This window comes from Haliotis cracherodii, unplaced genomic scaffold (assembly GCF_022045235.1).
Source record: "Haliotis cracherodii isolate W230 unplaced genomic scaffold, xgHalCrac1.p SCAF_6, whole genome shotgun sequence".
NCBI lineage: Eukaryota > Metazoa > Mollusca > Gastropoda > Lepetellida > Haliotidae > Haliotis > Haliotis cracherodii.
In genome coordinates, this window is record NW_027266319.1 from 12308150 (window position 1) to 12369097 (window position 60948).

Sequence of the window (60948 nt, forward strand, 5' to 3'; positions counted from 1 at the left end):
CGTGACGTGATGAAATAGGGTGTTACTGCAAGGGTGTATTTGCTGGTTAAAACACCATATATCATACAACGTTGAGTATCTGTTTTCATGCAATATAAATTTGTGTCCTAATTGATTTATACATTACATATCGGCATGTTAGTGAACATTTAGGCTTCTGAATAAAACCTTTGAAATTAGACTGACTAGTACTGATTAGGTGCATTGTCTACACTGTTGAACTGTGACTGACAAACAATTGAAGTACGACTGAAACACTGTAAACGTACAACTGTCTTTCTGCTGAAATATTGCTGAATTCGTAACACTGTTGAACTATGACTGACAAACAATTAAAGTGCGACTGACACACTGTCAACATAATGGAGTCTTTCTGTTGAAATATTGCTGAAATCGTACTACTGTTGAAGTATGACTGACAAACACTCAAAGCACGACAGACACACTGTTAACATACAAGAGTCCTTCTATTGAAATATTGCTGAATCGTACCAATGTTGAACTATGACTGATTAGGGGCAATTGTTTACACTGTTGAACGATGACTGACAAACAATTGAAGTACGACTGAAACACTGTAACTACAACTGTCTTTCTGCTGAAATATTGCTGAAATCGTAACACTGTTGAACGATGACTGATAAACAATTAAAGTACTACTGACAAACTGTTAACATACAAGGGTCTTTCTGCTGACATATTGCTGAAATCGTACTACTGTTAAACTCTGACTGACAAACAATTAAACTACTACTGACAAACTGTTAACATACAAGGGTCTTTCTGCTGACATATTGCTGAAATCGTACTACTGTTGAACTATGACTGACAAACAATTAAACTACTACTGACAAACTGTTAACATACAAAGGTCTTTCTGCTGACATATTGCTGAAATCGTACTACTGTTGAACTATGACTGATAAACAATTAAACTACTACTGACAAACTGTTAACATACAAGGGTCTTTCTGCTGACATATTGCTGAAATCGTACTACTGTTGAACTATGACTGACAAACAATTAAACTACTACTGACAAACTGTTAACATACAAGGGTCTTTCTGCTGACATATTGCTGAAATCGTACTACTGTTGAACTATGACTGACAAACAATTAAACTACTACTGACAAACTGTTAACATACAAGGGTCTTTCTGCTGACATATTGCTGAAATCGTACTACTGTTAAACTCTGACTGACAAACAATTAAACTACTACTCACACACTGTTAACGTACGAACAACTGTCTTTCTGTTGAATTATTGCCGAAACCGTACCACTGTTAAACTAATACTGACAAACAATTAAGTAAGACGGACACATTGTTAAGTGCAACTGTCTTACCGTTGAGAAAATGCATAATTAGTATAAACAGTGTTACCTGGTTGACACACATCTACTCATCACTGCCATATAGTTGAAAAACAGATGACGTGCTGTTGAAATACTGTTGAAATATCAACACTTTTGAACTATGACTGACACACATGACTGAGATACAACTGACACAATGCTGAAATACAAAACGTACAGTTAAGATACTGCTGAAATACAAAACGGAAGGTCGAAATTCTGCTGAAATGTATCAACACTGTTGATGTACTGACATATTGCTGAAACAGTATTGGCACATTGCTGAAATTCGACCAACACACTCCTCAAATACGACTTGTTAAATAAACGTTCCATTTAGCCGTACGACAAATTAATTAATACATATTCTAACACCCCAATTCATGCACTCGCTCGAACAGTAACCGACATAACCGCCTCGCTCTTGACTTACCTGAACACACCGGTAACTATCAACTCCGGGATAACGCTATCAGTAAAACACAAGGCCCAACAGTTCTCTGTCCTATCAGATTCTCCAGCTGTGTACAATATTGCGACTCTGATCCGGGTACAGATGGACATAGCTCGGTGTCCACGTTGCTGGACAATCGGACGCTCAATACCCGACTAGCTGACTGTTACAATCAACAATCTGAGGCGATATCGAGAAGTTCGGTGTACTCTCTGATAAGCTAGGATTACAGGGGGTGATCCTACGCACGAACGGTTATAAAAAGGTTGCGTTTTGGAGATCGATAGCTTGGCTGTTGGTTGGGAAAAGTTTTAGAGCTTTGGCTGGTAGCTGGGAGTTGGATAGGAGCAAGACTGGGAACTCATAGAGTGTGTCTCATGGAACAGAACACATTTGTTATCTGTGCTGGGTACTTATGGTTGTGTATATTGAATTTTGCCTGCATGTGGCTAATTTCGTTTCAATTGTTAAAAAAGAAAGATTTATTTATCCGTATATACATTTTGTCAGCCCATCTTGCGAGCTCGTATATAAATTTGCAGCCAACCTTGGGATATATGTATTACGAGAGAGAGATAGAGAGAGAGAGAGAGAGAAAGAAAGGGAGAGGCAGGGAGCGAAAGAGGGAGAGAGAGACACACAGAGAGATAAACAGTGCGATACACAGAAAGAGAGAGCCAGAGAGAGAGAAACAAAGAGAGAGAGAGAGGGGGGGGGGGGGGGGCAGAGCGAGAGAGAGAGAGAGAGAGAGAGAGAGAGAGAGAGAGAGATACAGATTACAGTGAGATACACAGAAAGAGAGAGCCAGGGAGAGAGACAAAGAGAGAGAGGGGGGCAGAGCGAGAAAGAGAGAGAGACAGAGAGACAGACAGACAGATTACAGTGAGATACACAGAAAGAGAGAGCCAGGGAGAGAGAGACAAAGAGAAAGAGAGAGGGGGCAGAGCGAGAGAGAGAGAGAGAGAGATACAGATTACAGTGAGATACACAGAAAGAGAGAGCCAGGGAGAGAGAGACAAAGAGAAAGAGAGAGGGGGGCAGAGCGAGAGAGAGAGAGAGATACAGATTACAGTGAGATACACAGAAAGAGAGAGCCAGGGAGAGAGAGAGACAAAGAGAGAGAGAGGGGGCAGAGCGTGAGAGAGAGAGAGAGACACACACAGAGAGAGACAGAGAGACAGACAGATTACAGTGAGATACACAGAAAGAGAGAGCCAGGGAGAGAGAGACAAAGAGAAAGAGAGGGGGCAGAGCGAAAGAGGGAGAGACACACACAGATTACAGTGAGATACACAAAAGAGAGCCAGAGAGAGAGAGACAAAGAGAGAGAGGGGGCAGAGCGAAAGAGAGAGAGAGAGAGAGAGGGAGACACTCACACACACACACACACATGTACTGTGAGATACACAGAAAGACAGAGCCATGGAGAGAGAGACAAAGAGAAAGATAGGGGGCAGAGCGAAAGAGAGAGAGACACTCACACACACATGTACAGTGAGATACACAGAAAGAGAGAGAGATATTGTGTGAAATGTTTGGGAATATGACCTACAAGTGAACCATTCCCTTGAAAATCCGAAATATTAGTCCCGTCAATGAATGTATCCAGGTGGTTAAAGTGTGCAGCTGTCATTGTGATATTCCAGTGATATTATGTGACGGCGGTGTGTAAATAATCGAGTCTGGACCAGACAATCCAGTGATCGATCTCATGAGCATCGATCCACGCAATTGGGATACGATGACACGTATCAACCAAGTCAGCGAGTTGACCACCCGATCCCGTTAGTCGTCTCCTACGACAAGCATAGTCGCCTGTTACGGCAAGCATGGGTTGGTAAAGACCTATTCTACCCGGGTCTCCACGGGTCTCAGAGGTCAAAGAACTCACAAACAGCGAGTGAAGGCGAATAACCATTTACCCCATTCCGCCAAAAATCTCAGTGTGTTGAAACATATCCATTGTAAGTTGATTAACAAATCGTATTGAAAATTTAAATGAACGAAAATCAAAGAAGGAATTATGCTATGCCAATCTACCACCAACAGAGCTGGGAGAGAATCTATCACAGAACAGAAGAATGTCAAGCAGCGAATGGTGTTACAGCTTTAGGTTTAAACAGCCAGGTAATTTATCATTTCGGCAGCTGAATAGGGTCAGTATTTGTCTCTGGCATATAGCGACATTAATAAAACCCAGAACATGTTTTATTTGCCATGCTTCCCGTGGTTAGTAAATAGAAGGGATAGATATATGACCACGATAAAATATTTTGGGTCAGAATATACATTATCAAACAAAATAAGAATATATACTAAAAAAAGTCATGTGAATACATGCAACAGAGATCCGTGGCAGAATAGGTCTTCAAGCAACCCATACTTGCCATAAAAGGTGACTATGCATGTCGTAAGAGGCGACTAACGGGATCGGGTGGTCAGGCGCGCTGACTTGGTTGAAGCATGTCATCGATCCCAATTGCATGGATCGCCAGACCGCCATCATATATCTGAAATATTGCTGAGTGTGCCGTAAAACAACCAACCAACCAAACCAACCAACATGCAACAAAACGATTTTAGCTTTTGTCTTCAGTTAAGCGCTGGGCTGGCGGGATTTGTCATAATGATAATTACTTATATCCTTAATTGCAATATATGAACACTGGTGATCACCATTGGGGCATAAGGCCTAAATCCTCATATTTTGTAAGCTGATTTAAGGCGTAACTATTTCAAATCTTGAAAACCATGGCCGATTAATGTTTATTATATTACAAGGTAAGGTGGCACAAGTTGTAAAGATGTAATTAGAAAACGACAACTATTGAGTTAAATTCATATAAATTAGGTTATACCCAGGGCGAAGATGGCTTCAGCGAATTAATGAAGTTCCTGTAACGCATAGCTAACACTGTAAACAACACTTTTTGTGTCTTTTCCTGGCTATATTTCTAAAGCATGGACATAAAACATACTACATCGCCACATATCTACATATTTACCTGATATTGTTACGATTATTAGAGAGGTGAGGTGAAATGGGGTTTACCGTCGCGTCCAAAATTATTGCACGTGTGTGTGTGTGTGTGTGTGGCTGCTTGTACTAGTCCGGACTGATGCCGATTTATAGTGCTAGCTCACCGAGATACCATGCCACAGTTTAACATGAATACCTCACTCAGACACAGGACTCCGAGCCGATTAGTCCTTGTTTTAGCCCCTTAATGCCGAGCGCCAGACAGGATAACAACAAGTACCATCTTTTAACGTCTTTTGGTATGACGCGGCTCTCCGGGCGGACGCTCTACCATTAGACCACGGAGGCGGTCCGATTATTAGAGAAAGGAAAAAAAATCGATAGCCTACAAGAAACATACATCGTTAGACCCACATAAGCAAATATTTACCTGACATCGTGAAATGGTTGTCATTGCTAGGACACCTGACGACATAGTTTGATGGTAAACAGCAGCTTAAAGGGTTTCATCGATTTAGCGTCAACAGTCCATTTTATACTAACAAATGTCCCATAAATGATTTTACCCTAATTCCGTCAAAACACGAGTACATATAGTGTACTCATGTCTTTATTACAACGAAAATAACGTGTCAAATATGTTCGCATGGTCGGTATAAACCATTCCTTGTTTTGATGTATATTTACTGCGACGGAAAAGCCAATTGGATTTTAGCCAAGCGTTGGTCTGCAATGTTTCCACTGCGTTACTTTCACCCGGGTTCGGGTGTCGATAATCCGGTTATTGCGTCCAGCGAACTGTCAATCAATCAAGTGTTGCCAATAGCCATGTGACGCACGAAATATGACAGTTGGTAGATCTGAGCGAAATAAATTGTCTCTGTGAACAACGACGTTTGTATCACTGCTACAAACCACGGGGTTATGTTTTAATTCCAATATCATACAGATATTTATTTAATTCTAATTTACAGTTTATGTCGCGAGTTTAAGAGGAATGCTAGCGAGTTTAAGAGGAATGCTAGTTTAAGAAAACATTCAACATTTATTAACACTTGTGATAGTACCAAAGCTGTTTTTGATTTTATATTTTCCTTTTCTTCCACCCACTGAAGCCAAGCATGGAAATCAGGAATGAGTAGCCATTTTTCTGTAGTGTATTCTTCAAAACAGCATATAGTCAAATATTTACTGCACGGGCTAATGCAACGTTGTCACAGGGCGTTTGCGCTTTATATCGTATCGTGTGTGTGTGTGTGTGTGTGTGTGTGTGTGTGTGTGTGAGAGAGAGAGAGAGAGAGAGAGAGAGAGTTATGAGATAGTTTACTGAACAATGCGTTTTCGAAACGTTCTCTATCTTTTATAGTCGGCGCCAGAATGTGAAAACACTTAATTTACAACATGCGCTACAGGGTGGGTTGTTGGGTACAATTCGCTGTGCAGAATTGCGTCCCATGGGCACGCCAGAAACCTGAGATAGAGAGTTAGAATCCCGGGTCGCCCCGAAGATGTATCCTGATTTGTCATCACAATACCCGGTTTGACAAAAGTGGTAAACGTCTAAGACCTGCATCACTTAGGCCATTACTCACCCATCAAGCGGACATGCCGTGATGTTAGGGAAATACTGTTACACCCAACTCACACACTCTATGTATGAACACGAACGCATGGGAAAAGTACTGGACCTGCCCATGCCTATTTACCTGAGATTCCTCATTAGGGAAAGTAAACCGACCCGTCGGTTACGCCATGTTACTACTAGTATGCGTTCACAAATCTCTTCTGGAGTTGATCGTACACATAGTGTCGGAAACATGTCAAAAGACATTATGTGTGTCTAACTTAAACAAACAAAAGGACACATTAGTTTCTTGCGTAAACAAAGCTGTTGTTTACTTTCCACATCGTGTTCATGGTATTGGAGGTGAAACCTATTACCAATAAGGTGAGATGAGGTGAGGTGAAATGGGGTTTAACATCGCGACCAAGTTGGTTGGTTGGTTGTTTAACACCGCTTTAAGCAATATTCCAGATATATGACAGCGGGCTGTAAATAATCGAGTCAGGACCAGAAAATCAAGTTATTAATATCATGAGCATCGATCCAGGCAATTGGGATCGATGACATGCTTCAACCAAGTCAGCTGGACTGACCACCCGATCCCGTTAGTCACCTCTTCCAACAAGCAAAGTCACCTTTAACTCGCGACCAAGTGTGTTTGTGTGTGTGTGTGTGTGTGTGTGTGTGTGTGTGTGTGTGTGTGACTACGTAGGTAGTCTATTACCAACATAAAATATGAAAGCTCATTAATTTCTTTTGAAATGAAATTGATTTTCATTCGCCAATACGTATTAATCAACTTCTTCAGGTGAAGATTATATTGTCATACAGACAATGACTCATATCAGATTCAACAACCCCAGACTAAATCATCAAATAGGTTCCTCCTCCGGGGATTCCGGGGTTAGAGTTGGTCCACAGTAACCTGCAAGGCAACTTACGTGACTTGGTTGATTGTGTGTCATCGTACTCCGGAAGCATTGATCGTTGCTCATAATATCAGTCACTGGGTTGTCTGGTCCAGACCTAATTACCAGTATTTACAAATCGCATTCATATAGCTGGAATATTGCCGAGTGCGACGTAAGCAAAAACAAAAAAAGGCCGCGGTCCAACAACAGTTGAGTGCGGCGTTAAACAACATATATGTACCAGGCTACCCTTACGCTCTCAGATTATTACAAGTGACTTCAATCCTTGATAAAGTCGACGAGACAAACTAACCCCGTCTCTTCAACCTGACAGTCTGAACACGTGTTGCCCCACTGGGAGGTATGGAATCACTGTGGGGTCAAACTGTTTTTAACTACGCTCCGCGAATCAGCAAATATGAGATATCACGGTGTGCAATACAAAGATACTGAGGTAATATTCTGTAGCGCCTTGTACAGATCAAAGCGTGCCACATGTTCCACTTGATTCTGGGTGAATGAAATATAACATGGCATTACATGTTCCACTACATCGTACATGGAGCCAGTTGCATGGCAGATGTGATGAAGGACAACTGTATGAAAGTATATGAATCTACAATTGACCAAGGCCAATACAACCCACGGAGATAAATGTAGTGCTTAGATGTCTTTGTACCTGCACTAAATCACAGTAGGAAGTGAACATTTACTACTACAAAGCCAAACAATATACAGATAAAATATCAAAAGAACCAGAACAAAACAGAAAGCTCTCCAATCTCATTCAAATCAGATCTGAGTTCTTGCTGCTGCTAAACAAAGATCTGAGGACAACCCATTACGGGTAACGTCAGAACGACCTTTCGCGAACTTTGACCGACCACTGAAATGACCAACAAGAAGTCGACATCAGCCAATTAGAAAGCAGCTTTCTCCAGCTTTACGGCACTCTTTTCAATCTGGCGACTCCCATTTCAGATTACGCTTGAAAAATATGTTTACACAGTTCTCGAATAAAATTTTGAAAACTGGTTGAGATTGTATAGCAATGCTTCCCACATACTGTTCAACGCCTCCTCCGTTCAAATGTTTATCCCACTGAAGCGAGAAATAGATGATAATTTTGACGAATCAGTCGTACGGGTCGTAACTGTCGTTCGGAATATCCCGTGTTGACGTTATCGAGGTTGCATGATTCCGACTGTCACTGTCATGATTTGGTAAGCGACGCCCTGATTGGTCGGATGAAAGGTGGTTCTGACGGTGTATCTCTGTGTGTGTCTCTCTCCCTCTTTCGCACTCTGTCCCAATCTCTCTCTCTCTCTCTCTCTGTCCCAATCTCTCTCTCTCTCTGTGTATCTCACTGTACACTGTACTGGGTGTCTCTCTCTCCCTCTTTTGCTCTCTCTCTCTCTCTCTCTCTCTGTATCTCACTATGTATCTCTGTGTCTCTCTCTCTCTTTCTCTCTCTCGAAATTTGCCACATGCACGCACAATTCAATTTGTTTCTTTGATCTATATGTGATTGTTTTCAAGGGAATCGATCTCGCGTTTATACTACATTGTATCTATACCCAATGACTGACACGCTGTAGTATATAGTGCGAGCTGAATGTTGCGTGTTGCACGAAAGTAACTTTCTCAAGTCAACAATGGTAACTGAGGCACAATACCAATTCTCATTTATCTTTAAGAAGGACACAGTTGCTACTGCGTGCTGTTCCTGACATAAAGCGTTATTTACAAGGTCACGCCAACCATCAGGAATGCACATTCTTATTCTACTACAAGCAGTCGGACCCCGTTACTTCCAACCTCACTGGACAATGCTGCACTAAACGTCGAGATATCCGGACATCATTCGTGACCAACTCGTGTCATTCCGGGACAAGCCGAAAGGGGCGTGTGCATTCGTGACCAACTCGTGTTATTCCGGGACAAGCCGAATAGCGACTCGTGCCCCTCTCGTGGCCATTTTTGCGACCGGGTTCCGTCTTAGCGCAAACGGGCATACCTAAAACAATTGTCAACTCGTTGTGTAATGGTTCACACATTTCCCCCATATATCATATATATTTCAGATGCAATTTAAAGCACATCGGGACGTGCGGAATTATACAGTATGATTGAACACATTTAACTGTGTCTTTGGTATATTTTTAGTTTCAAGACATATGTAAAATCAAAATTATTTCTGACGGATTCTTTGACGAAGAACTTGAAATCATACGCGCATTCTGATTGGTTTGTCGTATTTTCGCACATAACTTTCTTCGATAGGGGGACGAGTCTTCTTGCAGGTTACGGAAAGGGGCGAGTGGAGACGAATGGGGCGTGTGGTGACGAATGCGACTCGTCCCATTCCGGGACAAGCCGAATGTCCTTGTTTTAGGTTACGGAAACATGCGATTAGGGACGAATGATCCGTTCATTTGTACATGGGCCTCGCGTCACACAATCTTGTGCTTCAAGACAAGAGCAGGGGACATGTCAATATATTGAAAATATACTTTTGCTCCATAAAGGAAGGATAGAATTTCATAAAATCTTATCTTTAAACCAACTTTCCCCTCAGACACATGGTGTCTACATATCTGGGTGCTTATGTGCCAGACATATTTTAGTTTAGACTTTGTGCCCATAGATATAGGTACCCGGTAAACAAATGAGTGAGTGAGTGAGTATGGTTTTACGCCGCTTTTAGCAATATTCCAGCAATATCACAGCGGGGTACACCAGAAATGGGCTTCACACATTGTACCCATGTCGGGAATCGAACCCTGGTCTTCGGCATGACGAGCGAACGCTTTAACTACGAGGCTACCCGACCGCCCCGTAAACAAATAAGTAAACCCTTCTTCTTTCATAGACACCATCTATCAATCTGTCACATCCTCAAGATTCATTGTATGGAAGTTCTCAAGATACATTTTCAACAGTTATAAATATAATTTAAACAATAGATAGTGACAGTAAATCTTGTGTTTCTGGTGTCTCCTGAATTTCCTAGGTTTGGTAATGTGCACTGTTTCCACACCCTGCACAAGAAAACAACACGTCGCGTCATCGCATATTGCCCAAATCAAAGGACGGAAATATACCACTATTTTGTTGGCCTGAGGCTAAAGCCTTACATGGAGTGGTTTATAGTATCATTCAATATATATATCAAATACGCTTTTCGATATCGGTTATGTCACACAATAGAATCTGCTTCATCACAAGATAAATGTAGCGCTAAGGTGTCTTTGTACCTGCGTTAAATCACGGTAGGAAGTGAAAATTTACCATTACACTGCCAAATAAAGTACAGATAAATAACAATAGAGCCACACAAAAAATAGAAAGCATCGTCTCTCTCATCTCTTTTCTCTCTCTCCTCTCTATATCTCTCTCGCTCTTTCTCTCTCTCCCTCTTTTTCTCTCTCCCTCTTCCTTTCTCTCCCCTCTTTATCTCTCTCCATCTTTTTTCTCTCTCCCTCTTTCTCTCTCTCATTCTTTCTCTCTCCCCATCTTTCTCTCTCTCCCTCTTTCTCTCTCTTTCTCTCCCTCTCTGTTAATGCTTTGGTTTTTCCAGATTCCTTTTTAAAGCCGTGCATGATTATATTCTGTTGACTAAAAGATTTACATAACATGCTTTTTGTCTCCAATTATGTTTGTTGTAAATAATACCATTGATTGCATGTGCAGGTGGGACTGTAATTTTGAAAAGGAAGGGATCTGATTGTCTTCAGTCAGTGGAATATGTTTGAACTAATGAATGTGTGACGGTGGTTGTGTGGTGACCACATAAACTCGTTGAAAGGTATTTCAATGTTTCTCTTCCACATCGTCAAACCGAGCCCTTGTGTCTCTTCCCCGCGCTCTTTTGTAACACAGGTCACACATTTAGGTGAAAATTAATATGCAAGGTTGATTGCGGAGAGTGGTTGGATGGGTGACCGTGTACGGCGGTTTGACTCCTCAGAGTATCCATGACTTCGGGTGAATGGGTACCCGGTAGGTGATGTAACTGTTAACCTTCTTGCTACTTACATTCAGCTTGGGATGTATACTCCCCAGGAAGCTGAAAATTAAAATCAAGGTTAAGGGGTCAAATAGTCACACGAGCCAAGTCATGTGTATACACTCGTGCAAAGGAGAACGGCTATGCAGAGTTGCGTCCCTTGGGTTTGCCGCACTGGTCACAAATGATCAGGTGGTCAGGCTTGGTGACTTGGTTGATGCATGTCATCGTATTCCATTTGCGTCGATCGATGCTCATGATGTCAATCATTGTTATGTCTGGTCCAGACACGATTATTTACAAACTGCCGTCATATAGCTGGAATATTACTGAGTACGACAGACACACACACACATGCATGCATGCCCGCGCGTCGCAATATATGCACAATTAAACCTCGTATCACATAGTTCGTCTTAACCACACATAACAACCCATTCAAATCGCTCTGTGATCACCAAGCATGTAAGGTAATTACCGATCTTCAATGTCTCCCTGCTCGCCACGATGTCCCACAGAGATATCCGATATACCTAGACGATTGAATAATATTCCACACGCGAGAGAATTGTGTTCAGAATTACGTGTACAGTACTGCCTAGAAGTTCATTCCCCTTACACTCATGGGCAACACGTGACGCAACCCTTGTGCAACCCGTCCGCCACGGGTGTGTATGTAGTTATAGGAAGGCGGAACGGTCATGGCTGTATGTCGGTTACAGATAAACAGAAAAGGACAGTTCATGCATTTGGATATCTGAATGAAAACCCTTTTGTTTATTGTTTAACGCGGCACTCAGCAATATTTTAGCTATATGATGGAGGTTTGTCAATAATCGAGTCTGGACCAGACAATCCAGTGATTGACATCATGAGCATCAATCGAAGCAATTGACATGCATCAACAAATCTGGCGACATTACATTTATTTGAAGGTATTTATTAGTCATGTAACTTAGCACCCACTATGTTCCATGTTAACAATCTTTTCCACGTTTACATAGGGGTGGGTGCTCTGACTAGTCTAGCTTCACTTAAGAGCTTTGTATATTGTTTTAAAGGGGTTGTTTTTAGACAGAATATTCTTTCAGTTGGTACCTCAATTTTAACGCCCGGTGCGCTGACTAGTCTAGCTTCAGTTAAGAGCTTTGTATATTGTTTTAAAGGGATTGTCATGGGTTTGTTTCTAGACAGAATATTCTTTAAGTTGGTACCTCAATTTCGACCCCGATTGGAGTGAGTGAGTGAGTGAGTATGGTTTTACGCAGCTTTTAGCAATGTCACGGCGGGGGACACCAGAAATGGGCTTCACACATTGTACCCACGTCGGGAATCGAACCCGGGTCTTCAGCGTGACGAGCTAACGCTTTAACCACGAGGCTACGGGACCGCCCCCGACCCCGATTGGAAGAGCCTAAGACAAAATGTAAGAAACTACTCCCAATTTGAACGTGTGCGTCAGCGCTGTCTGATACCTGTGATTAGATCCTCGGGCATTGGCAGGGTAGACGGAATGGTGACTTTAAGCAAACAACCTCAGGCAATATTCGGGCTATAATACACTCCTGGCTGATAGGAAGTCGGTGCCTTTCCATTAATTTACTTGTTATTACGTGTCAGATAAACATCACGTGTTAACTCCGGCATCAACTGTTGACTGTCCCAGGATAAGATATGGGATATGCAGGTCATAGAGTCCACATGATCTGTTTATCCATTGCTTAAATCAAAGCTAAACATTAAATTTCAGGGATTTCGGGAAAGGTTTGAAAGTACAAAAGAACACTTTATTAGAAAGGAGTGGGGCTGGGTGCTGTGTGTGGGTGGGGTGTGGGGGTGGTTAGGGGGGTCTTGGCATAAATCTGCATGTGTTCTCGGCAGACAAACCTTTGGAAGTCGTCCAAAGCATGAGTAGTGACCAATGTCGTAAAGGTAGAATTGTTTGTTTGTTGTTTAAAGCCGCTCGGCAATATTCCAGCTATATGACGGCGGTCTGCAAGTAATCGGATCTGGATCAGATAATCCAGTGATTGATATCATGAGCATCGATCCACGTCTGATTCAAATGGTAGTATGTTAGCAGTAGCTATCCATGCTCCGCAGTATTCCAGCCACATGACAGCGGCCTCTGAATAATAGTCTGGACCAGACAAAACTGTGATAGACATAATAAGCAACGATACATTCCGTCAGGGTGCAATGATACACACTCAAGCAAGGCCCCAGCCGCATCATCTGATACATACCGTACTTCCTCTATTAGACACCCAGGCCCTATTATTTTCGCCCAAGGAGTTGACCCATTCGTCTATTCTGTAGCACCTGACTACCTTACCGAATGCCAAATTCTAAAGTCATACAAAGGGGCTATTTCAGGAAGCGGCCATTTTTAATCACCAACATATCACAAGAGCAGAGGCCGGCCTTCCATTTTGCAGAACAGAGGGTACAACCGGGTGCCAATTAAGAGGCCAGCGTGTATTCACACCCACCGCCAAGGAGAGGAAAATACGGTAAATCGCCTCTTATGACAGCAGATTCGGTCGTGGAGACATTGTAACCTGCAATCCACACTGAGTCGCTCACAAGGGCTGATTTCAGTACAGTCAACTCCTTGAGGTTCATGAATAGAAGTGAGTGAGTGAGTGAGTGAGCTTGCAATATTCCAGCAATATCAGGGGGACACCAGAAATGGGCTTCACACATTGTACCCATGTATGGAATCGAACCGGGTCTTCACCCTTATGAGAGAACACTTTAGCCACTAGGCTACACAAACACCGCTCATGAATTGGAAGAACTGGTCACATTGGTGTACAGGTATAAAAATTTCAGTACAGGAATGTCAGCCTCTTAATTCCCAAGCAACAAAACAACACAGTATCAGATAAGGATAGTTTAATATAGGCGAAATGTACATGCAGTAGTTGTGTTGATCACTATCTGTCAATGAACACAAACGCATCAAGTGTCTACACCTAGACGTATATATATGTACATACCATGTATTCACAGTGATTGATGCATGTCAGCTGCCTTCAGAATAGTCTTGCTTGTCCCATGTACATGCAGGTGCTCACAGACACAGTACATGGTGCAAGGTGTGGTATGATTGTGTGGAACACACCTAATGGCCAGACATCACCCTGTATTACATGCCAATATGCCCAGGAGGTGTGCTGCACGTCTACTAAAGTGAATACCACAGACAAGAGCAGGGGACATGTCATTATATTGAAAATATACTTTTGCTCCATATAGGAAGGATAGAATTTCATAAAACCTTATGTTTAAACCAACTTTCCCCTCAGACCGATGGTGTCTACAAATCTGGGTGCTTATGTGCCAGACATATTTTGGTTTAGACTTTGTGCCAATAGATATAGGTACACCGTAAACAAATGAGTGAGTGAGTGAGTATGGTTTTACGCCGCTTTTAGCAATATTCCAGCAATATCACAGCGAGGTACACGAGAAATGGGCTTCACACATTGTACCCATGTCGGGAATAAAACCCGGATCTTCGGCGTGACGAGCAAACTCTTTAACCACGAGGCTACCCAACCACCCGTTAACAAATAAGTAAACCTTTCTTCTTTCATAAACACCATCTATCAATCTGTTTCGTCCTCAAGATTCATTGTATGGAAGTTCTCAAGATACATTTTCAACGGTTATAAATATAATTTAAACAATAGAGTGACAGTAAAAGAGTTTTTTTTAACATTTATCTATTTCTTGTGGGCGAAAAATGGAGCAGATTCTAAACTGGGGAATGAGACATTTGATCCTTGCAAGATAAAAAAAATCGAAAAGAATTGTGGACTGCAGCATTTTCATGAGGAATCCATACAAGACCCGCTACTATCTTCAAACAGCTAAACCCAGACAGCAAACCCTTTAATGTTCTTTGTAGTGATATAAGTTGAATAAGATATGTTACACAGCTGCAAAAGGAAACATAAAAAATGTGTCATCTGAAATAAAATCAGGTTTTGACTGAAAACAAATCTGTCTTGTTACATTGTAATCTGGCCAGCAAGCCTACTACTGGTGGTACAACACGAACAAGCATCTACAAACCCATGCCTATGTAGCAGAAACCAGGGGCATTTCCCTTCCCCTGTCATTGTCTAGGTGCTGTACACATGGTGATGAAATTACAAGCTTCATCTGTGGCAGGAAGCTGGTGGAGACGGTGCAATGTAACTGAACACAATTCTAGACACCTATATGAACATGTGTCAGTCGATTCACAACATGAATATAAGGGATTCAAATTGTTTCACAGAATATCATGTACAAAATAACGTATTGTCTTGTTCACACTGACCATTAACTCAGAGAAATATCAATACACTTTTAGTGACGTATTTAAAAGTTAAATGATACTTTAATACTTCACATTCATGAAATGAAACTAAATTGGAAAGGAAGGCTGGTGAATCAAGTCACGTTCAGCTGCAGAACATAAAAAATTATACGATTTATCAAGCTCCTATGTGCTTGTGAATAATTATATTTTTTCCAGACTTCAAAGGCAAGTGCAGATAATGCACACATATTAAAAAATAAGAACCAAATATGTTATTCTTCTTAATCAGTACTGAAATAATATCAAGTGCTAAATTCTTCTTAATATGTGGCAATGACACAAAATGTCTGGTTTTTCCGCCGCTTTTAGCAATATTCCAGCAATATCACCGGGGGGAATCGAACCCGGGTCTTCAGCGTGACGAGCGAACGCCTTAACCACTAGGCTACCCGACCGCCCCACAACAAGCAATGAAATATGTCTGGCAGTGAAATATAACATTTGACCTATAGTGTAATTAAAAAAACATCTTTGTTTGAGACGATCTGTGTATACAAAAGGCAAATTGTGAAGCTTTATGCGGAAGAAGTACATATCTTGTAGCACTGGTAAAGTAACATATTAGTCCATAAATTAAGAACTGAACTGTAACATAACTGAGCGTGTGGACTTCTCACTGATGACATCAACCTTGTCAGGTTTGTCTTTAAGTGGTGGAGTATAATCAGTACCATATATCTCCCACCCCAAATACAGTTAACAAACTTGCTAAATACAAACACATGTATTTGCGTTTATGACAAACAAAATTTCATTTTCTGAAACAATTTCAAGAAAAAGCAAACTTGAACATTTGACAAATACAAGAACTATATACAAATGGAAGAGTTTGTAAATTACAAAGCTGGGGGAAAGGAACATTGCCCTTTCCTTGAATGTTTGATATATACTACTCAAAAGAAGTAAAGGATCACCAACAATTGGAGTGAGTGAGTGTGTGAGTGAGTTGGGTTTTATGTCACTCTTAACAATATTCCAGCAATATCCTGATGGGGGGGGGGAGGGGCAGCATGAGACTTCACAAATCCTACCCATGTGGAGAATCGAACCAGGGCCTTTGGCGTGACGAGCGGACGCTTTAACCACCAGCCTGACTCTTAGAATGGGAAGGCTGTGTGTTGGAAGATCCACAAGCCATGACAGATTATACTTATATAGTCATATGAAAAATTTGGGTGTTTTTAACTTCTTTTGAGTAGTATATTACGACCATTTTATGCTCAAAAGACAAAAACATATCACACGCATTTTTCTAGTTCAGTATAAGCTAACAGAACCAATCTCAGAATGGGTCTTTAATTGCAACTTTAATTTGTGTTGCGAAATAGTAGTTCATGGATGTAGTTGAATAGTGAAGACAGCTGTATGAAGATATTTGTTTAATGGTATGAAAGAAGCATATATCTTGCCTAATAATTTGTTTTGAGAATTTACAAAATGAATTTAGTGGCAAAATATAACAATGCAGGAATGTGACAATTGTTTGGGATTTCAGACTCCTAAGGGCAAATCAGAAAACGAGTGAGGCATGACTGACAATATGTACATATGTTAAGCTAATAAATACGGCAAGTACTTTTAATCAACTCACACAAAAATTTAACAGACAAATTACATTATGGAGTTGCTTCACACAGGAACATAGGACATTTGCACAAAATATCCCAAAAAATGTGCAAATGATAAAACAAGTTCATGTTTGCACAGCAAATCTTTGAGTAGAAAAATATATCAACAACAAACACGGACTATAATACAAACTATAAAGTTCTATTTTGTTACCATGGATACAGGTGGCAATGACAGCAAACAAACAACAAACTGCAAGTATTCTATTAATCCAATCTAAATTGATAAATTTTCAATTTTTCTTATAATGCAAGAATTATTCACTGTACGTAAGACAAAATATGATGTCTAGAATACTTCAGTAGGAATAGAAATGATCTGGGTTTATGATGTTTGCCTCGTTTCTCATCGCTTCCTAGTCCCCAAAAATATACTTCTCATCTTCAATGAGGCTAATGTGATATGTCATTCTTTTAAAATATACTTGATTTATTATGAGAATCAGTTTTGTGCTTCATTGAAAGGTAAAAATGTCCCTATCAAAAGTGGAGTAGCATACTTGGTCCTGATGGTCAATATTTAGTACTATGTACGTCCACAGTCTCTTACTTCGGTTCAAAACATTTCAGAAATAAACGTATTTACTGTAAGCTCTAGAAACCCTCTTTTTGCCCACTTAATGTAAATTAATATGTAATATTTTCAGAGAGGGTGTCTACAGTTGTACAAGATATTTTCAATATTAGTATGCATGTTTAAACAAAATAAGCATACACAAGTCACATACAAATATTTCAGGGTTTTTTCAATTTAGTCATGAGCAATGAAATTAAAACACCTTCATACGATCATACAGAGGATTGTGCAAACAAAATAACAGATCAACTGTATCCATGTTTAATGCTGTACAATTAGATTCAATATTATCCAAAGGGAGATAACAAAGGTTTCAATTGACTAGCAATTGTATCAACAGAATACAAGCAGGATCTACCCAATGAAGGAACATACACTTTCTTCCCCACTTAAGTACTGATTGTCATCTTCTCTATGGGAATGAATAGAAAAACAGGGATATGCCATTTTCAGTCAACTATGTGCTAAGGTTACTACCATATTCAACATAATAAACATCCTGAACTTTTTAAGAAAATTGACAAAAGGGTCGCTTATTAAAACTATGCATCAGATTACTTTAAAACAAACTAGTTCCAATTTTGATGAAATTAGAACTTTTGTGATAATATTTACTTGACAAGGGGATTGGTAATTGTAATTCCTGTATTTTTCTAATACTAATCAGTATTTTTTGCGTGTGCTTTTCTTGAATGATAACCTGGAAATAGCAATCACTATGACAACGGTCAACCTCTCTTGCACTACGGATGGTGCAGTAAACAATGCCTTGCATCGTAAATTTGATGAATTTTCCTTCAGCCATTATTGAACCACGAATAAAGCTCTTAAAACTGTAGTTACCCCATGTCTTTTTATGCAATATGTATCTAAACTTAAACAGAATACATTCCCAAACTTGACATACCGTCTTCGAAGTAATGAGCGCCCCGCTCTAATAAGCGCCCACGGTGGTATTTGCTAATATATTGGCTAGTGAACAATCCCTTTCGATTGATCAATGTTCACAAGACTTATTTATTCATGTACAATATGCACTCGTGTGTTATATGCACCCTTAATTATGATCATTAAATTCTAGTAAAATATATCTGTTGAACATAAACATTTCAGGCTGTCAGCATAAATCACAAAATTTATCTTTCAACTGGTTTTTTTCCACCAAAATAACATTCAAAAAAGGGCCCCCTATTTCTAATTTCGAGAGCACCCTGGGCGCTTATTACGTCAAATACGGTAGTAGAATTTGGAAAATAAACAGCTGGATTTTTTGTAACAAAATCTGTAACATACACGAGAAATAGGGACTGTCGTGTAAATTTTCAGGCTTAGTAAGGTGCAGTCATACAGTGAGTGGGTGAGTGAGTATGGTTTTACACCACTTTTAGCAATATTCTAGCAATGTCTAGTAGTCGACACCAGAAATGATTACCGTCACTTACATATTGGTCAAAAGTTGGTCAAGGGCACAAATTTGAGCAGGGTGCGTAATACAGCGAATATGGTAGAACACTTTTTTAAAGAAAGAAGAAGACTATGTAATGCTATCATTGCTGTAATATTGAAAATACACGGCGGACTTTCTTGTATCTATTCTGTGCCAAACCAAACAAGCATCTTGCTTCATCCAATGTCCCCATTACATTCCCACTTAATTTACCGGTACTAATAACAAATTAACTGTTTTAACACTGTGAAAAAAATAGTTAGAAATTTTCAACTGCATAGGGAGAGAAAACATTCAGTTTATATAAAAGGCACAAACATCATATCCGTTTGCTTATAATATCAATGAAATACTACAATTAACTACCGGTAGCTAAAGTGTAAAACAGCACACAATATCAACAACATCCTTCTTGAACAGTTAACAAAGTCAAAATGAATTGTAAAATATATGTAAACTATCACACTGTTCAGATAAAACAAGTCCTTTGCAATCAACTAAAACACTCATTTGAGAAATCTAGGTCCAAATAGTAGAGACAAATTGTAGACTGGGCTGAAAGGATGGTAGAGCGTACTTGTGGCTGAAATGCTTTATGGAAATGACATGACTAAAGTAACATGCATTTCCTGTCCACATCTATATTTCCACTCAATAATGTTGTTCAATGTCAAAATCTTAGGGCTATGTACACATCACATTCCTTCACACGCCTTAAATGTTTGCTAGCCATATGCTGTGTAAAATATGTCCTGATGTGTGAGAGATGGGTTTAACACCGCTTTATATAGGTATCAAACTGTTTCAGTCAAATCACAGCGTGACAGCTTGTGGGAGTAAAGCCCGAAGTGATGCAGGTCTCAGACGTTTACCACTTTGGTGAAACCCACAAGCATGTGTATGGTGCTATAAGCACATGTTCTGGTTTAAGGAGAATCTGAGATTCAAACCCAATATCGTATTATCCTGGCATGCCTGATGTGGGAGGAAAGCCTGAAGTGATGCAGGTCTCACTTTGGTAAAACCCACAAGCACAGGTATGGTGCTGACAAACCTAGAAACATAATCGGGGCGAACCGGAACTCGATCCCATGATCAGAGATTTCTGGCACGTCCAAGGACAAAGCTCTGTGGTTATTGAAGTGTTAAGACATGGAATGACAGATGGATAGACGAGTGAGTGAGTATGGTTTTACGCCGCTTTTAGCAATATTCAAGCAATATCAGGGCGGGGGACACCAGAAACGGGCTTCACACATTGTACCATATCAGGAATCGAACCAAGGTCTTCTGCCCAGTGGGCCCAGAAGCATGGATCTTTCAACAAACTCCCCAAAAAGGCCAGTGTTGATTCTTTTTCGTTGATCACATCCGAGAATGGTATTCGAAACTAAAACACAACACTAGCATATCTTGTTTCAGCAGCACATACACTACTCAAAAGTTAAGGAACACCAGATCTTTTCACATGGCATGACAGATAAACTTCAGTAATATGAAAATATTGTGTTCCATAATTTCTTTTGAGTAGTTGATTTTAAACTTATGAACAAAATATTTGGAATAAAACTTGGAATTCTTGTTATTTTCAGAATATATTCTCCATCTATGTCATGTGTACACCAAACCTTTTCCTTTGCCGCTGCTTCAAACATGAGTTATAACATGCATAGTGGAGTTGGATGAGGTAGTGACAATTGTTTGCTTGGTATGATTGATCCAGTTAACTAACATGTGAACCACATTTACACAGCAAATGGCTTCAAAACATTAAAAGGTATATTAAGAACTGACGTTATTATATTACTTTGAAGAGCTGAGAACTGTTTAATTTCCAGGGCCCTGGTCGATAAAGCGATTTTAGCGCTAAGGTAATCGTAACTCTCATACATAGGCTTATGAATTGCGTAGCTCTAAGGTAATTGTAACTCCCATACATAGGCTTATGAATAGCGTAGCTCTAAGGTAATTGTAACTCCCATACATAGGCTTATGAATAGCGTAGCTCTAAGGTAATTGTAACTCCCATACATAGGATTATGAATAGCGTAGTTCTAAGGTAATTGTAACTCCCATACATAGGCTTATGAATAGTGTAGCTCTAAGGTAATTGTAACTCCCATACATAGGCTTATGAATAGCGTAGCTCTAAGGTAATTGTAACTCCCATACATAGGCTTATGAATAGCGTAGCTCTAAGGTAATTGTAACTCCCATACATAGGCTTATGAATAGCGTAGCTCTAAGGTAATTGTAACTTCCATACATAGGCTTATGAATAGCGTAGCTCTGAGGTAATTGTAACTCCCATACATAGGCTTATGAACAGTGTAGCTCTAAGGTAATTGTAACTCCCATACATAAGCTTATGAATAGCGTAGCTCTGAGGTAATTGTAACTCCCATACATAGGCTTATGAACAGTGTAGCTCTAAGGTAATTGTAACTCCCATACATAGGCTTATGAATGGCGTAGCGCTAAGGTCGCTTTGTGGAACGAGGCCCTGGTCGCTTGTCATTTGGATGGTCAACTAGTTTGGCTGACCAAAACAATTAGGTCACTTTTATCAAACACATTTGACTTTATGCAAATGTTTCGCCTCAATGTCAATCAAAAAGGAATGGTCCATAAAAGAAGAAAATCCATCAAATTAAACCATTACTGTCGTTATTTTAGCCCTGATATATTATCAACTACAAACATGTATTTAAAAATGTTGAATCTGTTTTACCGCTATTGTACAAAAACATTACTTGATCAGAGTGCATGATACATATATCAAGGTAGGTCATTTCAGGTTTTATTGCTTTTAACATGGCATGAAGTCTACATTACAACTCTACTCTACAACTTCAAACAGGGTGATAAAATATAAAATTCAACACGTTTTCACAACATGAATAATGTTTAAAACTAGACGGCACCTGAGGTTGTAAACACATATTCACTTCAGTGTACACTAAAGTCTGTGAACTGCTCAGGGGGGACATTTCATACTAAGTACAACTTATTCACAAAACCTGTGAAAGAAAAGTTTCCACTTTTTCATCCAATAGAAAACAAGACAGGTAACTTAAAGAAGATTTTGGATGGTTTTGTAGCAGAAAATGTATCTTTTTCCTTCTCAATATCTGCTCTAATGAATTTAAAACATCCCTAATTGTGTTGACTTTACACAACTCTGATAGACGATTGTGATTTGTGCATTTTATGATGTTGAGAGCAAAATGTCTTGTAAAAGTCTCCCAAAACAAAACTGAGCAGTTTGTACAGAAAAGGTTTCAATTTTTCACAAGAGCATACATGACAAAATGACACCTATTTGGCAAGGTGCTATGCATAAAATCATATATTAATTTTTTTACATCTAATTGACCTTATGCAAAACAACCATACCACTAACATATTTCAGTGACTACGAAAATCCTAAAAGTCAACTTCTTAACTTTCTGCTATTCAGTCATTGTGAAAGAAAAAACAAAATTGACCATGTTGTTATCGAGATTCGCTCTACTGGCAAAGGGGAGACAATATAAGCAAGGGTTACTTCCCTTAGATCACTATTCTATGAATTATTTCCCTTGAATAGGTCCAGGTAGGTGTCAATTCATTAAATCTCTCTTTGAAAACAAACACAAACATACAATAATATTTGTACAACAATAACTTAGCATGTGAAATGAATAACTTAATGCGTTTGACCTGTTATAATGGTGAAAACCATGAATTGTGGATGAGTTATTGATGATTGAAGCTTTGTTTATAATAGGCTGATTCAAGGAAATATATAATTACATATGCATGTGTTCACGGGCATAACATTAGTTCATTGTTTCCATACAAAAATTAATTGTGAAATTATTTCTATGGGTGAAAGATGACTCTGGATAATCATCTATTTCATCTGTTTCATAATGATGTGAATTCATGAAGCTAGTATTCCGTCAAACAACAGTATCTGCTTAATGTCAGAGGAAATGCCACACAGACACGGTCAAAATGTAAACCACTTGGTGAAAGCCACAAGCAAGCATATGGTGTTGACACCAAGGATTGAGATGGAGATGAATTTCAGAGTCAAATCCATCATCGGCATTTCCAGACAGCAAAGGGACACAACTCTGCATAGCGTATTCCTAAACCCACTAGAGCCCACTTGCACAAACTGATCTGCAATGATTATTGTAAGTCAAAGTATTGGAGTTGCGATCAGCGTAGCTTTAAGATCACGTTGTGCAAGTGGATCCTGGGCGATGGAGATGAATTTTAGAGTCAAATCCATCATCATCACATCCAGAAAGCAAAGGGACACAACTCTACATAGTGTATCCCTAAACCCACCAGGGCCCAGTAGCACAAAGTGATCTCAGCGCAATGATTATTGTAAGTCAAAATATTGGAGTTACGATCAGAGTAGCTCTAAGATCACATTGTGCAAGTGCATCCTGGGCTTCCCAAATGCTTGTCTGTCTACATCGTAAGGTTGACAAATAGTGAACAAAAACAACAGAAGCGTTTGGACGGATCTATTCGACGAAGATCATGTGATAGTGTTGAAACAATGTGTGACCCAGACACAGGTACGAGACATTATTCATCAAGGGCATGTTCGGGTAAATCAAGATACGACACAGCGGGATAAAACTGGCATGTACAAAGCCACCACCATAGATTCAGTATTCACCATGACACTTGTGTTTCAGCTGGAAGTCACAGGAAAACACTGTATCAACAAACCTCTGTTTGGTAGCACTTTTCTCAATGATGCACTTCACAAAAATAATGCCAAATCTACAAGAAACATGGGCAAAATATCTGTAATATCATCCTGTCCATTCTAAAACGTGTGAACATGTACAAAATAACCACTGTATGAGTTTGTCCTTACAATGTGATGATGGACACTGCAATCTTGATCATGAGGTCTCGGGGCTCAGGGTCTCCACCTTGACTGGGGTCACCGGGGTCACTGGGGGCGTGACCTCTGAGGGCGGTAGAACCTTCTCTGGCTCGGGGACATGACTGACTATTCCTGATTTCAACTCGGACTCACTAAAGGATCTTTCTTCAGTGACACTGCTCTCTGACAACACATTTTCCTCAGAGTCTGTTGCAGAGTTTTGCGAATCAGGATGGTACTGTTTTAGTCGGACATGCCAAGCGATGCTGGTGACTGAAGACACTGTCTTGAACTGGTGGATGACATTGCGCGGGATGAAGTAGATGTCGTCGTCACAAAGCTGAATGCGAGCGTAGCGGATACCTTCCCTGTGGAGCTGATTCAACTTGGCGTCTTCAACCCAGGTGACACACTGGTGATTAGAAACAAGATGGCGACAATTACTCAATGGATGATATTTTCTGTTGCATTCTTGGTAAGTCAGCTTTTTAAAGCCATGTTTCCTTCAACACCAACATGAGTAGTCCATTCTTTCACCTTCAGTGCTAACTACCTATCAGTGCTATTACCCCCAGCCTCCCGTTTGCCTGGCATCCTTTACTTATCCATATTACCATATTCGACGTAATAAGCGCCCAGGGCGCTCTCAAAATTAGAAATAGGGGGCTCTTATTAGAATAATATTTTGGTGAAAAAAAGAATTGAAAGATAAATTTCGTGGTTTATGCTGACAGCCTGAAATGTTTATGTACAACAGATATATTTTTCTAGAATTGAATTGCCCATAATTAAGGGTGCATATGACACACGAGTGCATATTGTACGCGAATAAATAAGTCTTGTGAACATTGATCAATCGGAAGGGGTGCTAATTGGGATTTTTCACTAGCCAATATATTAGCAAATGTTGCCGTGAGCGCTTATTAGAGCAGGGCGCTTATTACGTCGAATACGGTACTTATCTATTAATTTAAGCACTGGTTTCCATACCATCAGCGCTAACTGAGTGAGTGAGTGAGTGAGTTGGGTTTAACGCCGCTTTTAACAGTATTCCAGTTATATCGCGGCGTGTCAGCTTAATGTGTGAGAAAAGCCTGAAGTGATGCAGGTCTCAGACGTTCGGTGAAACCCACAAGCACAGGTATGGTGCTGACAAGCCTAGAAACATAATCGTGGCGTCAGCGCTAATTACTATGAAGTGTTGGCTTCCATTGTCCATTGCTGATCACCTATCAGCGCCAATCATATGTTGGCATCCCTTGTTAGTTTCTACCCTTTGTTATTTTCCGCCTATTGTTATCTTATTAATTGTGTTGTTACATGTACATATATTATGCTCTCTGCCTCATGGAGTTCATTCACCTGATGAAGGTGAGGTGAAATTTGGTTTAACTTATAAAGCGACGTGCATGCACGCCTGTGTGTGGATGCTTGTACTAGTCTGAGCTGATGCTGATTATAGTGCTAGCTCACTGAGATACCATGCCGCAGTTTAACATGAATACCTCACTCAGACACAGTATACTGAATCCGAGCCCACCAGTCCTTGTTTTAGCCCCTTAATGTTGAGCACCAGACAGGGTAACAACAAGTACCATCTTTTGAGGTCTTAGTGTGTGACGCGACCAAGGATCGAACCCCGGACCTTCCACTCCCCGGGCAGACGCTCTACCTCGAGACCACAGAGGCAGTCACCTGATGAAGGAGTAAGCATATACTCCGAAACATTGTGTTCAGCAAAATAAAGAAGTTGACATCCATATATTCTCTTCCTTTAGCATGAATAGAGTTTGTAACTAAGAACTAAGTCAAGGGGCCTTTTCTTAAGCCAAATTTAAGGGGTAACACATCCCATTCCCAACTTTTGAATTTCAATACGTTCGCAAAAGGCCCCAGGACCCCCATTAAACCCTTGCAATGACTACTACTGTGAATTAGGCTACTGTTATTGGGCCACTTTTTCAGATTATGAACTAAATGGTTTGGGATCCATCTTGGGTTGAAATGTCGCAGTGAGTGGGTGTGTGAGCTTTGAACTATGCCACTTTATAGTAAATATTCCAGCCATATCACAGCACAGGAGGCCAAGAATGGGCTTCACATATGGTTCTAATGTGGGGCATCAAACCCAGGTTTTAAGCATGGCGATCAAATGTTTTAACCATAAGTCTATCCAATGTTCAAAATAACCACAATTAGACTCAACATGTTAAACTGCATAAAATATGAGAGATGTACCTCTCTTGATCCAAGAAATATAACCCATGAAATTGATTGTTCTGGATTCTGTGCAATTTATACACATTTTCCAATGACATATGGACTGCCAATGCACTGTGTGTGAACTCACCTGCGACACAGGGGGCTCATGCAAATCTAGGTGCAACTTGGTCGTCAAATCAAAGAAGTCTTTTGCATCAAAACAGATTACATCTTTGACAATCCTTGACTGATCTCTAAAAAAAAAGGCATCATATTTAGCAGGTTTAGTATTTAGATTCAACCAACCAGAGCATAAAAAAGAAAATGAAAACACATACTAAAAGTTTAGGCTTTAACAAATTGATTGCTAGATTTGACCTCCAGCCACATTGCATCACATTATTATCGAGAACCTATAGACGTTAGGTTTTTAATTTTGAAAATTTCAGAGATTTATCTTTGAATATTTCTAAAACACCTAGTATAAGATAAATGCAAACTACTTATATTATATATAAGATTGAAGTTTTGGCTCCAGTCAGTCAATCCATGTACAGAAAGAATGTTGCCATAACCGAACTCACTGGACTAGAATGATTACTAGAACCAATATTCAAAATTGCTAATACATGATTACCATGATTACACAACCAGCATCATGAAAAGAAACAATACTGACACCAATTACATGTCTACAATAAGTGAGTGAGTGAGGTTTTATGCTGCTTTTAGCAATATTCCCACAATATCACAGCAGGGGACACCAGAAATGGGCTTCACACATTATACCCATGTCGGGAATCAAACCCGGGTCTTCGGCGTAACGAGCGAATGCTTGAACCACTAGGCTCTACAAAAAGGATAATGTTTGTAATATGCAAAAATTCATAGAAGCATAACACTCTATTCACCTGTCGTCAAATGTAATGAGCATAAACAGTCAGGTTATCATGATGAGCCAATGTATCGTTGAGTATACATTCAGCAGTAGTGTCATGACACCTCTAACTTATCACCAAGTGTCTCTTGGACTTTGATTGGATGGCTATTTTTAGAAGAAAAGAAAACATTGTATTGGTGGCAAAAGGGCCATTATCACAACAAGATTGACATCTACACAATACACTGATCCACTGATTAAAAGAGGATGGATTTGTGTATGGTTGGTTGGTTTGTTGTTTTACTCATCAATATTCCATCTATATGACGGTGGTCTGTTAAATAATCGAGTCTGGACCAGACGATCCAGTGATTGACATCATGAGCATCGATCCACACAATTGGGATCAATGACATGCTTCAACCATGTCAGCAAGTCTGACCACCCGATCCCGTTGGTCGCCTCTTACGACAGGCATAGTTGCCTTTTTGTATGAGGACATGTATATGACTAATCCAGTTTTGATCTTTCTTTTCTGACAGAAATATGCGAGTCCTAGCTTACTTTTCTCCACAGTTGACAGCCTTGAGGACACCAACTGCTGCTGTGGTCAGGCGGTCAAACCCCTGCCCGATATGGTCAGCGTGACAACGGGTACGGTCTTCCACCAGGACTTCTCTTGGCTCGGTGGCTCGGGGCAGGTAATGTAGATTCTTCAGCTCATTCAAACCTCTGTGTAAAAAACAAACCAAAATCAGCTTCCATGTCTTCAGCATGTTCAGTGTTTCATGATTTCATAAGTCCAACAGAAAAATCAACTCATCCTGCAAAACATTTTATGTGCCAACCTACTGAACAATTTTCAAATTGACAATTAACCCTCCTTCACCTTCGTAATTGTAATAATTTGTGCCGAAAGTATTTCTTTTGGACAATACTAACATACTTAAGGCTAGACAGAACCCACTCAAATCTCCCCCCATCTGAGTTTGTTCATTCGTTTGTTGTTTAACGCCGCACACAGCAATATGAAAGCTATATGATGGCGGTTTGTTAAAAATCAAGTCTGGACCAGACAATCCAATGATTGACATCATGAGCATCAACCTACGCAATTGGGATACAATGACATGCATCAACAAAGTCCAAGAGCCTGACAACCCGATCCTCTTAGTCGCCTCTTTCGACAAGCATAGTCGTGAAACGTTTGCAAACAAGGCCTGGCTAATACTTGGCCAGCAGGAATCGCATGTTTTTAGGGGTGCCATAGGGCACTCAAAAAAGTGTTTTGGCATGCTCTTTGGAAATGTAGTATGCTAACGGCAGAAAACTATTGATCCATCGACGATCTCGGTGAATGTCAAGTCGCAGTAAGCATTAGTGAGTGAGTGAGTGAGTATGGTTTTACGCCACTTTTAGCAATATTCCAGCAATATCACGGCGGGGGACACCAGAAATGGGCTTCACACATTGTACCCATGTCATGAATCGAACCCAGGTCTTCGGCGTGACGAGCGAACGCTTTAACCACAAGGCTACCCGACCGCTCCAGTAAGCATTAGTGGCAAGATCATAAGTAGTTGTACATTGGGTTTGCCCCCTTCATTTTCTTGAGATGGGTAACACCCTTTCCAGTTTGTGAATCCTAAGGTTTATTTTCGGGAAGTGATCCTGTTACTATGGTCATCAATGTGTTTGTATAGTTACTTGCGCAAAATTACGCTGGTCACTGGCTTCATGTAATAAGGAATGTTACCATGGTTACTTGGCATTTATGTAAGAAATAAGATTTCTGAGTGTTGGCACTCCCTTACAACACATGTACAGGGAATCTGAATCCTGAAAAATGAATACACTTTCATTTAAACAAAATATTGAAATGCTGGTTTGCACTTGCCACTGTCTTGTTTATGGTTAATAATTTGTTTATCCTGTCAAAATAAGGATTGTCTTGTCAGGGTAAGAAAGTGTCGATGACATGGTTAGAATTGTAACACACTGTTAAAATAATTTTTGTTTGCCTGAAACCATTTTACCAGAAAAAATGAGGTGATGAAGTTGAAAATCACAGTGTTAGATATCATATTTTTATACAAAAATATTTCTTATATGAAGCCAGGGACACATGAATTTCAGCACAATTAACCTGGAGAAACACATGCAAATTTATATATGAACATGCTTAATGTACAGAATTATTCACAGAATCATTCACAAAATTTATAAAACTTTTAAAATTACAATGGCATATTATCAACCTCATGTCGAAATGACATTCAACATGTTCAAGATTGATCAAAAGTGTTCTTCATGTTGGTTGGTTGGTTTGTTTGTTGTTTAACGCTGCGCTCAGCAATATTCCCGCTATATGACGGCGGTCTGTAAGTAATCCAGTCTGGACCAGACAATCCAGTGATTAATTACATAAGCATCGATCGAAGCAACTGGGATACGATGATATGCATCAACCAAGTCAATGAGCCTGACCACCCCATCCCGTTAGTCGCCTCTTACGAAAAGCAGAGTCGCCTTTTTCATCAAGCACGGGTTGTTCTTCATGTGGACACACTTCAATACCAAAGATGGGCCTGGGTGGACCAGTCTATCTGGTCCATGGGAAACTGTTTACAAAAAGTCTAACTAGAAATAAGGAAACCGTTGTCCACAGTGCTAGCAGAGAGATATGTCAAAAAACTAATAATGAGGAAGTTTACACACATGACAATTCACCAGGAAAACATTAGACATAAACATGATAAATCCATAGATCAAAAAAAGAATTCAAGTAAATTTTCAGTAGGTCATCACCAGGTCAGATCATGTCACACTGATATGAACATGTTTCTTATATTTACAACCCCCATTTTGTGTTTACTACGAGGGGTGGCTGGAAAGTTCTGAGCCTAACTACGAAGGGTGTATTGTACACCCTTAGCAGTTTCCATGTATCAAATAGAATACTTCACATGCTTACAGGCTGCATTTGAATCAAGGTAGAACTTTTCTGCAGGCATGAAACGGTCTAGGTAAACTCTGTTGATGAAATTGGGCACAATTGGCTTCCATGCTACAGTCATCCATGCGGACATGGAGTCAACTTTATAGGACGATACTCCTTCCTTTGCCACTGTTATGAAGTTGGCAGGCAGAAGATTTCACGAAGAGACGATACAGTCTTGAATATGATTCAACATCAGGAAGACCTCCAACTGACACCACTAAGGAAAATGTTTCAAAAATATGTGATATACTTATGGATGATTGACGACTCATAACACGTCACATAGCCAATAATGTAGGCATCCCTCGTGACAGAGTTTAGACCATTATGAGCAATGAACCGGGCATGACGTAGGTCATTTCAGCATACTGGGCTCGAAGGCTCCAAGGCTGCATGGCTCCATGGCTCCAAGGGTTCTGATTCCTGATCAGGTTCATCATCTCTCGTGAGAATTTAGGCAGATTTGAAGCTGACCCAGCTGATTTCAAATTCATTGAGAGATTTGTAACCATGGATGAGTCTTGAGAGTTGCGTTCACCACTATCAGCCAGGGACAAAACAACAGTCCAAGCAGTTGAAACATCTCATGTCTCCTCCAGAGCAGAAGGCAAAGTCGGTTTCCTCAGCTGGCAAGGTGATTGCTTCAGTTTCAGAGATTACAAAGGAAACAGACCATTAATGGCCAATATTTTGCAAATCTGCTAGGCAACTGTGTGAGAACACTGAGGCTAAATGTGGAAAACTCACTAAACATGCTAAAGGTGTGTGGTTCTACCAGGTCAATGCACCTGTGCAAAAAAAGTCTGTTGTCGCCATGGCTGCAATGCCTAACTGACTTTGAATTCATTGAACATCGTGATGATTGATGGTGGATAACAGACACCCACAACTGCTTCTAATACGCTGAAGGTAAAGTTAATATTATTGTGCGTCCCTCGAGATGCAGTATATTCTTTTTCTGTGGCCAATCACAACATTTGAGCGTACTGGACGCATATCTGTCTGTCGCATAAACCATGATTTACCATGTTTACAGATGTTAGCCACTTTGGTGAAACCAGCACGCTACGGTATGGCGCTGACAATCCTAGAAACATAATCAGGGCCTTACAATTTGGCCACATGTGCCCCTCCCCCCCCATTTCACATGGGAGACAGATCACAAACAACAACAGTCTATTAACAAATGTGAACTCACCTTTTTCTTTTAAAAGGAGATTTTGGCATGTCAGCTGTTGGTACCAGTTGTTCACCAGGACGGGCCCATAATATAGGACCATCATTGCTTTCAGTCCGGGAATTCAGTTTGATAGCTGCCAGTTTCCCCCAAGGCATCACAACATTAAGGAAAGGATTTTCTTCCAATAAATCGAGGAACTCTGGGAAATAATCTCCAACTTCTTCGTGAACTGTTCCAACGAGACTGATCTGCAAGAGTGGACCTGACCTGTATGTTCCATTTTGATATGTTTTTATAACCTGTTCTCTGTACTTAGCTATTGTCATAGTTTCAATGTCTGACTTTCCCAGAACACCAGCTTTAACGGTGAGATTGGGATACAAGTCACCAAAATAGTCAATAAAGTCGGGCAAGTTTTCAGCCGCCCGATGGACAATACCCATCACGAAATTGGCAGAACCATTCGTTTCTCCATACACAAGGTCAAAATACTCGGACACAAACTCTTCCATTTCTTCCTTGCTGAGTTCTGACAGTTCATCTTGGTACGTGTGCACGACATGCGCCCCTCCGTTGGCATACTTTTCAACATGGATGTACTTGCTATATTTTGACTGAATGAGACCAGGTACCTGAGTCTGGGTTTTGTTCATATGGACTTTAGCATCAAAGCTTGCAGTAGGAGCTACATAGTTCAAGGAAGGAGGTAAAGTGGTAACTGGAGGAGGTGCAACTGCTTCATAAGTCTGAGTTCCTTGTGAGATCTTGATTCTTTGCTTTTGGTGACCGACAAGATGTTCTTTAGGAGCATGATGTCTGTCTCCATTAGTGACCCGATGAACTGAACCACTTGGATGGCCAAGTGACACCTGAACTGACTTGGTATCGGTTCGCCGTCTCAGGTTAACCTGGACACCACAATTGCTAACAATTCGTTTCTTTGTTGGCGTTCTCGGCTGATTGTTGGTAGGTTTGGATTGGCCAACAGTTCGATTCAAAGAAGCTGTGTGTTCGACCTTGGCAATCACTTCTGTTTTAACGGCGTCAACTTTTAAAGAACGTTTGTTGATGGTGTCAGCACCATAGTGATCATTTGACACGGATCCATTTACATTTTTTTGTTTATCGTTGTGACGGTCCAGGTCTTTGTAAGCTGACTTGTGTGAGTGTGAGTGGTGATGGTGGTGCCGACTATGGTGGTGGGATGTGTCGGAATGGTGACTAGAATCCTTCTTATCTTGACCGTGTGAATAATGGCCCCTGTGCCTGTCCTTGTGTGGGGATCTACTTTCATGGCTGTCTGTCTTTGTTTTGCCATCACCTAAAAACACAAAGTTAAAGACTTTTGAAAACATTTACCACTTGATCTAAAAAAAGAATTATAGTAAGGCATTAATCTGTACAGTGCAAGTCTCATTGGTATAAACAACTTTGCAGAATTGAATAGATTGTAATATCGTTAATGCAAATATCATATTCAAATCATTGAAAGTGAGTGAGTGAGTGAGTGAGTGAGTGAGTATGGTTTTACGCCACTTTTAGCAACATTCAAGCAGTATCAAGGCGGGGTAACCAGAAATGGGCTTCACATATTGTACCCATGTCGGGAATTGAACCCGGATCTTCGGCATGACAAGTGAACGCTTTAACCACTAGGCTACCCGACCGCCCCCAAAACATTGAAAGCATCACGTAAATAAGGTTAACTAGCAATCTAGTCCTGTCTATTTATTTCAAAGGCTGAAACTAAAATACAGCGGAGGCTCCATATATGGTCAAGTTGGAGTTGATTTCCTCCAAAATTACATGCTTGATCGCACAACTAGTCTGCCCCCGACAATAGGGACAAAGATAAGCAGGATGATCCCCATCTTGAAAGCATGTGCCACAAAAGGTTGCAAAAAACAGATTGGTTAAGTTTGTTTTGAAATAGCACTGAAAAGATGAATCAACACTTCAAAGACTCGGTGAGTCCATGTCACCTGTGTTACACTACACTATACACATAGCTGAGTGTTTTATGATACCTGGACTGAGACAACACTCACCAGCTCACGGTTCTGGTTAATTAGCTCTAATTGGGCACAAAGATCAAATAATGTTTAACTTTAAAATCATTAAATCAAGGGTACATGAACTAGGGCTACAACAAATACACTATGACGTGAATATGATATACGAATATAGGGTAACAAATATGAATAATTATTTCCTAAAGTAATAACAAATTTAGTCAGCAGTTGCTGTATTAGTAATTATATGAATTATTTGACACGGTTTGACCATGTTAATTATTATCATTATGTTGGTTGGTTGGTTGTTTTGTTGTTTAACGCAGGACTCAACAATATTCCAGCTATATGACGGCGGTCTGTAAATAATCGAGTCTGGACCAGACAATCCAGTGTTTGAGCTCTTTATGTTTTGTTCTGGTTCTATTGATATTTTATCTTATTTTGTTTGGCTTTGTAATAGTAAATGTTCACTTCCTACCGCGAGTTAGCGCAGGTACAAAGATATCTCATTTTTGCTGATTTGTGGAGCGTCATTAAAAAACAGTTTGACCCAACAGCACTGAACAGTGATTCCATACCTCCCAGTGGGGCAACACGTGTTCAGACTGTCAGATTGAAGAGACAAGGTTAGTTTGTTTCGTTGATTTTACCAAGGATTGAAGTCAAATTGTGTAATTAACAGTTGATTAAGTTCAGTTTTTTACTGGTTCTTCCAGTACTCCGTGCTCACGGTAATCAGCTGGTGATGTCTTTTCGTTGGGAGAAAAAAAGTATAATAAGGTGCCTTAGCAAAGACACTTTGCATATCTCGCTTTGATAAATAACAGACAGATTCAAGTAAAAAATACTCCTTTTTTGTGTGTAAATATTCGAACCTAGTGACCATGAAGAACGGATTCAATTGAATGATATGATATGGTTCGATTTACCAAATATGTGAGTGAATCGTGCCAGCCCTACTTGACACTCCCCCATAAGCTATACCGGTATCTTGACATGAACACCATACTGGTATTAAATATTCAACACAGGTCTCCCCACAACTAATGAAATGATCGCGAATCTTTTCTACCCAATTCGTGGTATTACCCAATCAGCTTGCAGGCCTAGCAGACTGTACTTATTAATCAATACCTCCTCGTTAGCACTTTTAACACTCGTTGTTACCAATACAAAATACAAAATACAAAAAACACTTACTTTTAACTGAGCACAACAGCACTAAATTTACATTTTCACTCTGTCTTACTCGGCCATCGCATTGTACATCATACCGGCTACATAATAATGTATTCAACCCCGTGAAGATCCGGGATAGACCCATGCTTGCTGTAGAAAGTGACTATGCTTGTTGTAAGAGGTGACTAACAGGTTGGGTGGTCAGGGTTGCTGACTTGGTTTTAAATGCATGTTCATATTCCAATTGCGTGGACTGTCTGGTCCAGACTCGATTTTTTACAGACCGCCGTCATATAGCTAGAATATTGCTGAGTGTGGCGTTAAACAACAAAGAAAACAAACAAAAACTATTGTTTTCAAGATACTTGCACTTAAAAGAATAAACAATGCTCCACACTTTCGAACCATTTTCAGTAGGGTTGGGACAACCAAAGCATCACTTTCTTTATCATGTTTATGATATATCAAATTAGCTCAGATAGTAATTTGTACTACATGTATGAACCAAGTCAGCGAGCCTGACCACCCGATCCCGTTAGTCGCCTTTTACGACAAGCATAGTCGCCTTTTACGGCAAGCATGGGTTGCTGAAGACCTATACTGACCCAGAATCTTCACAGGGCAACGAGGCATAAAAGCTATTATACAATACATAATATGTTTTCAATATATTACCTATCCCTAGACTGCTTCAGGATTAGAATTCTTATACTGACAGATTTCCTTCGTTTACCTAGCTCTTTTTGTTTCCGCTTAGACATGTTAGAAGGTCGGTTCGCCCTGTTGACTGTGATACAATGTCCCGAGCAGCCAGACTCTGTCACCTTTCTTACAGCATGTTAATTGATGGGATCATCTCAAACCTCACCTCAGTGTCAAATGACAAAGACTGCCCATCTAACCCTCAAGACATGTCACTTATCCACACAATGATCATGTGGGTAACTTCTCAGTCTGCCTACATCTCAATCTGCCAACACTGTAGGCAGATCGAGTATAAATTAGTAATTAGTGTAGGCAGACTGAGAGTAGTGAAATGCTATCTTACCTGGTGAAAAATGGAATGGTCCACAATGTAACAGCGAGAGAAAAGGAAGATGTTGTTTCATATATGAAATTGTCTACAATTTCACAGTTTAGAATCAGATATTTCTTTACATACATGTGGTATCAACAGAAGATTTGTTTGTTTTGGTTATTGTGCCTACACTTTAATTTACAGTGTAGGCAGATGGAGGCAGACTGAGAGTGAACCATCATGTGCTACCCGTCCCTTTGATGTTGGATGTCGGGTGATGAATTATAAAACAAACAACAACAAGCATGTGCAGTTTGCAGTTTGTAATTGAAATTCACTGTCTTGATCTGGACCCAGTTTTGGTCCAAAAGAAACATTTTAAGTAGCATGTATTTAATCCCACATACTGTTGTAAAGCCAGTATATTTTAATATTATATTTAAGAAACGTGCAAGGTGTAGTTTATATATTGGACTTTAAAACTTTTCTCGCACCAAAGAAATATCTCAAGGCTATTGTTGCCTTCAAATTTCGAAAAATATTACATAAATTCAGAGCAGGGCTACTATCTTTAAAATAAATAAAGGTAGGTGGCAAAGAATCTATATGCATCACTGAGAATATGTCTATCATGTAAAATGAATTTCACTTCATGTTAATGTTCAGCTTATGGTGAAATTGGCATGAAATATTATTACCTACATATTATTTTTTTACCTACCTACCCTATTTTCAAATTAAATAATAAGTGCAATTGGAACCACAACATTATTATCAGTAGAAGAAACTAACATGTTTAGTTCACTAGTCCTTATAATGATAACATATAGCATACCCTTAAAAATGGCAAATTTCTACTAGTCCTTATGATACCTTAACTATTGAACAGTTTGGCTAGGACTCCAGGACTAGTGCTGATTATTGGGCGTTTGGGACTTTCACCACTGCAACTAGGCACTTCTGCATGATCTGCAAAGCCCAAATCGACATCCCTAGCAATCTATGTTTGTCATAAGAGGCAACAGAATGGATCCGGTGGTCAGGCTCAGGGACTTGGTTGACTGCAAGTCAACATATCCGAATTGCATGGATTGATGCTCAGGACGTCAATCACTGGATTGCCTGGACCAGATTCAGCTATTCAAAAAATGCTGTAAAAATGGCTGGAAGATAGCTGAGGGTGGGGTTACAGAACCAACAAACAAAAAACACCCATGAACTTGAGTGGGGGTAGAGCCATTGATGGCAATTGTAATGTAATTGTAATGCATTACTACATGCAGAATCAGAAGCAGACCTATCAAACAATTTCCTCTCCCACCACAAACATGAACAAATTCAACTTTACTACATCAGGTGACAGCTAACAATAACAGACCGTTTGAATCTTTAATACCTAATGTTGTCTCTAGCAATACAACTTAACCAACCCTATGCCACCAACTTCCTTAAGACAAGCAGAGCTACCGATAGGCAGCGTATTTGCGTAAAATACTCCCCAAAAGTATTCAAAACCCAATGGTACTTTCAATTAACTTGCGTACAGAAACGCATGCATCAAATGAAAAACTTAAATGTATAAAACAAGCACGCGTAAATACCCAATGAAGCTTTTTCAGCATGTGTAGTACACACATTTACGGGCTAATTTACTTTTTGAGTCAAGCCTATATTTCATGTATATTTAGACCAGTTATATATATCTAAAACATTATTTCATCTTTTTTTTAAATCTTACAACATGTACAATGTTCACTAATTTGGGGAAAAAAACCATAAGAGGGATGATTAGATGAGTGAAAAATTTGGGTTACTCAATAAAAAATGTAACAACCCAATAAAAATAGAAACCCTAGAGGTGCACAAAAAGTTATCTGGAGCTCTTGGCAAGTCAAAGGCACTTGACGTTTAATTACATCACTGGACAAGAAAGTTGTCTTCTAGCTTCTCTAATCACAAAGTTACGAACACTTGTGGTAAAATTATATCACTAACAGTTTGGAAAGAAAATAAGCCCAGTGCAGTACAACATTGAAACAACATGCCATATGCCTCTATCTACCTACATAACACAGTAAAAAGCACTCCCAGTATAATCACTTCAGTTGTAGTTAAGGGAAAACATACGCCCAGTGCAGTACAACTTTAAAACGACATGCCATATGCCTCTTGTTACCCTAATAACAAAGTAAAAAGCACTCCCAGTAAAATCTTTTCAGGTTTGGTAGGGGGAAAACATACGCCCAGTGCAGTACAACTTAAAAACAACATGCCACATGCCTCTTGTTACCCTAATAACACAGTAAAAAGCACTCCCAGTATAATCACTTCAGTTTTAGTTGGGGGAAAACATATGCCTAATCATGCTAATGCAAAACAGCCTTGATCCAGAAGCGCTGTGCCTTCAGCTGCCTTAATCATGTTAATGTGGAAGTCCTTCATGCACTTCCACTTGGGGAAAACACACGTCATTAGCAATGTGGCTTTAAACGTTTGTCAAAACAGAAGTTCTGCTGAGCCATTAAACATTAATAGGACAGCTCACTTCCAGTTGAATGATTTCACTTCTGGGAAAACACATGTTTCATGTAAGATAGCTTGCCTCCAGTTTCCTTAATAAAATGTTATATGCACACAGTTTCAGTTTAATTACCTTGGTCCTCTTCAAATTTGATTTTTTTTTTCTTGTAAACATGGGTAGGTTGCCTCTAACAAACATCATGGAAACACAGGGGGTTAGTAACCTTCCTCAAAACTTTACCAATTAAGCTAAGGACAATCGTACCATATTTCATGCTATAACAGCACACACTTTTTGCACGCTGACCATGACATTGAATGTCTATGGCAGGTAGGTCAAGACTATTGTAAATGACTATTCAGCATACACCCAAATATAATGTCCCTTGGTGGAATCAACATATGTTCAAGAAAACAGTGTTATCACTATCTCCTGCCACTATCTCTCATTTGCTCCTTTCATAAGAGGACCTTGATTTCCTGAACAGGATGCACAAAATCTAAAGCATGGAGAAAGGGAAGGTAACTATGGAACAGAAAAAAACACTACAACATCAAGTTTAACTTCTTTGATAGGCATTTAGAAGTTGATCATCAAGGTTTGAACTCAGTCTTGATCAGTATCTTTTAGATAAGCACACAAAGTTCGATTCATGTAACTTCAGTAGTTTCTGAGAAAACTTGTCCTCCTTGCAGATACCATGAAATAAATAATATCAAGGGCAGTAGCAGTGTAAAAAATAATTCATGGCAATCATTTTTTAACTCAGACTTGAAATGTATCTCTTAGATGAGCAAGCAAATTTTCATTCATGTTCATGTATCTTTCTGAGAAAACCTTTCACACAGTATGCACTGAGTAGAAACTCAAGTGCCTAAATGCTATAAAGAATGAATTTATGACACAAAGTTTCAAACACATTTCAGATCATGAGCAGTAACATCAGTGTCTAAAATTTCTCTAACTGTGTAAGGATAAGATTGATGGATGAACAACTTCTTTATTACAATTAAGAGCGACGATTCGGTGTAGGTTCTAACACCGTTATCAAGCCAGTGATATACAGAGTATGGTTGACAAGTATATATACAGGTAGGAGGCAGTGTTTATACAGTAGAGTAGATATCAGATATAGTTATACTGGAGTGGAGAAGCCTGTTATGTATACACAAGGGTAGTAACGACAATTATCGTTGCCTCCTACCTGTATATATACTTGTAAACCATACACAGCATGATACTTTGTATGTCACTGGCTTGATAACGGTGTTAGAACCTTCACCATGTTCACCGAAACGTCGCTCTTAATTGTAATAAAGATGTTGTCCATCCATCAATCTTATCCTTATTGAGTATTCCAACTTCTAAATGCCTATCAAAGAAGTTCTCTAACTGTGGTAGGTTTTTTAAAAAAATCTATATCCCCATTCCCCACTTTATGCTGATGCTAATACACATATATCAAGATCGTCATCACTTGTGATTGAATGAGTGATTTGAGTCAGTGAGAGCACAGAAGACAGAGACAAAGATGATGTTGGGGGTAGAAAAGGTTACTTCTGTAAACCTCAGCAAATTATGACAGTGGTTACCCACCACACCCTGAGGGTGTTAGCTGTCTTAATGTGTCGGTCGGAAATTTGCAATAAACACATTCTTCATAAAGAGGAAGAGGATTTCTTTTGGCAGTGTAAGGGTAAATTTTCACTTCCTACAGTGGTTATTTAGTGTAGGTACAAAGACATCTATGAACTACAATTATCTTAAGTGTGTGGAAGCAGATGTCTATTGTAGGGACCTTGATCAACTGTGGATTCACATACTTTCATCCAGTTGTCCTCCATCACATCTGCATGCAGCGAGCTACATTTAGCGCTTGAACATGGGTTCTCTTTCTTTCATTCACCCAGAATCAAGTGGGGAGAGAGTGTAGAGAAGAGAGGTGTAAAGTTAGGCTGTGTACTGGAAATGGACCATTGAATGTTGAGTCTTTGGCCAAGTAAACATAACCTTCAGCACAGACACTGAGTGACTTGCTGTGGAAATTTGTTTTTTTTAACAAGTAGTAAAACACCACATCAATGTACAGAGCTTAGTATTAGTAGTTCCTGCTAGATAACCTCATATGCGTATTTACTGTATCACAATACCAAGTTTCTCGTATTGATAACACTGATCATTATATTATAGAGATCCTTTACACAAAACAGCAGGGGTTTATAACAGCCTAGTTCTGATTATTTAAAACTTTTAGTTTCATAGACATTTGAACTACGTTTCTTCTCTACCGCTGAATCTCTAACCATGCTAACAACAAAATAAACTTGTGTAGGTTTAAGTAAGCGCCCCTTTGTCATTTTTCTAAGCACCTAGGGCACTTATTACGGCTCTTATAAACAAATATGATTTATAAGGTGTGCCCTGTTGACACCAGAAACGCTTAGTTAAACATGTTAAACCTTACAATTGCGATTTTGATTATAGGACCATGATGAAACAATTACTAGCCTCAAAAGTGAAAAAACTTTGAACACTGCATAACATCACAGTGCGATCACACCAACTTTGTGAAAGCTTACAAATGTAAATGTGTGTATATATAATATAGATATATGCAAATAAACATAAATAGTACTGATATGAGCCTACACCTGGAATGTATTGAATTTGATCGATAATTAACACTGTCCATACATTCACAAGATATCAACAGAGAACATAAAACGTCTATCATGTACATGCAGCAACTCTCTTGGTTAATTTTTACCTAAGGAGCCATCTGGCTCCTGCATGAAATGGTTTTCGTAGGAGCCAACGCAACTGTTTAACAAGTGCAAAAGTGAGCGTGGCTCACTAATACCCCCGACCTGCTAGTGTGTCAGTAGTTACAAATTAAATAGCTAGGATAAGGTTAACTTACGTTTCAGATGAATCCACTGAATAGTTTAAGAGAAATCGTGTGGACAAAGTTTTCGGACCGACATTAGGGTTTGAAAAATTCATTAAAAAAATGGAAAATTAATAAAAACATTTTTTTTCTTTTGACTGCACCCTTTCATATGACACAGATTATATGTACTACGTTTGAGATGAATCCACTGAGTAGTTTAAGAGAAATCGCGTGGACAAAGTTTTCAGATGGACGTTAGGGTTAGAAAAATTCATAAAAAAATGGAAAATTAATAAAAACAATTTTTTTCTTTTGACTGCACCCTTTCATATGACACAGATTATATGTACTACGTTTGAGATGAATCCACTGAATAGTTTAAGAGAAATCGCGCTGACATTACATATTTGGAACTTTCGGTGTCTGGTCCAGTTTACTTGCTTAGTCACACTAGTGCTTGAACATGGGTTCTCGCAGCAGAGATGGGCCAGGTCCACTGACTATACATTACTGTGGTTGCCTGCTTCTCTTCCCTTCTTATCTTGAAATAAATTACACGTTTTAAAAGCATTTTCTGAATCTTTTGAAATGTCTTGACAAACATGACAAATATCTCTGAAAATGAAAAGCAAGTGTTTCATACTTAGATAATGTACAGCCAGATTTTCCTCTTTCAAATTTGAACTATCAACAACGAAGTCTGTCTTGTCGGAACATGCAGGCTGTGCACAACAACATGAAATCATAGTATCAGACTCGAAATTGTATTTTAGTATCGCATACTGTGTTCATCATGTTAGCCATTCCTTTTTTCCTTTCCTTTTTTCCTTTCCACAATGACAGATTTTGATTTAACTTGGATTTTTTGCTGCCATTGACGATTTCTCCCTGTCTTCATTTGTGCCCATCGGCTGATCGGCTTGTTTCAAAGTTACTGTCACTACTATTTTCAACCCACTTGGTAGTACTATCATTTTTTGGCTGGGCAAAGATGGAAAAGCACTTTGGAATTAAGTTGTCAAGTATGGCAGAACGATCTACGCATGTCAGAAGTTTGTAAACTTGAAATCCATGATGCACTGCACACAGCATAATAATTTCACATAACTGAATCCTCGCACTGCTACAAGCAGCTATCAGATGTACATTGACAGATGAAAGTGCAGTTATACACGTTTCTCGTGAAACTGCGGAGCAAATGTCAATCGGGTTAACTAATAGTGAAAAAACATTACAGTTGGAAGCATTTCATAGGGTCGGTCCCCTAATCAGAACCACAAATCTATCAGATGATGATTTGATATGTTCTCTCCCGCTCTCATCCTTTTCATTTCTTGGAAGTTTTTGACGAAATGTAGAAAACACTGTGAGAATAACATCCAGCTACACATCAGTTAATTCTACAGTAAAGATAACAATAATTAGAGAACCATATCGGCGACCAAAATAAGGATGCCAATGTTGAAATTCAGTCGCTAATGAAAGGGCTGAATGCAGCAACTGTTCATCGGACATTGGTAAATATAAACATTAAGGCACATACGGACTAATATTATACTGTCAATTACCAATTGACCAAGCAGTGAAATAACTTTTCTTAAAAGGATATAATCCAAAACCGGGTGACTGACACTGTACTCTGAGAACATGGAGAAGTGCGCATTTTGTCTCAATCAATGTGCTAACCACACTCAAATCACTGCACATGTAATTGCAAGGTGAAGGGAGATAACTGATAATGTTGTATACGCATAAATAAGGCAACTACAGTAAATATATCATAAATAAATAACTATAAAACATTTTTTTTTCCAATTAAATAAATTTTAAAAAGTGCAAATAGGTGTTTCACAATCCACATTCACCATGTTCATACCATTCAGTGTTCCTGTTGGGTTTTGAAACTGCCAGTCCTACTGGACTGGCAACTCTAAAAATTACCAGTCCCCACTAATTTTTGTAATTCCCAACTTTCAACAAATAAATGCAATGAAGTCATCTCTGAAGTACCTAGTTTGACTTAGTTAGATCTACACGTCATTCACACAAAGTTCAGTCACAATTTTCCGCAGTCATATTTCAAGACTAAGTCACTACAAATATCCATTTAACCTCAAAGCAAAGCGAAATGTTATTTCCTTGCACAAAAAATAGACAACAGGAAACCCTGATGGTAACAGACAAGCTGACTTTGTTCGAAAAATATACATATCCGAATATCACCAATGTTTTGTTCAACAACAAAGATGTATAAGGTACTTTATTTGCCGGACTGGGGACTGGCAGTCACATGAATTACCGGTTCAAGCTTAATTTTACCAGTAAAAAACTGGTAAATGGGAACACTGACCATTTCATAACATTTTACCTCTCATTTAATAAATATATCTCCATCACTGGGTTAGTTTAACACAACCTTTAACCAGGTTCACCAGTGAAGAATTCATCATTAACGTCATTTCATTGGCTTAGTGTGATTTAAAAGTATTACATATTTATCATGTTATGTGTTTGCAATATCAATATTTAAGACAGATCAGGCTTTTATTATCATGATTATGTGCTTGTCGCTCTGACTGAAACTACTTAAACTACTGGTATTATCAAAACTAGGAAAGAAATGAACTTTCAATACATTATTCTGACAATAGACAGGAATGATAAATCTCCATATCATGTCATATTCAGGGCTTGATTTAAGGAACTTGATTTAACTTGCACCAGGTGCATGTTCATATGAAAAGCTATTTGCAGTAACCAGAGGTGAGGTGAAATGGGGTTTAACGTTCCAAGATTATTGCACTTATATAGTGACGTGCATGTACGTGTGTGTATTTGTTTGGCTGCTTGTACTAGTCCGGACTGACGCCGATTTATAGTGCTAGCTCACTGAGATACCATGCCACAGTTTAACATTAATACCCCACTCAGACACAGGATACTGACTCCGAGCCAACCAGTTCTTGTTTAAGCCCCTTAATGCCGAGCGCCAGACAGGGTAACAACAAGTACCATCTTTGAACGTCTTTTAGTGTGACGCGGCCGGGGATCAAACCCCGGACCTTCTGCTCTGAGGCGGACACACTACCACTAGACCACGGTGGCGGTCTGCAGTAACCATGGTAACCAAACATAACCAGGCTGCATCCTGTACCCATGAATTTATCAAACTTGAAACACACATGCATAAACTGGACTAAATAAGTAAAATCTTAGAGCTCTGATGACTGTTTCATGAGTCATGAATTACACACAAGAAAGCATTCAGTGATATGGTAGATAAAGCCTAGCTGTATTGTGTGATTGTTGTTGTGTGAAATTGAATTTTTTCTTACATGCTGATGATGCACTCGCTGCACGTAGACAAAAATATTTGGTTGCATTTTTTAGTAATAGGTTGCACTGGTGTATATTTGATATAGCTAAATCAAGCTGTGACATTATATTTGATTTACTCTCTTTTAGTTTTTAGTGTTACGGAAAGGAAATATATTCCTAAAGAGTTGTGTGCTAGAAAATGGGTAAAAATGGACAAGATTAATCTCATTGCCGTATTTAAACATAACATATAGTAACATTGTAGTAGCCAAGGTGGGCGAGGCAAGGAAAACTTAATGTTTTCTCCTTTATTTCTTCTACAAAACATCTTTTCATTTTGAACTATTTCAGTGTACTTAAAATAGGGTGCTGGCTAAAACGGCACCTCAGCAAAACATCACCAATTTCTTTGGCGAAAACGTCACCGCATTTGGTGAAAATTGCTACTATGTGTCTGACGAAAACAGCACCTCTATTTTTGACAACAATAAGAATGATCATGTAGTAGTAATTATGGTCTATTAACATGTTATTGGATGTATTTACATGTTATTGAATGTATTTGATGTATTTACATGTTATTGGATGTATTTGATGTATTCACATGGTATTTCCTGTTATTTGTGTTTGTATGAGACAATGTGAGTTTATTTTCATTTCATACTTCAAAGCATGTTATGTTTTCACCATAAGTTGAGTTGTGTACAGGCTAAGTTGGAATATTGTTGGGGTAGAGGCTAATTTCTAATGTAAGCTTGTTTCAACATTTCACAATTATTGGCGTTTGCAAATTACCATTTAAGTTAAATTTCATTTATTTTGCCAAGGTTAAAAAAAAAATAATGTGCCGTTTTCGCCAGACACTAGTAGCCTTCACTTGAGCCGAGGTGCGTTTTCGCTAATCTGGGACGTTTTGCTGAGGTGCAGTTTTAGCTATAACTCCTTAAAATATACATGGTCCGGGAATTGGGGCAAAATATATTTTCCATCTTTCAATATGCACTTTACCAATGTCTGTGTACTTGTGAACAGTGGTGTAGGCAGGTGTAAAATCAGCATTTGTCTCAAGAATAATTGTATAAGGATGTGTAGTCATGTAATAAATTCATGTTGGCCACCATTTCTCACTCGCTGCTACTCATTTAAACCTCTTTACTTGTCATAAACTGTCGTGAATCACAAGTGAATAATTATGCCCAATATTATAAACATCAGCTTAGAACATTCTATACATTTGTATACATTGTATACATAACATCGGATAAAAATTAAAATTGTCTTACCTCTACAGCCATCCACCTCAGAATTATTCTGAACATTCATTTTTACTCCAGTATCCTGTGCAGCAGAATTAGGAAACTTTACAGTGCCAAACGATATTGGAGATCTTGTCTTCGGTGATGATGTGTTGCTTTTAGATCTTGGGGATGTTGCAGTTGTCCCCGGGACCAACTCAGTTTCGTTCCCAACCGCGAAACGTTGATCTTTACCTGCTTCATAATCATCAACATAACCTGAGCTTGATAGGCGTCGATAATCGTGCTGAATGCGCCTTCTCTTTCCCGATTCTGGACTGACACATGAATCAGATACTCCTTGGGGTGCCGAAGGCATTGACAGTTTTAGTCTCTTTGTTTCGGGAGAGGAATTTACCTCTGAATTATCCAATTCTTCTTTTGCAGTGTTCGTCTGAACAGGTGGGCATTGCAAACCTGGCAAATTCCTAAATCCATGAATGGCATGATGATCTCTCTTTAAATCCGAGAGAGCGTGGTGCATGTCAACGCCAGCATTGTATTTGGTATCCCCTCCTACGACATTTTCTGCAGATAATTTTGCTTCCTTTTGTAATATTTCGAAAATATTGTCCTTACTGTCATCAGGCCGTGTTTCTGACGATTCTTCCTCCGCCATTTTGTTTCTTCTTTCGACCTCGAGTTTCAGGCAGCCGTAAATTTCTGTGAGAAGCATTTCCATTTGCTGACATTTTCATTACGTCATGAAAATTGCGAAATCTAGCCAATGAAATCTAGTCTTTTTTCAGCTAGTTAGGGAATTTTGCCACGCATGCGCACTGACTCTATTAAACCATCGCAGACTTTTCAAACGTGCAGTTTTGCATTCACGCTTGTGTACATTGATCATCTGAGTGCACTAGAAATGTCAACAGAATCAGCGACAGCGACGAAAGTTCAGAAGCTTTCTACGCCGGAAGGTGAGGCGAATGGAGCTGATAGCGGCGATTTAGATGCAGAATCACAGATGCAAAAGACACTGGAAGACATCGACTCGTGTCAGAATGAAATTGATGCGCTAAATGAAAAAGCAAGCGAGGAAATTTTGCAGGTGGAACAAAAGTACAACAAATTAAGGAAACCACACTTTGATCGACGAAATGGATTAATTGAGAAAATCCCAAATTTCTGGGTGACTGCTGTATCCTTTTGTTTTGAAAGCGTAAAGGATCAACTTTGAAGATTACACAAAACTTTTAGTGTCTCCTATTTTCGCGGTAGGGAAAAATCGTGGGGACAGTAGCGAGGTGGACAAGGATGGTTTGTTTGTAGAAAATTCCCAGCCAATTATACAACTGATCTTTTCTCAGAGGTTGGATGTTATTAATGTCTCTGATCGTAACTGAATTCTGGAAAGTTTAGTTTTTACAAGCATGAGCTTGGTTCCCAGTTTCCTGTCAGGGGAGACAACTATTGTGTCCTTTGTTGTGACTATTGTTTGTTGTTGATCACGGTGCATTTTAAGATAACATTTTGGTGCCTTTAAAGTTTTTCATAAGGAATATTCGAATTGTTGTTATATTTGCAAGCTACTGTACAACATTTGTATCATGTTTATGTTTAACTTCTTAGTTTTATTCTACCAGTGGACATAACAGTTTCTTTTGTGTTGTGTGATCAGTTTAGTACTAGAAGTGGTCATCCATAATGATTTTATTTGTTTCCATAAACACAATCCTCCCTGTATTCAAAGTACTGTTCAACAAAATAATCAAGGTTTGGACATTGATAAGCCCAAATTTTGATTATTTTGTCATCTGTCTATATTCCAAACTTACTGAAATGGATATTTCTATTATAGTCATCATACAACACTCATATTTATCCTTTGAAATTAAATATCACACTTCAAGGTGAATAAAAAACTTTGAAAGAAATAAAAAATATCATATTTTAAATGACACATATTGGAGATCCAACCCTCAAAATAAAATATCAAAATTGGGGTCAAATTAGTGCTTTATTGCTTGCATGGAATTGTTTTTGGGTCAAATCCTGTACATTGCTAATAGAGCTAAAATATGGCCCAACATGCCCAAAATATGGCCCTTGATGTCACAGCGACATTCCTGTCCTTTCAATTTTACTGTAGCATGACTTTTCTCTCACATTATCTACCCTGTCTGTATTTATTTTTGCACAAAGGCGATGGCTGATCAAGCTGACTTTGACCATGTTGACATCGTAATATTTACCTTAGTATGTAGAAAATGTCATCTGCATTTTCAATCAGTGGCAATCACTGTCCGACACTTTAGCTCCCACTATGTTGTAATATGTATTGCTATACAGATGCCTATATCGCAATATATTGCAATACAATATTTTGCCTATACGCTTTTTTCATTCTCAGCTCTGTGGCAAGTATACAACCCAAGCTGCCATATGAAATGCTACGTTATTTTGTGTAATGGCTGAGTATAGAAACAATGATTTAACAACAAAATAGATTTTGGCTTATGAGTAACATCTCAATCAACATGATCAATTTTTTCCCCTTCATTTAAAATAAAATCTGTAACACTGTCATTACTTTGTTTAATGAATAGTTCTGAGTTGTTGCTCCAAATTTACTAATCAGGAAGATTCTTTTCTTGTTTATCCCAGTAGAATTTTCTAATATAAATCTCCCCATAACAGCAATTTCTTCCTGTTTTTATGTAACTAGGTCAATCAAAAATTCATTCAGTACTTGTAGGTCAGGGGCCTTTTACCTTTTTTCAGTGTTTCGGCTGGCTTTTGAAACTGAAAATTTCGTATGAAAATTATTTGGTTTTAATTCTTTCAACTTCATGTTCAGCATGTTCAGTGCAAAGATGTCATCTCTGAAATAACTTTGTCAGTGAAAATGGGATCTTTTTAAATAATTTAAGAGAATTTCACAGTGTAATTTATAGACTTTGTAGTCGTGTTGTGACCCGTGAAGATGCGGGGTAGAATAGGTCTTCAGCAACCCTTGCTTGCTGTAAAAGGCGACTAACGGGGTCGGGTGGTCAGACTCGCTGACATGGTTGATGCATGTCATCGATCCCAACTGCGTGGACTGATGTTCATGATATCACTGTCATATAGCTGGAATATTGCTGAGTGTGGCATAAAACAACAAACCAAATTTGATTATCTGAAAATATCATAAGATTGATTGTAAACCACCCAAGTTTCTAGGATTGAACACAAACAATTTTGCCCCTTCTCTCAAGCATGTGATACTTTTGTTCCCTGACAAGGTTTGTTTACTACTAAGTACTTGGAATAAGAATGAGTAGTCAGTGTCTTTTCTGAAACAAAGTGTTAGAATTGGATTTTGTTTGTTTTGATCAAGCTTTACTGAACATAACATTGAAAAACAGAAACATGGTGATAACCAGACAATTTGGATGATTTTACAACCAATTCCCAACACTACAACCAGGAGTAACTGATTGTCTGTTCCTTCTGAAATAATGTTGAAAGTCCCTGGCCAATTCTCAGGACTTGCAACATTAATTCATCTTTGGACAGGGGCACAGGTGGCCCAGTCGCCTAAGGCGCCGTGATTTGCTGTGCAGAGTTGCGTCCCTTGGGCACGCCAGAAACCTATGATTGTGGGTTCGAATCCCAGTTCGCCCCGATTATGTTTCTAGGTTTGTCAGCACCATACCCGTGCTCGTGGGTTTCACTTAAGTGGTAAATGTCTGAGACCTGCATCACTTCGGGCTTTCCTCCATCATTAATCTGAAACGCCGCGATATAACTTGAATACTGTTAAAAGCAGCGTTAAACCCAACTCACTCACTCATCTTTGGACAGAGAATTCGTAATTGGTAGCATGTAAGTTATTCTTTAAAGACGTGCCAAGATATGTGCCCGAAACATTTGTGTCTACTAGCCCAAACCTGTCTTTTGGCATCGTTTTCAGGTTATTTTTTGGTTAAAATACCAGCTATTATTACCACGATTACCTGAGCTTGCTACTGATGTTATTATTAAGTTGTAAGTTGGTCCTTATTTATTGAACATAGCAGTGTTTCGATGTAGATTCTTACACCGTTATCAAGCTGGAGGTACATGTTGTGATAAGCAGCAGATTAACATTGACAACAACAGGTAATAGATAACAAGTAGCATACAGATAATTGTATGAAGCCAAATGTACAGTAAGAATAACAAATAACACACAGGTAATGAAGCACTCAGGTAATGCCAGATGTACAGTAAAGATAAGGATTAAAAGGATTAAACAGTTGTGACAAGGTATCTGGGTCCTGATTTATCCTGATCCTGATTTAAATAGTCTATTGCTTGATTAGATCTCAGATAGGCTGACCAGATGTAATACCCTTGATCTAGGTTGGTCAAGGGTTTGTGGAGGCAGATTTCTATCATCTTCCCGAGCCAAGAGAGTTAACTGGCTACAAAAGTCCAGTTTCCACTCTTACCGAACTAGGCTGGTGTTATGGAGTTACATTTTAGCTGCACTAACAAGTCTATGCATAGTCCAATCAAAATCGCACAGCAAGATCGAAATCCAGTGCACTGTCGTGCAGATTTCGGTCGATTGCAGGATTTGCAAAGCTCTTTGTCCTTCCTGTACATCAGACTTCATTACTCGTGTGCTTCATTACCCATGTGCTATTTGTTATTCTTACTGTACATTTGGCTTCATCCAATCATCTGTATGCTATTTGTTATCTATTACCTGTTACTGTCAATGTTAATCTGCTGCTTATCACCTGCCATGCATATATCCCTCTCATCACTTGGTTGTTGTCACTCCAGCCCGATAAAGGTGTAAGAATCTACATCAAAATGTCTTACCAAACTGCCCAATACTTAAGGCAGTGTTAGAAATTGGCACTAGTCCTGTAGTCCTTACCAAACTCAGTTAAACTGCCCAAAAGTAAAGGTATCCTAAGGACTAGTAGAAATATGCCATTTTAAGGGTTTGGCTATATGTTATCATTATATGGATAAGTGGTCTGAAACTTAGTTTCTAATCATGTTAAGGTATCCCAAGGACTAGTAGAAATATGCCATTTTAAGGGTTTTGCTATGTTATCATTATAAGGACTAGTGGACAAAAACTGTTAGTTTCTAACCCTAATATGCAATTGACCAGGGCCCACTTGCACAAAGCGATCTTAGCGCCAAGATGATTGTAACTCCCATATGCTTACAATAGTGGTAGTGCTAAGATCACTTTGTGCAAGTGGGCCCAGAAGTTGTCCGTATGTTTTCTTAAGTTATGACATGTCTTGATTGATTTCTTTCCTTAATGGGAAGTTTGTGAATCACCCACAAATCTCAGCTGTCCTTGATCAGGAGGAGGAAGAATGCCTACACTATCTGAAAATGGTATGTTGATTGATTTATCACTGTCAGTATTTGGTAAATTCACCAAATTGCATTGACTTTGCAAGAGACAAATGGCATTAGGACTGTTACATGATTGTCTTTTCAACTTTTGACAACACACTCTTCTTAATTATTCCCAACTTGAAAAAAACTGTTCTTAAGGTCATTTTGGAATATATGTGTCCTAGGAATTTAACTAATCCAAGACTCTGCACCAGTCAATCATGTGATCATTTGTATGCTGAAATTTTATTATTGATTACATTATCATTAAATGTAATAATCATTAACATATATTATACTTACTATGCTAGCCAACATGCTTTGATAATAATTAATACATATATATATATGTATTCCTTGAATGTTTATTGTACATTGTCAGCACATGTTTGTCAATTCTTCATGCTCATAATGGCAGCTGTCTGCAAGCAAGCAGTGGACCCCAGACAAAACTCCAGCGAGTGTACTTTAGCTTTCCCATATACCTAGCACTTCTACAGAGTGTAAAGTGTGAGATATTGCGGCAAAGAGCTTTAACTAACTTTGTGTACATTGGCATGAATACTGAGTTCACAAACTTATTTAAACACATTTGATTTTGGCTGTATATAGGGAAACAGGGGTCAATCAAACTGCTGGCCGTTTGGCCCCTGGCCAGTTATTCTTACAAAGGGCTTGTTGGAACATACACCATGATATAACTGAAACACTGTTCAAGTTGGCGTAAAACCCAACAAACTCACTATGAAAATTCACATACAGAGCTTACAATGGAAACATAGGTTGTCAGCAGTCTGTCTGTACATTTTCATTACCGTTATCAATTATAGGTCAGTTACCAACACTAGTTAAATGACCAAATAAAATGAAACAATTGGGTAATTTTATGTAAACATCATCCAAACCATTTTGTTGTGTTTGTAGAATGATAGGCAACAATCATTTTGATACAGATATTGCACCAAGTTCAGACTTATAATTGCAAATTGAAAGTAGCTTTTGGGATGCATGTCATTAGGCATGAATAACAGGTGTTTTCTTTTGTTGATTCTCTTAATCATGTTAATGCTAATAGTAAGGACTCCTAGTGCAAATATCATGGTTGTGTATATATTTTAAGGTTGAAGTAGAAGAGTTTGAGGACATCAAATCTGGGTACAAGATCAAGTTCAGTTTCTCACAGAATCCATACTTTACAAATGATGTGCTGTGCAAAGAATTTCATCTGGCTACTTCAGGTGAGAATTTATGGCTGATGGATCAGTGTGTTATTGTATGCACAGCCAGTATCATGATCAAGATCCCCATCAAGACCCGAGTTACAATCTGTACCCAGCATTGCTAGGTGTAAGTGTTGTATGAATTTGATCTGTGACTTCGATCAGTGCTCATGTCTTCAGTCACAGATTTGTTTTGTCCAGATTTGATTATTTACTTGCAACAGTAATGTTGCTGAAATGCTTCTTACTGTGGCGTAAAACAACATTCACTTACATAACATAGACATCCCCAGTCAAAGAGACTGATAAATGTTTCTGGTGGTACCAATGCCTGATTTGGCGTTAGTCATTGCTCAAACTGTTACTGTTTGTCAAGTCATGTTTCCCTAAAGCTGTTATGGACCCGTGAAGATTCCAGGTTGAATAGGTCTTCAGCAACCCATGCTTGCCGTAAAAGGTGACTAAGCTTGTTGTAAAAGATGACTAACGGGATCGGGTGGTCAGACTCGCTTACTTGGTTGATGCATGTCATCAATCCCTGCTGTCATGGATCGATGCTCATGATATTAATCACTGGATTGTCTGGTCCAGACTCGATTATTTACAGACCACTGTCATATAGTTGTAATATTGCTGAGTGGGGCGTTAAACAACAAACCAACCAACCAACTAAAGCTGTTATGATGTGACTGAGGTGTTCAAACCCTTCTTGTTAGTACTTTCATGAACTTCTTGCTGACTCTCCTATAGCCAGGACATTTTATTACCTATTTATAGAAACATTTGTCCCTTACTTGTTGATCATCTTAATATTGAGTTTATCATGTTTGTGTTGCTTAGGTGATCCTGCATCCAAATCCACAAATATCGAGTGGAAGGAAGGGATGGATTTGACGAAGAAACTCCAGCAGGCCGAACAGAATGGTCGCAAGAGGAAGCTGGGCATGGCAAGAAACTTCTTCTCCTGGTTCCTTGACAACACCGACCCCTCAGCGGATGACATTGCAGAGGTAGGTCACTTGAATACCGCCACTTGTAGCAGGTGATGCTAACTTGTAACAAGCAGGGGCAGGAAAGGAATTATTTGGTGTGGCATTTGCTTTGTTGATCCAGGCTGTTTAGTTTTTTATAGATGAAAACTTTGCTGATGCATGAAGGCCTGGAATCAAGAACAATATTTGTGTTTGTCGGGTCGGGTTCTTTCATACTGATAGTCATGATGAAGAGACTCTCTGTTACCATCTTCCCGTGGCAAGGGAGCTAACTGATTATAAAAGTCCAGTTTCAACCCTTGCCAAACTAGGCTGGTATTATGAAGTTAGATTTTGGCTGGACTAACGACGTCTATGCCTAGTCCAATCAAAATCGCGCAATCAAATCGAAATCTGGTTCGTAAACTGTCATGCAGATTTCAGTCGATAGCAGGATTTGCAAAGCATGTGCACCGTCAACACTTTGTTAACAGATACAGATAGCACTTCGCGATGTACGACCCGTTTTATTACTATATAGATCTTGATTATCAATCAGATCGTCTTGACTGGGCGCCACCATTTGGTTTGAAGCAAATGCAAGTGATAACGAGAGGTGGAATCTGATAGGTCCATAGGAAAGGCATAGTAGGGACATAACGCAGATCTTTGTTTAGCGGTAGAGAGAACTAAGATCTGATTTTAATGAGATTGCCATTGGCTACTACCGTATTTTCTTGAGTATAGTGCGCACCCATGTTATTATGTGCACCCCCTCTAGCGGATTCAATATTTTGGAAAAAAATTAATTTGAATACCAAACACAGAAAAATAATTACACACCTTACCCCTTCAGCCAAGTCTCGCAAACGAACGGGTGATGAGAAACTTGGTCAATACAAATTCGAAATTTGAGATAAAAAATCACCATACATGTTGATTAACCATTTAAATTGTATTTTTGTTCTGCTAGGCATTGTTTTATATTCAGGGATTAAGATTAGCTTGTGTATTTTCTTGGAAACTAAGCCGGACACAGCAATCAGCTGTACACACGTTTTCTTGGAATCTACCGGTGATTGGATCAAGACACACCCAATGATATAACTTTACAGGATTTTAATGCAAGGATCGGCAAAATTTTTATCTGAAACTATCAGGAATAATATATTCCAATTTCTTGTTAATTTAGATGCAGCTTTTACTAAACATATTTAAAATAATAATAACCCTAAGCGAAGCAGCTGATCGCTATTGCCGGGTATTATTTTTTACATGGAACCAGTCTGACCAGTCACAGTCAAGGCTCCAGTGCACGTGATCGCGAGAATTACGTGTTGACACAGAATCGTCCAACAAAAACACACAATTTTGCCAAAATTAATTAAAACAATATTAAAAGGAATTTTGAATAGAATTTATAAAATATGTTACAAACATAAGTCTAGACATATACAAAGAACACTATTTATAGCCAGACAGTGTAATTACATGACTAATTTGCATACTTCAGTATGGATTTGTTGACATGGTATTTCCGGTGTTACATGCTCACAGTAATGTCTTTCCATGGGGGGAAAAACATCAAAACTGATTCATTCGTGTATAATGCGCACCACCCACTACACAGCTGTGGGTTTTTGTTAAAGAGTGCGCACTATACTCAAGAAAATATGGTACAAGTTATGTCCCCTCTACTGACAATCAGTATTCAAACAAAATGGCGGTGTCCAGTCATGATGATTTCATCGATTATAAAGAACTTGACTGTAATAAAACCTTGCAAGGTTCATTTAATCACTTGAGCACTTTGATTTAAAACATTTGGAAAATAATCTGTCGACACCAAGTTGACGGTACATATACTCAGCAAATCGTGTAATCAAACAAATTTGGCAAGGCAGTTGCCATGTTGTTTATGAACCAGATGTCAGTTTCGTTGAGGGATTCATTGGACTATGCATAGACTTGTAAGTCAAGCCAAAATATAACTCCATAATTCCAGACTAGTTCGGCAAGGCTGGAAACCCGACTCATTAAGGGATTCATTGGACTATGTGTAGACTTGTAAGTCAAGCCAAAATATAACTCCATAATTCCAGACTAGTTCGGCAAGGCTGGAAACCCGACTTTTAAAGTCAGTTCACTCCCTGATACACACTGTGACACCATGTCTTGTAACCCTTGAGTTGTGGCTGTAGTAAATTTTTGTAGTTTTTTTATCTGACACATTTTTTGGCTTCATCATAATATTTTGTTGTAACATTTCAGGTGATTAAAGATGACATGTGGCCAAACCCCCTCCAGTATTACTTGGCACCAGACATAGAGGTTGAAGAAAATGGCATCAGGTTTGTGATCTGTCTGTTCCACTGGAAGCCCTGTTACAATGAGCTAATAAGCTTGATGATGGATGTGTCCAATCTTAGGATAATGTCTCAAGAATCGGTTGTTGACTAACAGCTCTGAAGTGTGATTTGCCTAGGTAGACCCACATGTGCAGGTGAAAAGTGAATGCTCAGAGGTAATACACACATGTCGTGTGCATGTCACAGGTGACGGGGCATGGGTGGCCCCAGTCGTCTAAGGTGCCGCGATTCGCACGCCAGAAACCTATGATTGTGGGTTCGAATCCCGGTTGGCCCGATTATGTTTCTAGGTTTGTCAGCACCATACCCGTGCTCGTGGGTTTCAACGAAGTGGTAAACGTCTGAGACCTGCACACATTCCTATTCGTTAGGATAACAATGCAGGCCTTGTCATTAGGGCTGGGTGAGTCCAAATTTACTCCCCAGGTACCCACCCCCCTATTACCCCACCCTACCTGGGTACCCGCTGTAGGTCTCGAGAGATAGGTACAAATTGTCCGATTGGGAATTGTTTGACTGTTGCCTTGTCAAAATGTATTTAGATACACATATAAAATGATCTGGTCATGCATACACTGATGTTGACTGAAGTTTTATCTTTACTCAAACATGAAAGTCAGGAGGAATACGTGCATAGTCAGAAAGAAATGTGAACATTAGTGACTTGTAGTGTAACCATAGAGTTCTAGATAAGTTTTGCCATTAAACAATATATCACGGGACTAACCTCGGCCCCGGGGTAGTCCTGTGGGTAGCCGGGTCCTACTCAGTACCCACCCGACCTGAGTTGTCCTTCCCAGCCTTACTTGTCGTCTTAGTCTGCACAAGAAAACACTGTTGAAAACTGTTTGTAGAGAAGCAGTACACACACAGGCTTCCATTAGGTTTATATACAAATAATAGACGATTGTGATGTTGCAGGAGAATCAGCAGTAGAAACTAACATTTTTAGACCACTAGTCCTTATAATGGTAACATACAGCAGAACCCTTAAGAATGACAAATTTCTAGTAGTCCTTATGATACCTTAACTATTGGATAATTTGGCAAGGGCTTCAGGACTTGTGCCAATTTCAAACATAGAGAATATGTTTGTATACAGCACTGGAAACTAACAGTTTCAGCCCACTAGTCCTTATAATGATAACATATAGCAAAACCCTTAAAAATGGCATATTTCTACTAGTCCTGAGGACACCTTAACTGTTTTGCAGTTTGGCACGGACCTCAGGACTAGTGCCAATTTCTAACGCTGGTATATATGTCTATTTGAAATTGTATGTACTTGATTTCAGTGACGATGAAGATCCTGACGAGTCTGTGTATGTTGTTGATGATGAAGATGATGGTATGTACACCCAATCCATGCAATAAGTTTCTCTAGTTCATCTCTTGCATTGAACTTTGTAAGTACAACCCCTTGGAGGGGTTGAGATCTGAAGAGAGGTGGCATGTCAGTGAAAGATCGGATTTTAATGAGATTGCTTCTTAAGTCTAAATCTATTGACAGACCTGGAAGTAAATATCAAAAAAGCTTCACAACACGTGAATGGTCTCAATGATAATTCACTCCTGATTTAAAAAAAAAAAATCTTTGGTGATGTTCTAGATGATGAAGATGATGAAGTGTATTCAGTAGAAGATGGTGACATTGAAGAAGGCGACACATTAGATGATTCAGGTAAGTTACTTTGACATTTTGAGAACAGTAAAATATGGTTATAATGAACTCAAAAGGACCACAAATGTTAGTTCGTTATAACCGTAGTTTGTTATGTAAAGGGGGGCACGGGTGGCCCAGTCGTCTAAGGCGCCGCGATTCGCTGTGCAGAGTTGCGTCCCTTTGGCACGCCAGAAACCTATGATCATGGGTTCGAATCCCGGTTCGCCCCGATTATGTTTCTAGGTTTGTCAGCACCATACCCGTTCTCGTGGGTTTCACCGAAGTGGTAAACGTCTGAGACCTGCATCACTTCGGGCTTTCCTCCCACATTAAGCTGACACGCCGTGATATAACTGGAATACTGTTAAAAGCGGCGATAAACCCAACTCACTCACTCACTCACTCACTGTTATGTAAAGCATAATTATAGCAAATGGCCGGGACCAAAACATAAGTTTGTTATATCCATCTGTGTGTTCATTATGAACATAGGTTACTGTAGTTATATGGTTGTCATCAGAAAGGAATTCCATCTGAAGTGAAACTGGACAATTGTGATGTTATTGAAGCTACGTGAGGACAAGTTATTGATTTGATGTGGCCTTATGTATTATTTCTCCTCATTTCAGCTGATGTTGAAGTGATAGATGCTGAGGACGATGATGAGAACGTGAATGACGACGAGGTGGAGGCAGGGGAGGAAGGGGAGTGATGTCACAGCCATCTGCAACCACATGTACATACTGTGTAGATCACTTTCAAGTGTATAGAGAAGTGAGGGAAGACTACTGGAGAAGATCACACAAAAATGGCGTTTTTTTGAGTGCAATATTTCTTGCAGCGAGACATAATGTCAGATTAGCCTAAGTTGCTTCCCAACCAGGGATGCAATATGCCACTACGCGCGAAGCCCAAATAAGTTTGTGAAATGCTTTTCAGGGGGGTCCTGAGTTATCACTATTCTAGCTATTTGTGTTTCAAGCTAGGCTGCATTCCTGCCTACTCAAGTGCCTACTCAAGACCTACTAGGAATAAGTAATACTGGCTCATATCCCTATCTTTGTTCCTTATGGCTTCAATCAGTATGAAACTGAACCATTATCTATAGTGTTGGGCTCTGTTCTATGATGTGATCTATCGCTAGGTCTTTCTCAACACTTCATTGAAATCAAGTGTTGAGATAGTCTTAGAGCTAACATCACTGTGTTCAACAGGATACTCATTTTTTATCAAATGTTTCATGTATCTTAATTGTAATTTGCTGGATATTCTTCCTTTTTTAAGGTTTTCCTTTTTGTTGATATCAGGTGTTGAATATCAATAGCTGGTCACATGGAGTGTCAGTTGTGTATTTTGCCATAGCTGCCCTCAGATACCCCTAGGCAGCCATGGCTAAGTTCATGATTTGTCATGAGGTGATTTTTAGTTATAATTTTAATTCAGATCAGTAAGAAATTGTTGCCTGACATGGTGAAACGATAAGGGTATTGATTTACCTTAGCCTATAGATGATAGCCAAAGACCGTTTCCTCACGTGTGAGGTGCTTAGGCGATGACTTGCTTTTGCCAGTGTGTGCAGTACTATCTTCAGAAATGATTTATTTAAAGGGAGTTTGTTTTAAAATTTATTTAGGATTATTTCAATGTTAGGAAAAGAGAAGGACTTGAATATATGACTGTTTAATGTTTGAACATAATTCATTCATTCCACAAAAATATTTTTTTTTTTTCAAATCTCCAATTCTCTGTATGAAGGCTTGTGTCAAAGTCATGAACATTTCTGATAGGTCGTTTAATGGGGGCTTTTTGTGTCTGACTTTCTTGTGTTTACGTTGTAAAATCAAAATCAGTTATATGTTCTACATGTTGCATTTTCAAGAAGGACTTGGTCAGCTTGCAGTAGTCTTCTCTCCAGTTACGCCATGTAACCATGGTAACATTGTGTGAGCATTTATATCACGACATGTCATCCTTGTGGGTCATTACATCTTGTCATAACAATTGTTATTTTTGTATCATGTTCTTCGGTTCGTGTAACATGCATGGCGTGTTACATAGTTGTATATTTCATGTACAGTTACCTGGTGATATATATTTGCCATCATTAGGAAGATCACTGTGAATAAGTGCTTACACATCATTGAATCCTAAGATAAGGGTGTTCAGTTCTCACCAGGCTAAGGCGAATCAGGGTAATGTAAGATTTGCTTTGGGTTTTTTCTTAAGCTCGTCATAGGATTAGGGCGGTCGGGTAGCCTAGTGGTTAAAGCGTTCGCTTATCACGCCAAAGACCGGGGTTCGATTCCCGAAATGGGTACAATGTGTGAAGCCCATTTCAGGTGCCCCCCCCCCCCCCGCTGTGATATTGCTCGAATATTGCTAAAAGCGGCGTAAAACCATACTCACTCACTCACTCACTCACTCACTCGTCTTAGGATTTTATGGTGCATCAATTCAATTTCATAGTGCTATAAGTCAGCTGTTCTACTTTCAAGACTGTAAGGATGTTTCAGGTGAAACAGTTTTATACCGTGGATGTAGTTGAAGTTGCGGACTTTTGAGGTGGTCTAACCACACAGTATTGTATCACGATACGAGCCCTACGTTACAATACATCGATTTACGACCACTGTATCGTGGTACATACGATACATTTCATTACAAGTCAATATGTGTTCATTGTAAGAGTAACAGATACTGTTCATATCCAGCTTTCACAGATTCTCTATTAGGTTTTGGTTTGACATACATTGCATAACATTCACAGTGCCACAATATCCCATCTTTGAACTCTCAAATTTAATAACAAATGATTCAGGGTTGTGATTCCCCTGCAAAATGAAGAATGTCAACTTGTGAAATAAAAGTACTGTATCGGGATACGAATCGTATTGCTCCCACAGTATGGGATATATATGGTATCGCTACCTTGCCGTTTCATTACGCCTCGGGAAATTTGTCAGGAATTTTGTAATGGCAAGCATAAATGATGGCAAATAAATATCACCAGTTTTAACCTCCTTATATTGACGTTGTCACTAGATCTGTCAGTGGTTAGTGCTTCTGTTGAGTCGAGTTTTGCTGTCAACAAGATTTCTTACATTTTCTCTACACCAGTTTGTTTTTGTTTGACTATTATGAGGCAGTTTCAATATTTCTTGCTCGATTTGCATACATGGCTCCACACACTAGGGTTTACATGTACCAGTCTTTGCAAGCTTCCGATGTATGCATCGTAATTACATCAGAATATTTCCGGCCATGTGGTACTGCAAAGGTGTGGGTTCAAGTGGCTCTGGTCTGCGTTTACCATAATTGATGTATAAAACTTACATGGGTGTTTAATCCAATGTGTCCGAAATAAAAGATTATTCATAAGTACTTCGTGGTATGTACTTGTTTTATGAAAGCGGATTTTCCCCCGGTGTCATATCCTGTCATTCTGAGCCGTCGAGGAAAACATTTTTGTTAGCTTTTCTAAAATACATGCCAGTGGTAGGCCTGCTTACTCATAACAATATGGCCTGGATCTGAGACACATGTATTTTTCGTAGGGCTCTTTTACGTGTGTCCTGTAAAATTGTTACAACCAAATTTAAACCTTACTGTTTAACAAGGTTTAACAAGCTATTCCCAAGTATTTTTGTGATAATATGAACAATATCATAATTTCCAGGTAGGGGTA

At 39.2% G+C, this 60948-nt stretch overlaps 3 protein-coding genes across 3 annotated transcripts in view; 1 reads left to right on the forward strand and 2 right to left on the reverse strand.

The window, feature by feature from the left end:
• The window catches only part of LOC139445282 (myb-like protein X), a 21660-nt gene extending 19638 nt beyond the window's left edge, over window positions 1–2022 (reverse strand). Inside the window, exon 1 of the mRNA XM_071226415.1 lies at window positions 1793–2022. The gene's annotated coding sequence lies outside the window, so the exon portion shown is untranslated. The remainder of the gene's footprint in view (window positions 1–1792) is intronic.
• A 19374-nt stretch (window positions 2023–21396) lies between these two features.
• On the reverse strand, window positions 21397–46322 carry LOC139445854 (lysine-specific demethylase 9-like). Its single transcript, XM_071227083.1, has 5 exons — window positions 45692–46322; window positions 31486–32788; window positions 27851–28018; window positions 26555–26660; window positions 21397–24616 (listed from the first exon to the last, which is right to left on the reverse strand). Exons 1-5 carry the CDS (start codon window positions 46320–46322, stop codon window positions 24221–24223), a joined length of 2604 nt encoding a protein of 867 aa, XP_071083184.1. The 3' UTR covers window positions 21397–24220.
• A 153-nt stretch (window positions 46323–46475) lies between these two features.
• Window positions 46476–59605, forward strand: LOC139444595 (protein SET-like). Its single transcript, XM_071225495.1, has 8 exons — window positions 46476–46844; window positions 50966–51037; window positions 52161–52278; window positions 53101–53270; window positions 55503–55582; window positions 56896–56948; window positions 57210–57281; window positions 57893–59605. Exons 1-8 carry the CDS (start codon window positions 46476–46478, stop codon window positions 57973–57975), a joined length of 1017 nt encoding a protein of 338 aa, XP_071081596.1. The 3' UTR covers window positions 57976–59605.
• Window positions 59606–60948: the final 1343 nt, after the last annotated feature.

Coding starts and splice junctions, on each gene's coding strand:
- LOC139445854 (XM_071227083.1), bottom strand. CDS start 46,322: ATGGCGGAGGAAGAATCGTCAGAAACACGGCCTGATGACAGTAAGGAC. Junction 28,019..31,485: donor TCTCCTTTTAAAAGAAAAAG/GTGAGTTCACAT, acceptor TTTTTTACACAG/AGGTTTGAATGAGCTGAAGA. Junction 24,617..26,554: donor ATGAGCCCCCTGTGTCGCAG/GTGAGTTCACAC, acceptor TCTAATCACCAG/TGTGTCACCTGGGTTGAAGA.
- LOC139444595 (XM_071225495.1), top strand. CDS start 46,476: ATGCGCACTGACTCTATTAAACCATCGCAGACTTTTCAAACGTGCAGT. Junction 46,845..50,965: donor CAAATTTCTGGGTGACTGCT/GTATCCTTTTGT, acceptor CTTAATGGGAAG/TTTGTGAATCACCCACAAAT. Junction 52,279..53,100: donor ATTTCATCTGGCTACTTCAG/GTGAGAATTTAT, acceptor TGTGTTGCTTAG/GTGATCCTGCATCCAAATCC.